Source organism: Phoenix dactylifera, chromosome 1 (genome assembly GCF_051530095.1).
Source record: "Phoenix dactylifera cultivar Ajwa chromosome 1, Ajwa_hap1_PhDact_Kaust_v1.1, whole genome shotgun sequence".
NCBI classification, from domain to species: Eukaryota; Viridiplantae; Streptophyta; class Magnoliopsida; order Arecales; family Arecaceae; genus Phoenix; species Phoenix dactylifera.
Window position 1 is genome coordinate 8,782,124 of NC_143190.1, and position 71,510 is coordinate 8,853,633.

At 46.1% G+C, this 71,510-nt stretch overlaps 2 protein-coding genes and 1 long non-coding RNA gene across 4 annotated transcripts; 2 read left to right on the forward strand and 1 right to left on the reverse strand.

Annotated features, from left to right (window-relative positions):
- The first annotated feature begins 1,548 nt into the window (after positions 1 to 1,548).
- LOC148715025 (uncharacterized) lies at positions 1,549 to 6,711 on the forward strand. The gene is made up of 2 exons (XR_016400234.1): positions 1,549 to 1,989; positions 4,886 to 6,711. It is a non-coding gene; the product is annotated as an uncharacterized LOC148715025 (long non-coding RNA).
- An 8,004-nt stretch (positions 6,712 to 14,715) lies between these two features.
- On the reverse strand, positions 14,716 to 19,085 carry LOC148715026 (amino acid permease 6-like). The gene is made up of 7 exons (XM_088720056.1): positions 18,739 to 19,085; positions 18,350 to 18,583; positions 18,089 to 18,182; positions 17,774 to 17,988; positions 17,547 to 17,689; positions 16,187 to 16,414; positions 14,716 to 15,382 (listed from the first exon to the last, which is right to left on the reverse strand). The coding sequence occupies exons 1-7, from the start codon at positions 18,959 to 18,961 to the stop codon at positions 14,960 to 14,962; spliced, it is 1,560 nt and encodes a 519-aa protein (XP_088576182.1). The 5' UTR covers positions 18,962 to 19,085; the 3' UTR covers positions 14,716 to 14,959.
- Positions 19,086 to 23,526: 4,441 nt separating this feature from the next.
- Positions 23,527 to 39,794, forward strand: XK-2 (xylulose kinase-2). 2 transcript variants are annotated; one of them, XM_088720060.1, is made up of 11 exons: positions 23,527 to 23,875; positions 24,944 to 25,595; positions 25,676 to 25,764; positions 34,636 to 34,700; positions 35,694 to 35,749; positions 35,855 to 35,975; positions 36,063 to 36,137; positions 36,873 to 36,926; positions 37,029 to 37,120; positions 37,204 to 37,378; positions 39,397 to 39,794. In XM_088720060.1, exons 1-11 carry the CDS (start codon positions 23,817 to 23,819, stop codon positions 39,627 to 39,629), a joined length of 1,671 nt encoding a protein of 556 aa, XP_088576186.1. In that variant the 5' UTR covers positions 23,527 to 23,816; the 3' UTR covers positions 39,630 to 39,794. The 2 variants fall into 2 exon arrangements, with proteins under 2 accessions (XP_088576186.1, XP_089786243.1); XM_089930117.1 differs by lacking the exon at positions 39,397 to 39,794 and adding an exon at positions 37,463 to 37,698.
- Positions 39,795 to 71,510: the final 31,716 nt, after the last annotated feature.

Below are 71,510 nucleotides of genomic sequence, written 5' to 3' on the forward strand. Positions count from 1 at the left end.
AAGGTCATCAGCAAACTTGCATTTGATGCCTCTCATATTAATGAACTGGTAGAGAGAGGCAGTTGAGGAGATTGTAGTACTTATGATTAGATTTAAATAGATTTGAACTCTTAGTCCGACGAGAACGTCAAGACCTAAACAGAGAGAGTATGTGAGGACCCGTATAGAAGTGTGCTTAGTTCTACATTGGGAATGAATGAAGGAGGAGCTGATCTTGATCTATAGAAGCAAGGAGTGTTGCTGGTTGAAGTTTAGAAGGAGGCGAGTCGGTGTGACCATTTCCGCAATTCGCTGTGTCAACAGCCTTGTTCTTCCTATTAGAAAATGCGCTCTAACCCTCGTTATTCTCCTATTATTGTTTTCAATTGCCGAGAGAGAAGGATCGGCTCGGGCTCGGCTCGGTAGTCAAACGAGCCCGAGCCCGAGCCCAATATGAGGCTCGTTTACACTCGAGCCCGAGCCCGAGCAGCTCACGAGCCCAAACGAGCTCTAGTCTTCCACTGAAAAATCTTATTTCAGTACCATAATTCATAAAAATCTAATCACATAGAGAAAAATAGCTTGTTATCGAGCCCGAGACTGAGCTCGAGCCCGAGCTCGGGCTCGTTCTAGAGCTCGTAATTGAAACGAGCTTTACAAGCTCAAGCCCGAGCCTTTGCTTTGCCAAGCAAGCCCGAGCTCGAGCCCAAAATAGAGCTCGTTACCGAGCCTGAGCCTGAGCTTCTATGAAACAAGTCGAGCCGAGCTCTCCTAGGCTTGGGCTCGGCTCGGCTCGTTGACAGCCCTACTTTCAGTCGAGAACGAGGCGAAGAAGGTTCACAATAAGAGGTCACATCAATTGGTATGCCTGGCGCTGATTGTGGGCCCGAATCCATAGCTTGGTTCCTAGGGTTGTTTTGAGTGACCTCCTGGGCTGGACTAGCACACCTGTCAAGCGACCCAGAATGACGTTCGAGGTCCTTTGCATAGTGGTATGGGCTTTCCATCAACAGGCTGAAGGGATCAAAATCTTTGGCACAAGGTTGGTAGATGACCGAGGTCTGGGGACTAAAATCATCCGCCTCCTTGAGGTGGGTGGTTCTATATACACCCCCCCTATTGCTAAGGACACCCCCCAAAAACCAAAAAAAAAATACCCAAACTAACCTTTAGTGTAATTACCATATTGCCCTTGAAATTTTCTCATACACCCCCCCTTCCTCCTCCTCTGTTTCGTTTTGAAAAGAAAAAAAAAAACACCCCTCAAACTCCCCTTAAACCCCTCGATCCATTTACATCGTTTAGGCGATCTTTGAAGGAGATTTAAGCCCCATTCGAAGCATGGACAAGCAACTAGTGATTTGGGACGAAGAATCGGTCGCAAAGGTACGTGTTCCACCTTGTTTCGAAATTTTTTTTTTTTCACGGTTCGTGCTCCGTTCGGCACTGGATCGCCGAACAAAAGGCTTCGGTTCGGCTGAACTGTGCCGAACAGAAGCCTTCTGTTCGGCAACCCTCAACCGAGCAGAAGCCTACTGTTCGGCTGCACAGTGCCGAACAGAAGGCTTCTGTCCGGCACTGTGCAGCCGAACAGAAGGGTTCTGTCCGGCTCTGTGCAGCCGAACAGAAGCCTTCTGTTCGGCACTGTGCAGCCGAACAGAAGGCTTCTGGTGCCAAATCGCGTGCCGTGCTGAATTTTGTGCCGAACAGATCCTCTGATTCATTAATTCTTGGTGATAAATTATTTTATATGTAGGGCTATGCTACAACCGAATCGAGTATAATTGGATCAGAATTTGTACTGGATTACACAAGCGAATTTACAACTTACGAGGTATTATAATGTATTGTGCAATTTTGTATTAGTTTAGCGAGCTATTTTTACAACTGTGTACTTACATAAATTGTTTAATGTATAGATCTTCAAGAGTAGAGAGGACTTGTGTAATTGGTGTCGTGAAGCTGGGAGGCGAAATGGTTTTGTTGTTGTAATCAAATCATCCGATGCAGGTACCATTTCTAAGAAACCCAGAATTACGTTAGGTTGTGAGAGGGGTGGGACGTACCGAACCAAAAAAGAAAAGCGAATAAAGACTGCCTGTGGGACAAAGAAGTGTGGATGCCCTTTTGCATTAAGAGGAAAGAAATTGGATACTGCGGATGATTGGATATTACTGGTCGTATGTGGAGTGCACAATCATCCCGCTGCAGAGAATCTGGAGGGGCACTCATATGCAGGGAGATTATCTGAGCAGGAGACGGAATTGTTAGTGGATATGTCGAAGAGTTTGGTTCGTCCAAAGGACATATTATCCACATTGAAGGAAAGAGATGCCCTCAATGTTACGACTATCAAGACTATCTACAATGTACGTCAACGGTTTAAGGTTGTAGAGAAAGCCGGGAGGTCTGAAATGCAACATCTATTAGGTAAATTATCAGAGGCTAAATATATTGAGTGGCATAGGAATTGTACTAATACGGATGTTGTGCATGACTTATTTTGGGCACACCCTGGCAGCATTGATTTGTTCCGTGCATTTCCCCTTGTGTTGATAATGGATTGCACGTACAAGACGAATAGGTATCGTCTTCCGCTCTTAGAGATTGTGGGGGTGACATCTACTGACATGACATTTTCAATTACTTTTGTATACTTAAATTCTGAGCGGGAAGAAAGCTATACTTGGGCATTAGAGAGATTGCGCAGTGTCATAGCTGATGATGTTTTGCCTGAGTTGATTGTTACAGATAGAGACTTGGCTTTGATGAATGCAATTCATAGAGTATTTCCTACTGCTAGACATTTATTATGTAGATGGCATATTAGTAGGAATGTTTTGGCCAAGTGCAAAAAATTTTTCGAATTGAAGGAGAAATGGGATAAATTTATTATGAGTTGGAATGTACTAGTGCTGTCCTCCACGGAAGACGAGTATAATGATCGCTGGAGTGCACTGCAGAGAGAGTTCGGTACCTATCCAGATGCACTACAGTATGTGTCAGATACTTGGCTGAGCAAATACAAGGAAAGATTTGTTGCGGCGTGGACGGATACATGCAGGCACTACGGAAATGTGACGACAAATAGGTATCACAAATAAAGACTCATTTAATTTTAATTTGCCTCAATTGTTATATCTAACTTTCATTTGTTTACTAGGGTCGAGAGTGCACATGCAAAGCTCAAAAAGCAGCTTGGATCAAGCCAAGGAAGTTTCGAGTCATCTTGGACTAGAATACATGAATTGATTGAGTTGCAGCACAGCTCCGTTAAAGCCTCATTGGAGAAGAGTTTATTGGTAGTGCAGCACAACTTCAAGCCAGCTGAATTCAAAGAGTTGCGAGGTTTCATATCTATAAGTGCGTTAAATCATGTCCTCGCCCAATCGAAACGAGCCAATTCAGTTGGGTTTGATGATTCAAATTGTGGGTGCGCTATTCGACGCACACATGGTATACCATGTGCTTACCAGATTGCGCGGTACAGGGTGGAAGGTCGGCCCATTCCTCTCGACTGCATAGATCCTCATTGGAGAAAACTTGATATTGTGCCTACCCCCCCCCCCCCCCCCCCCCCCCCCCGTGCAGCCAATTCAGTTGAGTTGTGATGCAGAGTTAGATTTGATTGCGCTACGATTTAAGAAGTTAGATGGGGCTTCTCAATTGCAGATGATCAAGAAGTTACGAGAGATTGCAAGTCCAGATAGTACACCTCTTTTAGAGCCTGCAAAACGGAAGACCAGTTCACGTGGGCGCGCTTCAATGAAGGTTGATACGTCTACTCAACGTGACCCGTCTGCGTTTGAGTTGGTTCTATCTGGACAGGATAGTTATTCACCTGGTGTTGAGAAAGTTACCATCCGCAATCCATCTACTCAGATTCAAAAGAGGCGGCCCAAGCAAAAGGTAAGTGCCAAATATTTATTTCCTTACAATAGGTATCACAACGTCTACGGGACGGTCCGTGCCGTGCCGGTATGTGATGTGCCGATACGGGACATGTCGGGACGTGCCGTGCCGAGATGTGCCGATACGGGACATGTCGGGACGTGCCGTGCCGAGATGTGCCGATACGAGACATGTCAGGACGTGCCGTGCCGAGATGTGCCGATACGGGATGTGCCGTGCCGAGATGTGCCGATACGGGATGTGCCGTGCCGAGATGTGCCGATACGGGACATGTTGGTACGTGCCGTGCCGAGATGTGCCGATACGGGACATGTCGGGACGTGCCGTGCCGTGCCGGTACGGGATGTGCTGAGACGGATAACTATTTGGATATTTCTGCCATTGTTACATATTTTCTATCATTTGATATTATTTGCAGGTTTTTCGTACTAGAGCCCAGTCACATACGCCCATTATCTATATTGATGCTATTCCTTCTGCCTTGAGACCATACATCCAGCATATCAAGGATGTAAAAGCTGATGGGAATTGCGGATTTAGGGCAATAGCTGACTTACTGGGATTTGGAGAAGATGACTGGGTGCGTGTTAGGAAGGATTTATTGCAAGAGTTGCAATGTCATTCGGACCACTATCGCACATTATATGGTGTGGAAGGGACGATTGCTGAGATCACTCATGCATTATCATATTATGATGATTGTCCACCATATGACAGATGGATGACTATGCCGGACATGGGTCATCTTATAGCATCCTGCTATAATGTTGTCCTATACCATCTCTCGTTGCAACAATGTCTGACCTTCCTACCTCTCCATTCTGTGCCAGTACCTCTTCTATCCCGCAAAGATATCGCTATCGGATTCGTAAATGGAAATCATTTTGTTGAGGTACTACGTTCACAACACTTGCGAATATTTAATTTTGCTTATTTAATTTTGCTTATTTATAATTTTGTAGCTATTAATATTTTCTTATTTCTAATTTTGAAGGTGTTCTTGTTGCCGGGACATCCCGTTCCGCCAGTAGCGACCAACTGGCGAAAATATCATCTTCCTTGTGCTACCGGATGGGAAAATTCATATGAAGCCCGGATTCAACAGTTCAAAGAGAGCATCTCACCTAATGTTATAATTAGCGAGACAGTAGAGTTAGATTGATTGTTTATATATGTACAATTTTTGAAAGTTGTAAATTTTTTTGGGCTCTTAGAGTCATGTACTGTGAAACTCCATCATCAATATAAATCAAAAAATATCTGTCTTCGCATTGTTAGATTGATTGTTATGTGCACTGTTATATTTGTGTAAAATAGAACGGGCCAGGCTTTACAAAGATTACACGTAAATGTACCAAAAATATATATTTTTCATTAATATCAAAGGCTTTACAAAGATTACAAAGGCTCCATCATCAATCCCTATGACGCCGTCGTCGACGCGTGTACTGCTGTACGTCCGAATGAGAGGGTGCTGGATCCGAATGAGAGGGTGTTGTACTCGGGCCAGGCTCATCACCCAGAAGTAACTGATGCATCTGACAAATAGCATGAAATAGGTGCCCGGCACCTAGTGACGTAGCCTCTGAGGGACCCATCCGTACAATGTCGGTACTGATACCGAGTGCATCTGCAATACGCCGCCGGTGCATGTCAGCATCATCATGACCTCCCCTAGCTCCAGAATGAGTACTCGAGCGCAGATGAGGAGGCTGAACTGCAACGTGCGTGATACGGAGATACCACTCCATGTATCCCGGTACGCTGTCTGATGGCCGGGTAACTGGGTGGCTCCTGCTCGCCTGGCTCAGCACGTGGTCCTCCCACCGCTCCCAAAGCTGATCCATATAGGAGTAATGTATCCGGTACGAGCCTGCTGTGGAACCTCTGTTGGCTCGCGTAGGGGCTAGTGGCGCTCGAGGGATGGTCTGAATACGACCAAACTGTCTAAGAACCCTTTCTGGATGATAGGGTTCTACGATATCAAGGCACTTGATGGAGCCACTAAAAAATGCGATATCAACATATGGGCGATCTCCCCGAAGCCGATGATGGGGATCCCAAATAACCTGCAAAACAAAAGGTCCATTTCAGTTTTATACTATATCGCATATTAAAAGTACTGACAAACACAAGCAAATGGTAATATGATACGTACCTCATCGATGCTCAAAAGGTCCAATGACTCACGTAGAACCACTAAATGGTCCATCGTGGTACGGAATGGAGTACCGGGCATCCAGCGGTGCACGCGGGGACTGGCATCAGTATACTCAAGCGACGGGTGAGGACTGAGTGCTGGAAAATGCTCATAAATCCATGCCTGCAGAAGCGTCATATAACCACTGATCTGTCTCACTGATGACCTCGACGCAATCCCCAACTGCCGATACAAATATGCTAAGGCAGCTGTACCCCAGGCATATGTGCTCACCCTATCCAGATCCCGCAGTAAACACAGATACGCTATAGGCACCCTGGTCCCACTCTTATCAGCAAAGAGTGTGCAGCCTAACAAAAATAACAAATAGGCTCGTGCTGCACACTCTATCCTCTGCTAGCTGTCTCTATCAGATACAGAGTGAAACTGAGTCCTCAGCCACTCCATCCTCACAGACTGACCGCGCGATGACAGTACCTCCTGATGCGCGTCTCCAGCTGACACCCCCAACAACTCCACAAGTAGCTCCTCAGCATCCCGATCACTCATCCTCTCAGGAGAAACTGCTACTGAGGCACCTGCGACAGGAATCCCTAAAATGGCGGATACATCATCCAACGTGATAGTGATCTCGCCAAATGGTATATGGAAGGTGTTCGTCTCGGGCTGCCATCTCTCTACGAAGCCCGAAATCAGAATCTTATCGATGAATCGATAAGAGCACTGTACTAACTCTATGAGGCTCGACTGCCTCAATAGTGCTTTGAACCTGGTATTTGGTTGGTTTGAAGACCACCACTTCCATTCACCAACCTTGGCAGTATGGTTCATGCACTTTAGTGGAGCCTGTTCCTGTAATATAAATGTATAATTACTACTACTTTATCAAACATCAATAAACAAAATATAATGCTATAACAAATAAACAATACCTGTTGCCTCCAGATGGAAGCTGCTATATGCGTCCTGAAACTGATCAGGACGGACTCATCCTCTGGACCTCCTGGACATGGTCCAACGGACTCATCGTCTTCGCCCCTAACGGGCATATCATCATGCTCTGACTCAGGAGAGGGCGATGGCATATGAGCAGGCTCGGGAGAAGCAATCCTAGCACGACGTCTCCTAGCTGACGCCGTAGGTCTAACTCTGGCGGGACCGGGATCCATGTCTGAAAATATAGAAATTCAATGTTACGCTATATCAAAGAAAATAATTCAATTGCATACATAAATGATAAATGGTAAAACAAGCCAAAAAAGAAACAAGTTACTTCTTGGAATCTACATGATTGGGTTTTGTGATAAATAATTCAATGTTACTTCAATTGCATACATAAATGATAATTCAAAAGTATACGACTCGTAAACTCAAGACATAACTCAATAAAAGTATACGATTCGGTTGTAGCATAGCCCTACATATAAAATAATTTATCACCAAGAATTAATGAATCAGAGGATCTGTTCGGCACAAAATTCAGCACGGCACGCGATTTGGCACCAGAAGCCTTCTGTTCGGCTGCACAGTGCCGAACAGAAGGCTTCTGTTCAGCTGCACAGAGCCGGACAGAACCCTTCTGTTCGGTTGCACAGTGCCGGACAGAAGCCTTCTGTTCGGCACTGTGCAGCCGAACAGAAGGCTTCTGTTCGGTTGAGGGTTGCCGAACAGAAGGCTTCTGTTCGGCACTGTTCAGCCGAACAGAAGCCTTTTGTTCGGCGATCCAGTGCCGAACGATTTGGGGAGGCGGGGGGGGGGGGAGCTACCTCGAGGTGGTCGTGGAGGCGCCGGCGAGGTGCTCGTTGCTCGGGAGATGGCCGGGGAGGTGGTTCCGGGAGAAGCCGGCGAGGTGGTCGGAGATCGGGAGAATGCCGGCGACGAGAGGGAGAAGGGGGAACGGGGGGGTTTTGGGCGTTGGCGAGGTGCACTGCACCGACCGGCGACGAGAGGGAGAAGGGGGAGACGGAGGGGGTTTGGCCGCCGGCGAGGTGCTTGAGGCGAGGTTTTTTGGGCGGAAGGGAGAAGCCGGCGGGTGTTTTGGAGGGGAAGAGCGGGGTGGGGGGGGTTTGGGGGGTGTAGAGAGCAATTTAGGTGAGGGGGTAGGGAGGGTGGGGGGTAATTTAGGAATTTTTAATTTTTTAGGGGTGTCCTTAGCAAATGGGGGGGTGTAGAGAGTATTTAATTTTTTTAAAATTTTTGGGGGTGTCCTGAGCAATAGGGGGGGGGGGTATATAGAACCACCCCCTTGAGGTGCGTGGTTTTGATATCTTGCACGTCAAGGTGTTTGAAATTCCAAACACCCCTTTTTAGAAGAATCAACATTGTCACGCACCTGAAGGACATGTGACTGGTTAAGTTGGTTTTCTGTACAACTGTAATAGGAGGCACACTTTTACTTACCTCATGTTATTTTTTTTATAAAGCACGGAGTCGGTTCTTTTCAAATATATATATAAATACACTGATGTAACAGGAGAAAGGGTGCATAAAACCATTCTTTCATTTCTTCTAGCTGCCTGCCATTTTCCTCGGTTCCTTCCTTGTTCTTGTTCACAACAATGGAGATGGGACTACTTTTTGTTATGGTATCAGAGTAGAGCTTCTTCTTTAGGCTGCGTTGAAACCTCCTGCGAACCCTAGTGTGGTAGAGCTTGACGAGGTCGTTGATGGAGATGTCGTAGAGGGCATCAAGATCGATGCCATAGTAGCTGATCTTCGGCTATCCGGCCACAAAATTTGCCATGGCTGCGGGCAAATAGGACGTTCGTCTCGAGGGACGCCACGAGCAAGAGGTGAGCTAGAGTTTTTTTTTTTGAGGTTCTTGATCAGAGCAGAGCATATATGAGATCTTCTCCTTGGTTTTGGAACTTCTTGATCAGAGCAGATTTGAGTTCTTCTTGGTTTTGGTGCTTGCTGATCAGAGCAGATATGAGTTCTTCTTAGTTTTGGTGGTTCTTGATAAAAGCAGAGTAGATCTGAGTTCTTCTTCTTGGTTTTGGAGGTTCTTGATCAGAGCAGTTCTGAGCTCTTTTTATTGGTTTTGGGGCTTCTTGGTCGGAGCAGATCTAATCTCTACTTCATGCTTTCGCTTACTTCATCTTTCATCCATCCTCTGTTTGTATTTTTTCTCAATGGCTCTCTCTCATTCTTCTAATTCACTCGATCCCACTGAGAATCCTTCAAGCTCCTTCTACCTCCCTCATGGTGATCATCCTGGTCAAGTCTTGGAGGCTCAACTTCTTACCACCAAGAGCAACAGCTTCTAGCATCGTGCAGTGATTCACAGTTTGCGAGCCAAGCGTAAGTTAGGCTTCATAGATGATACAATCTCTGAACCTAATCCCACTGATGCATCTTATTCCTCTTGGTTGGCATGTAACAATATGCTGCATTCCTGGTTGATGAATTTAATTTCACCAGATATTGTTTCTAGTGTTCAATATATTGAATCTGTTAGAGAGCTATGGTTGGATCTAGAAGAACAATATTCTTAAGAAAATAGAGCTAGGATTTCTGAGCTACAGTACAGATTGGTGCTCTTTCACAAGGCTCCAATTCTATCTCGGTCTATTTCACTCAGCTGAAAGCTCTTTGAGATGAATTAATGTAGTTTAGAGCTCTTCCTTCTTGCAAATGTACTCCCACGTGCAGTTGTGGTGCTCTCACTACCATTGCCTCTTTTCAACGTGAGGATTATGTTGTGAAGTTTCTTAATGGTTTGAATGATAGTTTTGTTTCTGTCAAGGACCACATATTGTTGATGGAACCTTTGCCTTTTATTAACAGTCTTCTCCACTATGCTTTAAGCTGAGAAGCAAAAATCCAATTGAGCTAGTTTTGGTCATAATGTTTCTATAGAGCCTGCTGCTTTAGCAAGTGAAACTAAGCCCCAGCAACGATAGCAGAGGAACAAATCCAGTAGCAGCAACAAGAAACATCCCATTTGCAATTGGTGTGGGAAGCAGGGACATATAGAGGACAAATGCTTGGAAAAGCATGGATATCCACCTGGTTGGAGGATCAATCGAAATAAACCTACAAATTCTGGTAGAAGAAATACCACTTTTGCCAATCATGCACAAGGAGTTGTGATCGATAAAGAGGATGCAAATGGTGACATTCCACAACTCCCATTCACTCATGAGTAGTGTCAGAAGCTTCTCTCATTGATTTCAAATTCAGATATCTCACAGCCATCATCAGGTAATCAAACTTCACACCAAGTAGTGTCTTAGATCCCCCACCAATGTCAAGTACTCCTCTGCCCTATCTTTCAATTCATTTAGTTTTTAGTGTCTTCCATGAACCAATATATCTTTCTCTCTTGTCACATACACCTCATCATCCTTCACAATCATATTGGATAATTGATTCAGGTGTCACAGATTACATGGTGTGTAGTGTCACCCTGTTAACTTTCATTTCTCGTCAAGTGAATTCTATTGTACAACTCCCAAATGGTGAATCTATTCCTGTCACACATAGAGGCACCATCCACATCACTAAACACTTAATCCTCACTGATGTTCTTGTTGTTCCCTTTTTCACCTTCAATTTAATTTCTGCCAGTAAGCTCGCTAAGACAATGAAGTATTGTCTAATCATTCTTGCTGGACTTTCTTTTATTCAGGCCGTGCCTACATAGATGACGATTGGACTGGCTAGGGAATATGATGGTCTTGTCTACTTGCATTCATCTTATAAACTACATTTCAAATCTCAAAAACAGTCTTCCACAAAAAATCACAATCTTTTAATTGCTATTCCATGTCACTGTAAAGCACATGGTGCTGAGTCACATATGTCTTCTTTTCTTTGTAATGATTTCGGCATTAGGTTAGGCCATTTGTCTAAGGATCACCTTGATAGTATAAAGAGATCTTCTTTAGGAGTAAACTCCTCTCATTATTAGCATTGTATTATCTGCCTTTTGGCAAAACAAAAATGGCTTTCTTTTCAATCAAGTACCAGGGTTACTCATTCCATTTTTGATCTTATACACTGTGACATTTGGGGATCTTATTCAGTTGCTGCAATTGGAGGTTATCATTACTTCTTGACTATAGTAGATGATTATTCTCGAGCTACTTGGGTATATCTTTTGAAAACAAAAGAAGACACCCAACAACTGTTATAATCCTTTTTTACTCTTGTTGCCACACAATTTGGTGTACAAATTAAGAAAATTTGTAGTCATAATGGACCTGAATTTCACATGCCTGATTTTTACAAAGCCAAAGGTGTTTTACATGAAAAATCATGTGTTGAACCCCTCAACAAAATAGTGTGGTTGAAAGAAAACACCAGCACTTGTTACAAGTTGCAAGAGCCCTTCGATTTCAAACTCATCTTCCATTGAAATTTTGGGGCGATTGTGTTTTGACTGCTGCTTATTTAATCAATCAAATTCCAACCTTTGTTTTGTCCAACAAATCACCATATGAGCTACTTTTCTGTAAACCACTTTGCTACACTCACTTGCAGGTTTTTGGTTTACTATGTTATGCTTTAACTCTCTCTTAGAAACAGATCGAAGTTTAATGCTCGAGCCACTACATGCATCTTTATTGGTTACCCTCTTAGCATGAAGGGATACAAACTTTATGACTTGAGTTCCCACTCAGTTTTTGTGTCTCGTGGTGTTGTTTTTCATGAAAAGATCTTTCCCTTTCAAAAGCAGCATGTAATCTCCACTCCCTCTGTATTAGGCACATCCCCTGTAGTTTTACTTGTGCCAATCACCGATGATTTTCCTCACCATGTCACCTCCACTCCTGGCTCTCAAACTCAGAGCTCTTGCCAAGACATTTCTCCCAATGCCACTTCTTTTTCTAACTCCCGAGTTCAAACTTCTTCTTCTGTTCCTACAGACCCTGCATCTAGTAGTCCTCGACCTACCGGAGTGAGACATCCTCCCTCTTATCTTAAACATTATCACTGTAACTGGTCATCTCATTCATCTAACAAGTCCTTCATCTTCCATGACAGCAGGACCTGCTCCAATTTCAAGTACTTTAGGCATCATCTTGTTCTCTTTCATCTATTTTATCTTACACAAAATTGGCACCTACACGTCAAGCTTTTACTCTTTTCATTTCTTCCTATTTTGTACCTCAAACCTACTCTCAAGCTATTGAGTGTCCTGCATGGTGTCAAGCTATGGAAGCTGAACTCACAACTCTTGAGGAAAATGGAAATTGGACTATCACTGACTTGCCTTCTGGTAAGCAACCAGTAGGATGTAAGTATGTGTACAAGATTTAATACAAGTCAGATGGGACTATAGAAAGACGCAAAGCTTGGTTAGTAGCAAAAGGCTACACTCAACAAACTGGGATTGATTACTTGGAGACTTTCTCTCCTATGGCTAAAATGACCACGGTTAGATTACTCTTAGCAGTTACTTCTATTTGTGGGTATTTTTTGCAGTAGCTTAATGTCAACAATGCATTCATTCATGGTGATTTGCATAAAGAGGTGTACTTGGAGTCACCTCCTGAATATGCTGGCAGTAAGGAGAAATTTTTTGGTAAGGTGTGTAGACTAAACAAGTCATTATATGGCTTGAAGCAAGCTTCAAGGCAATGGTACTCAAAACTATCACAAGCTTTGCTTAACATGGTTTTGAGCAGTCCAAATCAGATCACTCTTTGTTTATATACAAGTCTGATTCTATCTTCTTGGTACTTTTAGTTTATATTGATGACATCATATTGGCTAGTGATGATATGAATGAGATTACTTGACTGAAAGGGTTCTTAAATGAGGAGTTTAAAATCAAAAATTTGGAGCAATTGAAGTACGTCCTGGGAATCGAAGTAGCATGGTGTAAAAGAGGTATTTCCTTGTCACAAAGGCAGTATGCTCTTGAAATCTTAGAAGAAGTTGGTTACTTGGGGTGTAAACGAGCTGACTTTTCCATGGAGACAAATCTGAAATTGCATAATACTGATGAAGATCTGCTCACTGACCCTACAAGCCATAGAAGATTGATTGGAAAACTTCTATATTTAACTACAACACGGCCTGACATTTTTTATTTTGTTGGTAAGCTTAGTCAGTTCATGAATAAGCCAGCAAAAGCACACATAAATGCTACTTACAGAGTGCTAAGGTATATCAAGCAAAATCAAGGACAAGGGTTGTATTTTCCTGTTGATTCAGAATTGCACATCAAAGATTTTTGTGATTCAGATTGGGGAGGTTGTAAGGACACCAGAAATTCAATAACAAGGTACTATATGCTCTTCGGTCATAGTTTGGTATCCTGGAAGTCAAAGAAACACTCCATGGTTTCCAGATCTTCAACTGAAGCAGAGTACAGAGCTCTTGCTTCAGCAACCTATGAGGTTTTGTGGTTAAAATACTTGCTTGCTGACATGAAAATTGATCATTCAGTACCAGCTTTGCTCTTCTGTGACAATCAATCAGCCTTACACATTGCAGAGAATCTTGTATTTCATGAACGTACTAAACACACAGAAATTGACTGCTATGTTGTGCGAGAAAAGCTACAAGTAGGAGTCACCAAGACAATTCATATTTCCTCAGATCAGCAAGCAGCAGACATTCTCACAAAGTCTTTTGGAAAATTACAGTTTCATAATCTGTTGCGCAAGATGAATATGATCGATATATATTCATCTTGAGGGGGAGTTTTAGAAGGATCAACATTGTCGACACATGACTGTTCAAGTTTGTTTTCTGTACAGCTGTAATAGGAGGCACACTTTTATTTACCGCATGTTATGTTTTTTTATAAAGCACTGAGTCAGTTCTTTTCAAATAAATACATAAATACACTGATATAACAGGAGAAAGGGTGAATAAAACGATTCATTCATTTCTTCCAGCCGCCTGCCATTTTCCTCGGTTCCTTCCCTGTTCTTGTTCACAGCAATGGAGATGGGACTATTTTTTGTTACGCCTCTCCATCAGTGGGGAAGAAAGATAGATAAAATGCGGGAGAAGGAGGTAGCGTGAGTTTAGGAAGTCTGGACTTCTTATTCTATGGAACTTCTGACAAATTCCCTGCAGCACTAGAAGCTGAGTTAACCACAAGTTCTTTGACTCGGTTGGGCAGAGGAGAATGCTCCGTTTCGGGCACCCTTGAGGATGCCGGGGAGACGTGCTCCGAGAAGGCACTGATTGGGCTGGGAGGCTCGTCCGAACGATCCACATCCTTGGATTTTTTTGAGAGGCTAACCAGAGAGGCTGCCCACTCGGATTTCTTTCCTTCTTTTGTTGGGCTGGATTTGCAACTTTCTACTCGCAATGTGCAGCTACTAACCTCGGTGTTGATGCCATTTTTGTGAACGCAAAGCATGGTCACATTGGCATGGCATCACTTCCGTCACGCAACCACCAAACTCCAATATTCGCGTTCGCTTACAATGCCAATGCTAGGAATGGTATAAACTTGCACTGGGGCGTCATCCCACTCGAATTGCTGCTATCGGAGCTCATGATTAGGGTGTCCCCACCAATTCTCAAGTCCGGGCCATAGATTAGGGTGTTTTTTTTTCCGCTTTAGTATTGCATCCATTTGTCTTTGACAACTTGGAAGTAGAACTATAAATGCAGTGAGAATGACTGGATCCTATTCTAGCTGATGAAATTAAAACTTCATTTGCACTATGCGTGCATGCATGCATGCTGACTTGCCTACGCCTGAAAAGCTAAACGTTTTTATTCATGAAAAAAGTAGGATTTGATCCCAAAGTTTTGAAACAATTACTATGGCATTTCATGCCAGCTAGCAACTTGCATCAGGGAAACTCTCTGTAGCCAATAAACATTAACACTATACAAACTGGATGATAGTTATACTACGATTACAACTCGAAAAGAAAAAAAAAACTTTCAAGTGGAATTAACCTCCACAATGGTGCTAGTGCTTTACCATTTTCAGGGATTCTTAAAGGGCTTATACCCTTTAATGCTGTGAATAAGACCTTGGATTGACCCACAGCCTCCAAGTAGGGCCACTAACAAGCAACCAATACTCAAGACCTTCAGCCATGTCCACGCTGCAGAGAACCTGCCTATCTTAGCCTGAGCAATGAACATTTCGATAGGGAAATACACTGTCAGGGGCCAATATGAAATAGCCCCAATCAAACCGATGAATTCATTGAAGAAAGGAAAGATCATGGCGATCACTGTGGTTAAGATGACATAAAGTGTTCTCCAAATCAAGCGGAGGAAACTGAAGGGATAGTCACCCAGTAAGGGAATGCTGACAACATGCTCGATAGTTAGGAAATGTTTACCGGTCCAACGGCTGTGCCACCAATTCTCAACAACTTGGAAAACAGGCTGAGCAAACACCTGCAACAATGCCACATTCTCTATTATTTGGCTTTCTTGTTTCATTCCACATTACTAGGAGATAGACCTTTTATTTCCTTCATAGTTTTAGGTTTGGCTTGGATTCCAACCAATTATTTAATATTAAGGAGAATTGCAAGGTGAGTCGAGCATTGCTCTAGAGAGAGAGGAGTTGCAAGATTTCACACTGCATATTTGATTGATAACATGGGCCTAATTGTAATAAATGCATATAGACATCTAGAAAGAAGTTTGACTCTTACATACTCTTCCTATCTTGTTGCATTAACTTTTCTCATTCTAAGTTTTACACCTTTATGCTTTTTAATATATTTTTTCCTTTGGAATTTTTAAAAGATATCTGAAATTTTGTGCCAATATGATATGTGCAGTTTTTTTTTTTTTTTTTTTTTTTATGATGGATCAATAAGCAGAGTAAACAGCCAAAGTCTGTAAAGAAATTGAAAATGTAAAGCAAAATGGTAATTCTACAATTTCTTTTTGTTTGGAGGACATCATCTAACCATAGCATTATATGTGCAAGTTTTGTATTTGTTTGAGAGGCATATTTAAACATGCATATATATGCATGTGCATGTGTGTCTGGATTTTCAGATATTTGGAAGGATAAAAGGAAGATATATATAAATATATATATGAAAATGTGGTGAAAAGCTCCATCACTAAATTATCATGAGATTGTCTGTCGCCAAATCATTAGTCATTTGGAGTCTTTTCTGGTGGAAAGGGACGAAATAATATTACGTGGTTAGGCAACGAACAACTCATCTATTCCAATCATACCTGGTATGCTCCGATGAGATGGATGGTTACACAAATATTTCCAACATCAACGAGCCAAAATGGTTCATAGAAACCGAATCCAGTGAGGAAGTTGCCAGGCGCATCGTTCCCAAAAGCAGCGTACCCGAGGACACCACACAGCGCATAGAAGACTGTTGTGATGGACACGCCTATGTTCGAGGCCTTCTTCATGACCTGGTTCTCTGGTGGATTTGATTTTAGCGTGTCCTGCGAAAAATTCCATGCCATATATCGAACCATGTTATCAGGATAACTCCAAAGCTGTGAGCATATGAAACACATCTCGGTGTCAAAACTGAATGAAAATATATCCATGCCGCTATCTTCGGGCTAAGGCTAATCCATGGCGTTACCATCTTCATAAAAAAAAAAATTAGTTCTTTTTTTTTTTGTTTTTTTGGATGAAGAGGGAGGCAAAGCTACTCAGCCTTTATTAGACAAGAGAAGTTTACAAAAACTATTTATAAAGGATTTGCAAGAGGAAATTTCACATGCCAATAGAGTCCAGGAGCGACCCAATATATTTAGAGGACTAAGGCCGTTTTGTCTTTGAGGCCTTCCCCACAGTGGGTCAGCCTAAGACGAACTCACAAGAAGGCCTTTTTTTCTTTCCATTTTATCTTCGAGGCCTTTTCTGAGGTAAGCCTTCTTTGGGCCAGGACATTAGGCGACCGCCTCAGTCGCCTAAGGGTTGGGTCGGCCCTGCACTAGACTATAAAACTAAATAACCTTCAACATGCACAAGTGATCTCTATGTGACAAGATCATAGGAGAGCGAGCACTTTCAAATCAATTTGCATAGGCTCTCATTAGAAAACATCGTGTTTGAGTTAACGATAAAGCAGTTAGGTATTGAATTCATCTTTTGTTTCAGTGTTGAATGCTATGTTATTTTGATTCCTTATTTTGGTGTGCTTCAGTGATTATTTGAAAGAAATATAATTTTGTTCTTTTATTTGGCATGTTTTCTATTTTCGTCATGCTGCTTTGATTTCGTGCTAGTACACACTTTGAGCTAATTACAATAATTATATCTCGAACTCTAGTTGCAAAGTATTCCATAATAAATAAACTTCATTACGTCCTAGTTAATAATTATATAATTAGATCTATTTATTTATAAATGATGACTATAATTAGGCATAATGTATTATCTATGTTCTGAATTTAATAAAGCTGAGCTTGAGCTACAGTTCATGCTCATGAATACAAGTTGCTTGCAAATAGCTTGCTTGTTTTCCACACTGGTGTGTAGATAATTTTTTATAATTTCTGTATGCTAAATATAAGTTAGGTTGAAATAAGTGTCACAGTGCTTTAATGGTTTTAATGGTTTTACCTCTATCTCAATAAGAACGTTGGAGTAAGTGAAGGCAAAGGCTATGTTCCCAAGAGCTTGAAAAGTTCTCCACACCTTCTCTGTCGCAGAAACGTCCACCCCAACAGTGACCCCTGTTAGGGTGGTCCTCACCTGCACCCCTACTGCATTAAGAAAGACGCAACCATTTGTGACATCGAGGCAGGGTTTAATGCATTCCAAAGAAAGAATCACAAAGAAGGAAAAACCTGCTATTTTGGCAATTGAGAGCCCAAGCCCAATGGAAGAGTAAGTGAAGGACATGATGGCAGCCAAGATTGAGAGCCACCAAATCTTGTGGAAGTTGGGTATTAGAGACAAGATTATCTGAATGCTTGCAAAGATGATCATGTTCGTATTGTTTGATGCTTCACATATCAGATCATGGCCGTTCTTATGAAAGCAATCAGATCTTTTTATGGCCCTGATGACATCAAAAAAACAATCAGCCAAAAGTGAGTATATGGTAGTGAGCACGCACAAAAATTAATTTGCTTGTGAGAATGGTTTAATCAGCAGCTAACCCCATACTGATGGCCGTGGTGATAGTGTAGCCAATTGCAGTTCCTACGAGATTTGCATATTGTGCCGCTCCACATAGTTTATAGTTCACTCCTCCTGAGAAGAGAAATGGCAGAGAATAAAAATCAAAATTAAATGAAGGAAAAAGAAAAAAACAAAAAGATCTGATTTTGAACATATTTGTGCTTCTTTTTATTCTTTTCTTCTTTTTTTTGAATCCAAACAAAAACATGTTCCTGGTTTAATCTGAAACATCCCCCTACCTAAGTAGGATCCCACGGCGTCCCGGTAAGTGTAGTTCCTTTTGCCACACGTTGGGTTAGGAGATCTATAGCAATCCACAAGCAATCTAGCGCAGAACCAAGTGATCAGAGAGAAAGCGAAGAGAACTGCAGGCCCAGCCACCCAGCCCAGCTGAGCCACGGACCAAGCCAGAGAGAGCACTCCAGACCCAATCACAGCAGTAATGATGTGGGAGCTTGCAGTCAGCAATGTTCCTACAAAACCCAATGATCCATAGAGAGGCTAAAATGAAATGAAAACTATATAGAATCTGCTAAAGATAACCATCGTCCGTGTGAGAAAGTGTGGACAGTATCAGTAGGAAGAGAGACAAGTAGAAAGTGAGGAAGGGGGGGTTAGAAGATTGGACCTGTTCTCTTAGCACGGCCATCATCATCAAAGTCCACGAGAGCTTCGCTGCCTTTGGCCACCTCGAAGCCTAAGCCTGCCTCGATGGAGTTGGCACCGTCCTGCATCTTTGCCTCAAAAGTTCTTTTCTCGATAGAGAGACCGGGGGGAGGTGTGTGCCTTTTAATAGGAGATGAATGTGTGTGGACGCAGGTATTTAGTGCATACATTAATCGTCGCGCCATTTACTGGTTTCTCCAGGTGAAAGAAGAGAGGAAAAACATTTGCATTGTGCCATTGACGTCTGATCCGATAAATATAACTCATGCATAAGGGAAAATAGAAAAACACATGTAATGGACAGGATTTCATGTGATATATTTGTCGTGCCTGAGTCCGGAGCGCGATAGACGCTGCACTCCTACACAGCGGACCGTACAGGTACGCAAGGTTGCGGATCATATCAAAACAATGACAAATTTCTGAATTTTTTTAATCAATAATTTATTCAAAGCAAACTTCCAAAGTTTCAAAATACCATATATCAACATAAATCAAATACTCTAACTAGCCTATCTACAATGCCAATAACTGAAGAAGTCATCAGGAAATCTAGCGCACTTTTCAAGTTCGGAGCAATCAGGCGTCTATTAATCTGGATCTGAAAAATAAAAAAAATATAATAATGAGCTACACTAGTCTAGTAAGCAACATAATACTCAAGAGTGGGTTTAAAGCATGTCAGATATTTAATCAAAACACAAAATAATGACTGAAAAATAAATTATAAATAACATATTTCTTTTCAAAACTTATTATCATTTTCACAAAAAACTCTGATACTAAAATTCCAACATTAATAAGCTATTGTCATATAATCCAGTGGCATGGGTTGCACAAGGTGCCAAATCCACTATTATTAACCACCAGTGGCAACGGTGTCCAAATCCATTATTCTAATCACTGGCAGCGCGATGTCAAAATTATTTTCTCATAGATACAAGTCGACAGGGCCAACGAATAATCTCTATTGGCAGGGCCAGAATAGATTATAGCCATGCTAAGAATACATACATATACACAAAATAGATTTTTTCATGATTTACCCAATCGCATTTTTCAGATTTTATAACATATAACATAAATACAAAATGATTATTAACATGTCTGACACGATTAACTAAGTACAAAATATATATCAAAATTTAATCAACTAATAATTATTTTACCAAATAATTTTGAAAACATACTTTGAAGTATTAGGTTACTACCTCTTTTTGCATTAAATCTCAGTTCACGCAAACATGTGAGATACACCTGTTTAATATCACTAAAATATTATTAATTTTAACATAATTTTAGAAATCAAAATTAAATATCACGATCTCATGCCCAAGATCAGATTGGTCAGGTAATTGTTCCCGACCTCCTAGGTCGCTCCGAGCAAGGAGGATTTAATGGTGAAGATCAAAGATGGTCAAATCTAGCTGGGGTTGAAGTAATGGGCCGATCTACCGTCCGAATACTAGAGCGGTTCGAGTTTTCCAAACTAGGTCAATTTGGATCCGAGCTACAAGAAGGACAAGGCTTAGACTAGGATCCTAGAGCTTGTTTAGAGAGAAAAAAGGAGGAGAGAGAATCTCAGCTCGGGTCTGGATTTGGTCTGATCTTAGTCTTAGGCTTGGTCTGAATCTTTCGGATTAACTATCAGAGGAAAGGTCTAGATCTAGTCAGTACGTAGGCTTGTTTAGAGAGAGAAAGAGATACACACTCTAAGGCTATTTGAGCTTTTGGGCTTGATCCACTTAGTTAGGTCCAATCGAAAGCTTGACTGATTCAGTCCGGTTTGACCAAAATCGGAAAAGAGATATTTGACCTAGGTTGACCTAGATCAATCAATGTTTCTAGTCCATAATGAATGGACTCAGCCCATAATGGATGAACAGGGCCCGAAAGGAATACGACCAATAATAGATGAGCAGGCCAAAAATGAATGATCATGACCCAAAATGAATATAGCTTACAATAGACGAATAGAGCCCAAAATGAATACGACGCACAATAGATGAACGGAACCATAATGGGTGAACGGGCCCACAATGGGTGAACTGGCCCACAATGGATGAACGGGCCCACAATTGATGAATGGGCCCATAATGGGTGAATAAGCCCACAATGGCTGAACAGGTCCATAACGGATGAACAGACCCACAATGGGTGAACAGGCCAACGACGGATGAGCGAGCCCACAATGGATGAATGGCCCACAATTGATGAACGAGCCCACAATGGGTGAACATGCCCACAATGCGTGAAAGGGCCCACAACGGGTGAAAGGGCCCACAACGGGTGAACATACCCACAATGGATGAACATGTCCACAATGAATGAGCAGCCAACAATAGGCGAATAGGGCCCAACAGGGTGGACAGGATGCGCCCGCAATGGGCACGACCCAACAAGGCCTAAAATGACTGAAGTGAGCCTAATTTGGCCCACAGTGGGCATGGCCCAATAGTGCCCAAATAAATGAATTGGGCCCAAATTTGAAAACGGCCCAAATGGTGTTCTTCATCTCGTTGAATCAAGGAGGAAGAGGGAAAAGAAGAGAGGAAGGAGAGGAAAGAGAGTAGAGGAGAGGATCTGGCGGCAACCGGCCTGGGTGGCCGATGGCCAGTCGTCAGTGGCAGTAGTGGCTGCCGGTAGCTGTGACGGTCGGTGAGAAGAAGAAAACCGAGGGTGTTTCTGGGTTTGGGGCCAAAACAGAGGTAGAAGGCTCAATTTCGAGTCGAAATAGGAAAATAGAGAGAAGAAGACTTACCGACAAGTGGCGAAGAGGATGGATCTTAGCCGGAGGTAGCTAGTTTGGTGGCTAAGCAGCGAATCTCGCGGCGGCGGTGACAACAACTCAAAACCAGTCTTGGAATAGGGGAAACCAAAGCAAATCCAAAAAGAAGGAGACTTGAGGTAGTGGAGCTTGGTCGGGGTAGCGCGATCGGCCACTAGATGAGGAGAAGGAGGAAGGAGAGGCTCGGTGGTGGAACAATCACAGAGGAGGAGGGGTTTTATAGAGAGGGTTTTCGAATGGCTTGGCTCAGTCACCGCCGTGATTCTCGCGGCGGTTGAGCGAGATCGACGACCGTTCAAGCGGCTGCGGGGTGCTGTGGAACGGCTGCGGGGTGCCGCTTCTGGTCACGCAGAGGAAGAGGATTGCGATCGCGATTCTCTATTTCTCCTTTGGCCATGGGCTAAAGTCGGTTAGGCCTGTTGACTTCAGTCCAATAAGGTCCAGTAAGGCCCATTCAAGGCTTGTTCTTACAATATTAGAAGAGATGCTCATGCTTAATTATTAAGAACAAATGAGTGAGAGGAGTTGAGCAGGGATGCAATTCCTTCTTAATTCTCCAGGTTAGAGGGAACGGTTTAGAGCGTGAGTAGAGCTGATCATGGGTTGCGCTTCTCGTCTAACCTATTTAAAATTTGATATTTTTTGCGCCCAAATCCGGACCTTGATCAACTCTAACTATAAGTGTCACAAACATGCCATAAGTTCCCCATTTATACCAAGACAGCTGGGGTGCTATTAGGTCATCCTATGTGGATGCTGAATTACTTTATCTGGCAATAAGTATTTTTAGAATTTTTTAGTGAAAGATAATCACTGGAAGGAGAGATTATAGGATTTATGGGCTGCTGAGGAGACTCCTGATCCATTATCCTCGGTTAATGCATTCTATTAGAAAGATATGTTATCTATCCCGGGATTTCGGGGATAATAGATCTGATGGCTTCTTACCACCTTAAAATTCTCCTTAATTGCACATTTTTCTTCATCCTTTTTTTTTCTACAGTGCATAAGTTATCATGGATAATACAATCGGGCTTCCAAACCGGACCTAAAATTCTTAACATTAGTAAATTAGAGAACTGGGCAAAACAAAAACTTGGTCAAACTTTCCATTAGTCCATTTTTACTCCTTTTTTCATTAGGGAATTCGTTTAGGCTGCAATCAGTTGTGATTCTTATGGAATGCCATTGTGTTGTGGAAGGAAAAAGAAGAACTTCTTGAGTTTTATGCAAAGTGCACCCAGCATTTTGCTATTAGCCTTCCCTCACCTCACGATCAAAATCAAAGTATCTGATTAAGGACATTTCCTAGAAAAGGCAAAAAAGACTATCATGTTTGTCTTTGTGGTGTGATTAGTCCTGAGAACCATTTTAGATAGCAGAAGGATTCCATTTTGTGAATTATTATATATTTCTTTTTTTTTTTGTTGTTTAATTTTGTTGCATGTATAAATTTTTCTAGTTATTAGTGATATTTTTAAGTACTGCTATAAGTAAAAAAGAATGCCGCAAATATATTTATCAGCTATTTTCTAATATTTTTTTATGTGCCGCGTGTTGATAATTAGTTGTTAGTATTTTTTTTAAAAAATAAAAAAATTTCTTTTTAGCAGTATATATGTAAATAATAAAAAGGCTATATAATTTAGAATTCAAATCAGCGAATTTTTGTTTGAATGGCAAGTTTTTAACCACCGGGTGCAACTTATGTTATTATTAACAAAAATAATTTATTTAAAATATTAATATATTCATATTATTAAATAATTATTTCATGTATATTTTAATATTTTTTATTTTAATCATTATTTTTATTGACCAGCTTTCGTAGCTCAGCTGGTTAGAGCACCCGAATAACCTCCTAATTTTTATCCAAGATTCCATTTTTTATATTTTTTACATTTTGTGCCGTCCAGAATTTCACATAATTCGTTATTATTTACGAAAATTAAGCTCCAGATCATTATGTTTCTAAGTATAAAATCAAATTCCCGATCTCCTTTTTATCTTTCGGTACGAGATCTCTCTTGTTGATTCGTATTCTTGTTAACACGCTGCTAAAATATCTCTAGTTTGTTATTATCCAATCTAATCCAATCTTTTCCCCATCTTTGTCCATAATGTTTCTTCTTTTATCCCTTTCCCTGTTTGCTTCCGGGAAGTAAAAGGAGAGCACGACCAAACCCATCCATCTCCAGAAAAATTTGAACTTTTTTGATCAATCTCTCATTCCGAAGTTCTGAGACGGATTCATGATGGATTTTTCTCTTCCGAAAGATTCTCTATTCCTGGGATTCGATAGCTCAACTCAGTAAGTTTCTCTTCAAAATCTTCTCCTTTTCCAGAGTTTTGATGCTGTTATGCTGACAAGTGTTGTCTTCTGGAATTATTTAATCGGAACAACAATAAATCGGCTCTTGCGGTTTAGGGTTTGGATCGGGTTTTATTTTTTTTTTGGGATTTATTCTTGGAAAGTTTGGTTTTTGTTTCTTTTGTGTATTGAGATTTATTAATATGGCTTATCTTACTCAGAACTTTGAGTAAGGATAGATGGATTATGTTCGAAATTTTGATTTATTGGGTCATCTAGATGGCTAAAAGAGAAGCTACAATTTTATTGCCTAAATCTTATAATTTAGAACATGTATGATAATTACCCTCGGTTTTCATCAAATATTCTCGTTTACTTGAGTTCGGCATTATAGTTCCTACTGCCCTTGGATTTCGTTCCAATTGTTCTAATTTGTTGTCTAAATTTTTTCTTGAAAGATCTAATCATGAAATTGGGGCAAGGGTATCCATTCTAAGTCATCTCTATAATATGAGGAAGATAACTTACAATTTGGCTTTTCCGAGTCTTTTCCCTTGATTTTCTTCTCTTAGATCCTACATGCTGCTGCATTTTGTTGTTTTGACTTCTTTTCCTTAATGAAGCAGGTGGAGTTTCATACTCCTCTTTTTATCAAAAAAAAGGAAAAAATATAAGAAAAAAGGATACTTTTTGTAGGAATTTAATACCTTTGCCTTATGCATCATTGCTTACCTCCTGGTATATGTTGTCTGTTCTGCTATCTTTAGAATGGGTAAGAAGGAAAAATAAATGAATTTTTACCACTTTTTTGTATCCGTAATGGTAAAAGAAAAATTGATTTAGTTGAGTTTCAAGGCCTTGTAAGTTTGAACCCTTGTTATAATTCTTGCATTTCTCTAGACAGTATAAATGAGGCATCTATTGTTAGTCATGCTTAACTCTTGCCTTTCAACTTCCCTCAAAAGGGAAAAAAGAAAAAGAAAAAACATTTGCCTTTTTAGCCCTAAAATATTTCTAAGTGAAAATCAGAGTATGCTAATTAAATAATTTGATTGCTTTTGTTTGCAGATCACTTAAGGCAACTGTGCTGGATGACAACCTCAACATTGTTGCTTCTGATGTTGTCCATTTTGATTCTGAATTGTCACACTACCAGACCAAAGATGGGGTGTACAGGGACCCCATGGTGGATGGTAGGATCGTTTCCCCAACTTTGATGTGGGTGGAGGCTCTGGACCTCATACTTGAGAAATTGAAATCAAAAGTGGACTATGGAAAGGTTGTGGCCATATCAGGTAGTGGACAGCAACATGGTAGTGTGTACTGGAAGAGAGGCAGTAAGTCCATGTTGGCATCTTTGGACCCTAGTAAGCCTTTAGTAACTCAGCTTGGCGATGCTTTCTCTACAACAGATTCACCAATATGGATGGATAGTAGCACCACTTCGCAGTGCAGAGAAATAGAGAAAGCTGTGGGTGGTGCATTGGAGTTATCAAAGCTTACAGGGTCTCGTGCTTATGAGAGATTCACTGGACCTCAGATTCGGAAAATATTTGAAACACAAAAAGAAGTTTACAATGAGACCGAGAGGATATCACTTGTTAGTTCCTTCATGGCCTCTCTTCTGATTGGAGGCTATGCTAGTATTGATGAGGCTGATGGAGCAGGGATGAACTTGATGGATATCAATCAACGTATCTGGTCTAAGAATGTATTAGAGGTCTGTCTGTTAATACTTTAGTTTAATGGTTATTAGACAGCTGTAACTTCTAGTTTTGTTAATTGTACTTTATTCCATAGGTGACTGCACCTGATTTAGAAGAAAAGCTTGGGAAATTGGCACCGTCTTACGCAGTTGCTGGTTTGATAGCTCCTTATTTTGTTGAGAGGTGAGTTCCATGATTCTTGTGATCATTTTGCTAATTATGTAACTCTGCAATTGTATCTAGTATAATGCTCATGTCCTTATACTGGATTAACTGATTTTTCTTTAGATTTTTAAATCTATGTATTTCTATTTCACATGGTTTATGAGAGTAAATTTTTTTATAACTAGAACTAAGAAGAATCTTTTATTATATTCTGATGGAAATTTTTACAGACAATATTGTATCTGCATTCCTAGATACGAGATTATGTTCATTTTGCTGAAGATAATTGCCATCCCTTTGGAAGGAACTGATCTTGATCTTGGATCTTATACTGACAATGGCCATCATCTATTATATACACTAAACTGGAGGCTCTGCTTGTGCAGAGCTCTCCATTTGCCATGTGGCACTTGCCATATAGACACTAATATTAATGAAGGAACTTAAATTCTCGCATTTACATTATCATTGATAAAGTGAAAGCCACATATTGATTAAATCAATGTGTTAATTAAAATGATTTATTAGTTAATTGCAGGCTATCCATGTGGACACTAGTATTAATGATGAGATTTAAATCCTGCTCACATTCTACATTACCATTAATAAGGTGAAAGTCATGAATTAATTAAATTAATGGGACAGGAGAGCTGATACCGAGAATATAAATAAACAATTGCGAGCTATAGAATAATTATTTTTAATTTGTTATATAAACATTATAACAATTTCAAAAGAATTTATATACTAATTGAAATAAATATAACTAACATTCATAATTTATGTAATATAATATAACAAAAGAAAATATATCTAATAAATATATTTTTAATTTGTTATAAAATATATTTAATATCTTTTATCATATTTACATGTTTATAATTTATTCTTAACTTAAACTTAAGCCAATTGGTGTATCGATGGCCTTGAAATTTAGTATAATCCATATTCTACTATGCACCTATGTAATTTATTCCATGGCTTCGAATAACAGCCATTACAATATCACAACAACACCATAATGGTTTTGCTAAACCTACATAATATATTAAAAATAATTTATTACAAAGAACAATTTGAAGTAGAGCAGGTTATATGTTAGTATATCTACTAAAATGGAAGTTCTGCTTGTGCAGAGATCTCTATTCTCCACATGGATGCCTATATTGATAATGTTATTAAATAGAGCTCTTTATATTGGAGAAAGCTAGGGTTGTTATTTATTATGATTTTTTATCAAAATATAAATATAATATTATTAATAAAAAGTTTACTTGCATATTAAACCATACTAAATAAAGAACTTTTCATTAGTACTACTAAATTAATAAAATAAATTAAGGATACTGTTAATAAACGCATTTGTCCAATATATGTCGATATTAATGAAAAACATTTTTATTACCCTATGCAGGCGATTAGATTATGTTAATATTTTATTAAGTTCAATTGCATTTTTATGATAATGATCTTACTTAAAAGTCAAAGTACAATCACTAATGAAACCACTATATTGCATTTAAATATTCTGTAGATGGAATACTTTTTTATTTCTTATTATATGCAGGTTGGATCATGATCTTATTATTTTATAGTATTATATTATTTTCTATATCGATATATATATACTATTAGAACTGAGGTTTGCCGTATCGGTACCAGTAGGCGTACCGGTCGCCTACCTGACCGGCACGGTTTCGGTTCGGACCGGTTTAAACCGATATCGAATCGGAACACTCTTCCCCGTTGGAGCCAGAGAAAAAGAGAATGAGAGAGTGAGCGGGGGAGGAAAGGAGAGAGGAGAGGAGAGGCTGCCCGCGGAGGGCCGCAGGGGGGCGGCGAAGGTCGGGGAGGGGGCGGCGGAGCCCCCGGGGGGGGGGGGACACGGCCGCAATTTTTTAATTTGAGAATTTTTAAGTGAAGTTAGCAACCGATTTGCTGACTTCACTTACAAATCTCTAATTTCGAAACAGGGGACGCGGTCGCGGGCTCCCCTGCCCCCTGCGGCTCCGCCGCCTCCTCGGCCTCCGCCGTCCCCCTGTATCCCTACGCGGGCGGCAGAGGCCTCTCTTCCCTCCCTCTCTTCCCCGCTCTCTCTCCTTCTCTTCGTCTTCCCAGGCTCCAAATGGGTTTGGTGGATGGGTTATATACAAATATCTATTCTATATTACATTTTAAGAATGGTATTAAAAAGTGAGAAAAAATTGCATCCCACGCACCGTGTGGGTTATATACAAGTTTCCTTCGTCATGGGACCTTTCGGTGGGTGGGAAGAACTTTTTCCAAACTGATTATCAAAATACCATCAAGGCATGCTAGTTATCTTAGTATCAAATAGCGTGACATTTTTTATTCCATTTTGAGGGAATTTAAGCAGTAGACATTCTATGAATGGCACTGAATTTGACACGGGTGCTTAAGGAGAGAGCTTTTCAAATGGGGGAGTCAAAATGAAATTTTGTCTATGACGATTTTTACACGGATGCTTAAGGAGAGTCTTTTTCAATCGGAGGAGCCAAAAAGAAATTTTTTCTATTGTAATTTATTTTTGGTTTATGCCTAAGCAAAGGCAAATTTTGGAACGCCTATTTATGGTGTTTTTTCTTTTTTTCTAAGTTTAGGATGCTTTTTCTCACGTTTTTGGTTATGATCTTATTTCTTATGGTTTTTTTTTCTCCCCACGTTTAGGATTATTGATTGTAATTGCTTGAAAAAGCATTCCAAACGTACCTATATAAAGGCATGCCCTATGTTATATTTTCAGAGAATTTAATTTCAAGTTTGAGTGAATTAAGGATTAAGCCTTTGGCTTGACGAGTTTCTTCTTTTGGGTGATTGTGTCTCTAGGCGTTTCTTTGGGTGGTGAGCATGTTCTTGCTTTGTATCTCAGAAAGATTTTCTTTGAGTGGTGATCACTAGAACTCTGTATCCCTAGGAGAGATTTCTTTGGGTGGTGAGTTTTTTTATCAAACTCTATATTCCTTGGGTGGATTTCTTTAGGTGGTGAGTTTTTATCTATCCATTGTTTTTGTCCTTGGAAATTTGGGTTTACTATTATTCTCAGATTCCTGGGTGGTTCTGGTTTGCCTGTTGTGTTAGTCTTCCCCGTTTTATTTTTTTTCTCGACGTCAGATTTAGTATTGGAGCCTCATGGCGGCCGTGGTGGAAGAGGCAGGAAGTTGAAGGACCAAACCACGAGCGGAATTTTTGTGATGCTACGAATGACGAATTGTGGAGAGAAGTGCAGCGGCTTCAACAAAATTCGGCGTGTCTTCAAACTTTGAGACATAATATCCCAAATCATGAATCAGAGGAAGAAGATTCACATGATGAGGAAGAAGAGACCAATTTTTTTCATCGTGATCATAGCCCGACATCTAATCGTTCCCTGAAGGAGTTGCGAGTTTCAATGAGAGTTCGACATCAAAGTTGATATTCCTGATTTTGAAGGAAGGGCGCATCTTGATGAGTTCATTGATTGGCTGCATACGATGGAGCGTGCCTTTGAATACAAAGATATACTAGAAGATCGCAAGGTGAAAATTGTAGCCATCAAGTTGAAGAAACACGCCTCTATCCAGTTGGAGGATCTCAAGAAGTACAGGATATGTGAAGGAAAAAGACGAATTGTGGCATGGAAAAAGATAAGAAAGACGCTAAGACAGAAATTTCTTCCAGATAATTACAGACAAGATGCTTTTCTCAAGTTTCATAATTTTAAGCAAAAAGATTTTTCTATGGAAGATTGCATTGCTGAATTGGAGTATCTAATGTTGCTGTGTGATGTTGAGGAGCTCGAGGAACAAACCATAGCTCGTTATCTTGGCGGGTTACGTGGTGAAATTTGTGACGTGGTACAATTGCAACCTTATTGGACTTTTAACGATGTGTGCAAGCTTGCAGCAAAGGTGGAGAAGCAATTGAAGGAGCCGCGTAGGAAAGTTTTTCGCCCTACAAGTCGTGGCACTCCTTTTTAACTGGGGGAATGCCGGACCGTCTAAGATTAATTTCACCAAGGTGTCTTTGTGAAAAATTTCTTCAAAGACAAAAAGTTCAGCAGTTGGTTCTAGTCATTCCCTTGCTCCTACCGGTTGTTGGTGCTTCAAATGCTAAGGTATAGGCCATATTGCATCTGATTGTCCTAACCGTAAAATTATTTCTCTTGTGGAGGAAGACGAAGGTGAAGTCGAAGATTTGGGTGAGCGAACATATGATGAGGAGGTAGAAGAAGAGAAAGTGGTTTATGCCGATCAAGAAGAAATTTGTAGGAGCTTGAGGCGCAGCACAAGTAGAAGATAACGAGTGGCTTCGCAACATCTTCCATCACGATGTACTTCCCATGGCAAAGTCTGCTATGTGATTATTGACGGAGGAGCTGTGAGAATGTCGTGGCAGCATCAATGGTGGAGAAATTGAAGCTCAAAATAGAAGATCATCCTCAACTATATAAGCTTTCTTGGCTTTGCAAGGGTAATGAGGTAAAGGTTCACAAGCGTTGCCTTGTTCAATTTTTTATTGGCAAGAGATATCCCGGTGAGTTACTTTGTGATGTTATACCTATGGATGCTTGTCACTTATTACTTGGTCGTTCGTGGCAATATGATAGAAAAGTGATACATGATGGGTTCAAAAATATGTATTCCTTTGTGAAGGATGGGGTGAAGATTGTGTTAGGGCCTACTAAGATCGAGAGTAGTCCCAAGTCTTCTAAAGAGGAGAAAAATAATCTTTTGTCCAAGACTAAAATTAAAAAGGCCATAGCGGAATCTCATAGAACCTATGCCCTTGTTATTCTAGAGGAGAATGAGGACATTGTTTTCAATGAAATTCCCCCTGGACTACCATCTATGAGAGAGACAACATTGCATTGACTTCATACCCGGTGCTAGTATCCCAAACAAGGTAGCATATAGGATGATTCCTAAGGAGCAAGAAGAGTTACAAAAGCAAGTAGACGAGTTGATTGCTAAAGGGTTAATGAGGGAAAGCATGAGTTAATTTGCGGTTCCAGCTCTTCTCGTGCCTAAAAAGGATGGTTCTTGGCGTATGTGTGTTGATAGTATAGCAATGAACAAAATCACAATCAAGTATCGGTTTTCAATTCCACGTCTTGATGAGCTACTTGATCAATTACATGGTGCTTCTATATTTTCGAAGATTGATCTTAGGAGTGGTTATCATCAGATCCGAATGAGGCTGGGAGACCAGTGGAAGATTGCATTCAAGACAAGAGATTGATTGTATGAGTGGATGGTTATGCCATTCGAATTGTCAAATGCTCCAAGCACTTTTATGCGCCTTATAAATCATGTGTTTAAACCTTTTATTAGTTTGTTTGTTGTGATTTACTTTGACGATATTTTAATGTACAACAAGCACATTGATCAACACTTGATGCATCTTCTCAAGTTTTTGAGAAGCTTCGGGAGCAAAAGTTGTATGCGAACTTGAAGAAGTGTCACTTTTGCACTACTAGCCTTATCTTTTTAGGCTTTGTGGAAGTGATGGAATCAAGATGGATCCAAGCAAGGTGGAGGCGATCACAAGAGGGCTTGTTCCGAAGTCTATTCATGATATCCGAAGTTTTCATGGGTTAGCTTCATTTTATCGTCGATTTATGAAAAATTTCAGTACTATTATTTCTCCTATCATTGATTGTTTGAAAGGGAGAGTCTTTATGTGGACTAAAAAAGTTCAGAAGAGTTTTGAGGTTTTGAAGAGGAAGGTAACTGAAGCTCCTCTGTTAGCATTGCCGAATTTTGAAGACCATTTGAAGTAGATTGTGATGCTTCTAATGTGGGGATTGGTGCTGTCCTTAGTCAAGAAGGTAAGCCTATTGCCTATTTCAGCGAGGAGTTGAGTGAGTCTCGGAGACGATGCTCTGTTTATGACAAGAAATTCTATGCTATCATGCGAGCCTTGGCTCACTGGAGCCATAATCTTTTGCCCAAGAAATTTGTTCTCTTTTCTGATCATGAAGCACTGAAATACATCAATTGGTAGCACAAGCTGAACCAACAACATGCTGAGCGGGTGAAATTTTTATAGACCTTGTCATTCACCGTTAAGCATAAGTCCGGACTTCAGAATAAGGTGGCCAACGCACTAAGTCGAAAATATTCCTTACTATCTACTATGCAAGTGAAGGTCTTAGGCTTTAAAGTTCTTAAGAAGCTGTATCAAGATAATCCGTATTTCGATACTATTCTAACTGAATGCATGAAAGGGCCATTTAATCATTTTGTCTCGCAGGAGGATTTCTTTTTAAAGACAATCGGTTATGCATTCCTCAATGCTTATTGCGGGAGGCAATTATTTTAGAAGCTCATGGAGGTGACCTAGCTGGACATTTTGAGCGAGATAAAACTCTATTGTTGGTGGCGTCTCATTTCTATTGGCCTAGAATGGAGCGAGAAATTATGAGGCACTTGGAGCGATGCAAGACTTGTCACATAGCCAAGAGTCATGGGCAAAACACAGGCTTGTATACCCCATTACCAGTTCCAAATTTACCATGGGAGAAAGTTAGCATTGACTTTGTGATGGGGCTGTCACGGACACAAAGAAACAAGGATTCTATCATGGTCGTTATTGATCGTTTTTCGAAGATGGCGCATTTTATTCCATGTAGCAAACTGTGGATGCTTCACATGTAGTTGACTTATACTTTCAGAAAATTGTGCGACTTTATGGCATGCCAAAAACGATTGTCTCGGATTGAGATACCAAGTTTATGAGTCTTGGCACCCTTTATGGAAAAAACTTGGAATGAAGTTACTTTTCAGCACGTCTCATCATCCTCAAATTGATAGTCAAACTGAAGTTGTTAATCGAAGCTTGGAAAATTTATTGGGGAGTCTTGTAGGTAAAAACATTTGTCAGTGGGATCTTGTGTTAGCTCAGGCGGAGTTTGCCTACAACTGTTCTGCAAGTCAAACTACTGGTTGTAGTCCTTTTGAAGCAGTGTATGGCCTTAATCCAATTAGCCCCTTGGATTTTGCCCCTATTCCTTCAACACAACCATTCAGTGGAGATGCCGATGAGCGAGTCAAGGCTATTAAGAAGATGCATGAGCAGATTAGAGAGAAGATTGTCAAGCAAAACGATAAGTATGTGCTAGTACCAATAATCATCATAAGCCGGTGCCTTCCAAGGAAGGAGATTTGGTATGGATTCATCTTCGGAAGGAGCATTTTTCAACTGAAAAGTATGGGAAGCTGATGCCTCGAGCTGATGGTCCATTCAAGGTGTTGCGACGTGTCGGGGAGAATGCTTACAAGATTGAACTTTTAGGAGATTGTTGTTTCAGCCACATTTAATGTATCTGACTTGTCCCCTTATCATGGAGATGAAGATGAAGCTGGTACAGACTCGAGAACGAGTCTTTTTCAATCGGGGGAGCATGACACGGGTGCTTAAGGAGAGTCCTTTTCAAATGGGAGAGCCAAAAAGAAATTTTGTCTATGGTGATTTTGACACAAAGCTTAAGGAGAGTCCTTTTCAACCGAGGGAGCCAAAAATAAATTTTTCTATAGTAGGAAAGGCAAATTTTGGAACACCAATTTATGGTGTTTTTTTCTTTTTTTCCCAAGTTTAGGATGCTTTTCCTCACATTTTTGGTTATAGTTTTTTTTTCTTATGGTAGTTTTCTTTCTCCTCACGTTTAGGATTATTGATTGTAATTGCTTGAAAAAGCATTCCAAATGTGCCTATATAAAGGCATGCCCTATGTTATGTTTTCAGAAAATTTAATTTCAAATTTGAGTGAATTAAGGATTAAACCTTTGGCTTGACGAGTTCCTTCTTTTGGGTATTCTATATCTCTAGGCATTTCTTTGGGTGGTGAGCTTGTTCTTGCTCTGTATCTCAGGGAGATTGTATTTGAGTGGTGATTACTAGAACTATGTATCCCTAGGGTGGATTCCTTTGGGTGGTGAGTTTTTTTTTTCCATCAAACTATGTATCCCTTGGGTGGATTACTTTGGGTGGTGAGTTTTTATCTATCCATTATTCTTGTCCTTGGGGATTTGGGTGTACCTTTATTCTCAGATTTCTGAGTCGTTTTGGTTTGCTTGTTGTGTTGGCCTTCCCCCATTTATTTTTTTCCCCGGTGTCAAAATTGTAAAACCACATAAGAAAAGATAAGAACTTCACAAAAGTAAAGCACTGAACCTCCTCTCCTCCTTCATTGAGAACCCAATGAAAACTTCTGGATATCTTTAAGCATTAGATAATAAGCAATTACCAACTACTTGAACATATACATGACTAATCCTAAAAGCATTTGTAATAAATGCTCAAAAGCAACAAATTAAATAAAATCTACCTATCAAAATACATCTAAATCCTTAGCTTTGCTGTTTCTTCAGAAAAAAAATTGAGTTTTTAGTAGTTGGTGGAAGTCATAAATCAGCATTTTTCTTCAAGTTTTTTTTTCCCATTGCCTCTTAGTGAATCGTAAACTTGTAGATTATTTTCCTTTTATTAAGTGCTTAATTTTTTACATGAATATTGAACAGCAGAACATTCTTTCCCACCCACTACATCAAATAACTAATAACTCCAACAACCAACAGCTTACAAGTCTTCAACCAATGATATAGACTAAGAATAAGAATAATATGGCTGGAAGAGTGATTCAATAAGAAAAATGATATCCGTTAGGTCCAACAATTGGTTTGATACACATTACTACAAAGTAGAGCCATTGCATATCGTATGAAGATCATCAAAGTTATGATTTATATGTGCATGCTAGAACCCATCTTTGTAGTCTATGGCTGATGTAAGGTTTAATCTAAAGCTAAAAGGTCTTTGAAATAATCAATGGTATGTTTTTTTCTAGCATAGATAGGAGATTAATGATTTAATTGCATCAAATCCTTGCAGGTTCCACTTTAAAGATAACTGCCTAATTATACAGTGGTCTGGAGACAATCCCAATAGCTTGGCAGGTGCTTGGTCATTTTTCTTCCAAAAGTCATGAATTCTGTTGATTTATAGATCTCAATGTTTTCAGATTTCTGGTTTACTGAGATTTGTCTTTTACTAGTATATGTAGATGATTATAAAATTATTTCTTATGCTCTCTCTCAGTAAAGGATCAAATAGTGCATTGTTGTCGACATATGAGACTAAATGATATACACATATTTCTAATGACCTATTCCTTTTTGTAAAGCTTTGATGATAAGATATCAAGTACCGAAGTCTTCTGTTAACATGTCTAATGCTATATAGGTGGTATCGATCTAATTTCATCTACAAATCTATACTAATATATGATGGGAACTCTTATAAGGCATCCATCTTTTGCCTGTGGAACATTCAAAGGTTTCTCGACGTGATAATCAAGTGAAAAAGAAAAAGGATTCCTTTTCCAGAATCCAAATGCAGTTGCTCATAGATCAGATAAATATGTGAGAGTCTGCTTTGAATCATAATACATAACCATGTTTCAGAGTATTTTTGTATGAACTCTCTGAGAATTTCTACAAATCTGGTTGCTACATAGATCTCCCAAATCCCAATGCATTGGGCTAGAAAGAAGGGAGATGACATCTCAACCTCTTCTGGGCCACCCTCTTTGCCTCTCAAAACCTGTATACCACAGAAAAGAGGGAAAAAGAACTGCAGTTATTCAGTGCAATGAGCATGTAAAGACAGTTTAATTGATGACAAATGATTCCCAAGCACATTGCTCTCTGCCCTTAGTTATCTCCAAGGTCCAATCTTTCCATGCCTGTGCATATTATGGTAGATAGTTTTCTTGAGAAATTATTATCAACTTAAAGTAATTTCAAGCAGGTGGAGGAAGTTGAACAATTTAAGACAAATAACTATCAGATCTGCATTGAGGTAGATAGGGGTAAATGTGTTTTAACTTGTTCACTAATTGACATTGCTTTCTGATTATTTATCTTTTTTTTATATTTTTATCTACCTAGGTTTGACCCTAAATACTCCTGGCGATTTAGCAATTAGTCTTGGAACCAGTGATACAGTAAGTTACCATAAGCAATTTCTTTTAAAGTAATTTTAGTTCTTACTTATTCCTATGAGTACTTGGATTTTCTTTCTGGATATTCATCTGTTCATTGTTGTTTAGGTCTTTGGAATAACTAGCGAGGCTCGGCCGGGACTAGAAGGACATATTTTTCCTAACCCAGTTGATCCATGTTGCTATATGGTTATGCTTTGCTACAAAAATGGTTCTCTAACTCGTGAAGGTAAGCTATATGATTACCTCTACTAGTTTGATTGAATTATTTATGCCAATGACTCTTACTAACCTCTAGTATGCAACATTATCATAGATGTGCGAAATCGGTGTGCAGAGCACTCTTGGGATATTTTCAACCAGTATTTAGAGAAGACACCTCCTCTGAATGGTATATGCTTATATTTTAGCCGATCTCTTTGATGCCATCTTCTTTATGTATTTTCACATTAAATGGATTTCTCAAGACAAAGGACCTTATATACTGTTGTGATATGTCCAGCAAGTCTATGGAGAAAGCATCTCCTCTGAATGGCATGTGATTATACTTTTCTATTCTCTATTATCTCATCTTCTTTATGTAATGTCACATTTTCTTTTTCTCAAGGCAGTGAACATTAGATACTGTCTTTTGCTCATATCAATAACATTGTGTAATCAACTGGTGATAAGTCAAGGACTTGCTTAACCAAGAAGTAGGTTGTGATGTTTCCACTCATGAAGCTACCATTCTTTCTCATTTCCTTTTTTCTTTTTAATTTTGTCCTTGTTTGGATATATTAAATGTTGCAACTCAGTCTTGTTATGTTCCAGCAATTTGTCATACTGTCTTAAAGTTCTTATATATTCTTTTTTCTAATTCAAGTGCTATCTTCTGGAGGTTTATAATTTATTATCCGTGCTTCTTCTATAAGTCAGTTTGCATGCACAACCATGCTGTATGTAGTTTTCCTCTATTTTCCTTGCTATATTATTCATGTTACTATCATTCATGAATGTGAAATAATTTATGGTTATAGTTATTTGTTATGCTGAGAATGCTGACTCTTGGTCCGCATTCCAGTCCTTTTTTTTGGTTTCTTGCGAAATTGTGGTCTTTGCATTATTTTGTTGTTTTATGTGATAGGTGGCAAATTAGGATTCTATTACAAAGACCATGAAATATTGCCTCCTTTACCAGGTAATTGGATCATTTCCCTTTTTGTCACATTTTTAGTATTATTTCATTGATGTGATGGTCAAAATGGTTGGATTCTGAGATAATATTGATTGATGTATGAAGTTGGATTCCACCGTTATGTGCTTGAAAACTTGACTGGTGACTTGGATGAGATAAAAGAGTGTGAGGTGCAGGAGTTTGATCCTCCTTCAGAGGTGAGTTCAATGTAAACTCTTCGTAATTGACCCAGAAAAGTTTGATATTGAGGTGTCGAGGCTTAACCGCTACATTGCTATAGGTGCGTGCTGTAATAGAAGGCCAGTTTCTCTCCATGCGAGGTCATGCAGAGAGATTTGGTATGCCAACTCCTCCCAAACGGATAATAGCAACTGGTGGGGCATCAGCAAATGAGAACATTCTGAAATCAATTGCTAACATTTTTGGTTGTCCCATCTATACAGTCCAAAGACCTGGTATGTTGAAGACCTGATAAAGCTTTGATCTGGTCTGTGGTCTTTTAAACATTTTAATCTGATAAAACAATTGCGATATCTCAGGTTCAAATGATCCATTGATTATCACAGTTTTGACTAGGTTATTTGAGCATTACACCAACCCCTTCGTAAATACATCAGCAACTTCTTTAAGGCCATAGTTGAAACTGTATTATCGTTTCGGAAAGGTTGATCACATGGATAAATACAATGCCATATATTTATTACACATATTTTGTATTCCTTTAGGTGATATTGTCAGTTAGCAATTGTTATGATTGCTGTTCGTACACTCTAATGATTATCAGACTAGATTATAGCAAAACTAATGAAGTATGAAATGTTTATATGGTTGACTACATTATATACGTTTGACCAAGCTGGACATCAATATTCAGCAACTTGTTTTGGGACATTCTTGGCATCATATTGTCATTTCAGGAATGTTGATCACATTAACAAATGCAGCACATCAACATACTTTAATGTCATAAAAATTTGTGGTTCCTGCGGTACAAGGATCCAACTTTTGTGTCCATCCAAGTCTGAATTCCACCCTCTAAAATAATGATATGTACCCCTGTATCAATAGAAGATGTTTTCTTCATATATCTAAAGCATATGATGTGGAGGTCCTTCAGATGATTTAGGAACAGAACAGATGATGCCATAAATAATCAGTATTAGATTTTGGTAAAGATTTTGATATAAACTTATTGGTAGTTCATTTTTTATATATTCGTTTATTTAGTGAAGAAAGTATAAAATCTTGTGCCTCATCTCATCCACTACCTGTAGATTCTATCCATAGTCATAGTCAATCCTGAACTAAATAGAATGTCCAATTATGAATGTCAGACCAGTTCTAAAATCCACTCATGCTCTTACTTTATAATCGACAGTACACCTAGATTGGAATATTTTGCTGCTACCAATCTATGACCACCAATTTCAGCTTAGTAATAGTTTTCGTTGTCTTTACAATCAATAATTTTTTTACTGTATAATGGAGTCTCAAATGAATAGATTTTTCTGCAAGTATTATCATTAATATTACTGCACTTCCTAAGCAAACCAATTTCTAGTTTTTCTTTTGGTTCTGCTTTCTTGCTACATCCCTTCTTGCATTTTGATTTGGATTTCTTATAGCTTGATAAGCTGTCATGCGAAGCAGGATCTCTGATAAGGTCACTTGATGAAAGTCACTGCAAGTTGTCCAATATAGTGCTCAGTAGCTAGGCAGTCATAACTATATATGATGCTAGTAAATAGTTTTTGTTAGTGTCTTGTTCATTCTTCTCTTATCTCCTGATCATGAGAAGTGCCATATATAGGCATGATGTCACTATTTTATATTTTTCTCCTGCTTATGTCTCACTTGTTGTAAATTCCTCCTGTTGAAACCTGGAACAGATTAATCTCTGTTGCTCAAATATACAAGAACATTTTATCTATGAGAAACTTTGTTGTTAAAAAAACCATAGGCAAAATAAGCTTGGTCGCAAGAGGCTCAGAAGTTTCTTACCCTCTAGATATTTGATGATGTTTATATCAAAATTTGGAAATGTTTATTCTTTAGGACATGTACATATGGAAGAATAGCATTTTAGCTCATATTTCCTTTTTTATATCAAAGAAACTAGTTTGCCCTTTTGTGCAGTTATGCATGGAATCATCAAGCATGGGTGGTGTTTGGAAACGTTTCCTTGCCTTTGCCTCTTGAGAGATAGATGAAAAGGATAATCCAGACTAATAATTAAAGAAATAACTTCCAACAAACTAGTTCTAAAAACAACCAGAAAGTGAGATGTGGTCTAGTCCAGAAATGGGGTAGAAAATTGGATTATTGGAGTTCTCAACATTCTTTTTTTTGGGAAGAAAAATAAAGAATTTCTTTGTCTCACTTGGAAACAGTTTGGTTTGTGTAATCATAGACTTAGATTCTATTGAGTTTTATTGCATTCTACGATGGATTATCCTGTTTGTTCTTCCAACAGATTCTGCATCCTTGGGTGCTGCCTTGAGGGCAGCTCATGGGTGGTTGTGCAACAAAGGTGGTGGTTTTGTGCCCATCTCGTCCATGTATGAGGACAAGTTAGATAAAACGTCTCTTAGCGCCAAACTTGCAGTCCCTGCTGGAGACAAGGAGATGCTGTCGAAGTACACCTTCATTGTGAACAAGAGAATGCAAATTGAGAAAAACCTTGTTGAAAGGCTTGGGCGCAGTTAGGCCTGCTACTAAAAATAATGAGCAATTCATCCACAACCTTAGGAATTGATTTTGCAATAACGCCAGTCATATTCTGATTGCTTGTAAAGCAAATGAACTGTTTTGGTGTTAATTTTGTAGTAACATTTGGAAGAAATAAAATGAGAGAAAAAAAATGTTATGATACTGGTGTTCTTGCTGAGGCATCATCTTTTTTAAGTAATTGTGTTAAAGATTGTTATCTTGTGGAAATTGTTTAAGCAAAACAACAGTGGTTTTATTTCATGACCTGGTACATGGATGGCCTGCTAAGAGGCAAAACTCATCCTTACATCCTTAATTTAGGCTATGGATTCTTCCACACGGCTGCTTTAGCGTGCCACGCTTCAAGCATTTATGTTATTGTTACAATGTGTTTTCTAGGTATCAGTTCCTGTATTGATCAGGCTCAGGCATTTTCAGGATAATATCTTCTTATTCCTGCAACGAGTAACCTTACAATTCAGCAGATCTTTAATTTCGAGTAGCAAATAGAGTTTTCCAGCATTTGTTTATTTACGAGACGATGATGATGTCACATATTGTCCATGAAGTGGCTTCAATAATTTGCTTGTATGCTTTAAAACTTTTCTGGTTGTTTTAGAACATGAGAATTTAACTTCAATAATTTGCTTGTATGCTATAAAACTTTTCTAGATATGTTTTAAAACATGAGAATTTAACGTTGGGTTCGAATTGGAATGGCCATGCTCCCTGACGCGTTTGATTCGTGATTAGAATCGAAATTGTAATGAGATTTGAATGCTAAGGGAGAGTCTGGATTGAATTTTGGAGGATTCGGTTTTCAGAGCCCAACTACCTTCTAACCAAATATGCCCTAAAATTATTGTAGAAGAGTGGGGATAATTATTTTGACTACAAGGTTGATCATCAACATATTTTTTTTCATGAACCAATTATAGATCGCTAAGATGGCACCACTAAGATTTTATTGCAACCAATTTCTAGCTTTACACATGTCCACTTTAATTTCCATGTCCTTAGACAATAAAAGCTAGATCTGCAGAAAGTTCTTTATGTGGGGATCCGTACGGACGTGTTTAGCTTATGTGAGCATGAATCTAATTTCAAAATTAGCTAGAAAAGATATTGTTATAGGACTACCAAATATAAGTTTTGAAAAAGATAAAGTTTGTGATGCATGTTAATTGGAAAAATAAACTAAAGTTTCATTTAAAGCAAAGAATATAGTTTCAACTTCTACACCATTAGACTTTTGCATATGAATTTGTTTGGACCAACTAACACCACAAGTTTAGATGGCAAATGATTTGGATTTGTTATCATTGATGATTTTTTAAGATTTACTTGGATATTGTTTTTAGCTCATAAAGATGAAGCATTTCCAGCATATTCAAAACTATACAAAAAGATTTTAAATGAGAAAGGTTTAAAAGTTTTAAAAATTAGAAGTGACCATGGAACAAAATTTTATAATTAGAATTTTAAAACTTTTTGTGATAAAAATGATATAGAACATAATTTCTCTGCACCTAGAACATTCCAACAAAATAGGATAGTAGAAAGAAAAAAAATATAACACTAGAAGAAATGGCACAAACCATGCTGTGTGAAAGTCAACTTTCAAGATATTTTTGGGCTGAGGTAATTAATACAGCATATTACATCTTAAATCATGATCTAATCAGACTAATTTTAAATAACATACCTTATGAACTTTAAAAAGGAATAAAACCTAATATAGGATGCCTCCACATTTTGGTTGTAAATATTTTGTCCTTAATAATGAGAAAGATAGAATTAAAAAATTTTATGCTAAATTAGATAAAACTATCTTTCTTGGATATTCTTCCACTAGTAGAGCATATAGAGTATTTAACAAAAGAACCCTAGTGGTGTAAGAATCTGTTACGGGGGAACTTAGCCACCATGCCCCACGTGACCGGCACGTGCGCCCAGGAAGACTACGGCAGCCCCTTGATCCAGCAATCCGACCCCGAGTCGGACATCTTCGGCTCCGCAGCCCGACCCCGAGTCGGCTGCCCCTTGATCCAGCAATCCGACCCCGAGTCGGACATCTTCGCCTCCGCAGCCCGACCCCGAGTCGGCAGCCCCTTGATCCAGCAATCCGACCCCGAGTCGGACATCTTCGGCTCCGCAGCCCGACCCCGAGTCGGCTGCCCCTTGATCCAGCAATCCGACCCCGAGTCGGACATCTTCGCCTCCGCAGCCCGACCCCGAGTCGGCAGCCCCTTGATCCAGCAATCCGACCCCGAGTCGGACATCTTCGTCTCCGCAGCCCGACCCCGAGTCGGACATCTCTCGACAACGACAGGCTATTCCCCAGAGGCACGCCGTAGCCTCCTGCTCCACTACTCCCTGCAACGGTTGTATCTGGCGCTGCTCCACGATCCCCTGTAACAGCCGTACAAGGCGGAGCTCCACTACGCCCTGTCACGGCCGTACCCAGCGCTGCCCCACGACGCCCTGTAACGGCCGTGTCAGTGGCAGCTCCATCGTGCCCCACGATGACGAACCCCCCTGAAAGGCCCCCCAGCCTGGTATATATGCGGCTGGGTGGAGAAGGGGGGGTAAGCAAGAACTTCCAGAGCATTCTCCTACTTGCTACTATTATCTTTCCTTCTCCTCCGATCTCCTCTGACTTGATCGTCGGAGGGCCCCCACTACCCCAGTGGTGGTGCGAGGCTTGCTTGCAGGTTTTCCGGTGGAAAGTGGAGCGCAATCAACACCAACCAAGGCAACCCAAACGGAATCCCGTTCACACCGCTGTGCCAATCGTTCTCGGTTTGGACCACCAGCAACAGTTGGCGCTAGAAGGAGGGCCCGAATCTCAGAGCGATCGTAATTGCACGGCGAGGTGGTCGTGGAGCTTCCAATGCCTCCGGTCGCGGGGCCTCTCGCGCCTCCGGCCGGGAGGCCGCTGCGTCTCCAACACATTCTCAGCAACACTCCACCGTTCCACCCCCCATTCAGATGGTCGAAGCCGCTCAGTTTGACCAGTTAGCCCAGCAGGTTCGCACCCTCGCGGAGGCAGTGCAGAACCTGCAGGGTGTGATGTCTCGGGCGCCGCAGCGGGCCCAGGAGCCGCTGCTCCCTGAGAGCTCACCTGTCCTCCTCAACCCGCGCTCCTTCCACTCCCATGGGGAGGAGCGCCGGCGCGAGGAAGATTCTCGAGCACGGTCCATTCTGCCGGGACCTTCCCATCGGAGCTGCGCGGGGTACGAGAGGCGGGCCCGGGCGCGTTCCCAGACCCCCCAGTCCTCAAGGAACCCACGCTCCAGTCGGTCCCCCTCTCGGTGCACCTTGTCTTCCACCCATCGGTCGCGCTCCCTGGACCGGCGGGTGGACGATCTCCACCGACAACTCCAGGTCCTGAAGGGCCACTCCAAAGATCCCTTCGCCGACTTGGAGATCTCCTCCCAGCCGGCACTTGCCTCGAGGATCCTGCGGACCCCGAATCCGCCGGGGTTTAAAATGCCGGCGATCGAGCCCTATGACGGGGTGGCGGACCCGCGGGATCACGTCGAGAGTTTCAGGACCCTTATGCTCCTCCACGGAGCATCAGATCCTCTCCTCTGCAAGGCCTTCCCGGCGACCCTCCGTGGCCCGGCAAGGGCGTGGTTCGCCGGCTTGGAGACTAACTCAATCCAGTCCTTCGACCAGTTTACTCGCCTCTTCATCACCCATTTCGCCGTCAGTAGCCGGCGGCGACTGGTCTCCGACTCCCTCTTTGATGTCCGGCAAAACGAGGGAGAAAGCTTGCGGGATTATTTTACCCGCTTCAACAAGGCTACGCTGGAAGTCCGGAACCTGAGCCAGGAAGTGGCTCTTTCAGCCCTGAAGCGTGGCTTCCGAAAGGGCAGACTCACCTTCTCCCTGGACAAACGCCTGCCACGGAGCTTCCCGGAGCTGTTGTCCCGGGCGAACCAGTATGCGGACGCCGAGGAGGCGGCCGCCCACCGGAGCAAGGAGGCCGCCGAGATCCCTCCAAAGCTCGGAAAGAAAAGGCGAAAAGAGGCACGCCAGAGGAGGAGCCCGACGCCTCAACATCGGCGCAGAAGCCTGTCGCCGGCGAGGAACCACGACGCCCTACGCCCTCGTTCTCCGCCCCGACGTTTCAACCGGTACACTCCTCTCCTGACTCCCCGGGCCCAGATCCTCATGGAAATCAAGGGGCGGGAGGACCTCCCGGTCCCGAGACAGATGAAGAAGATTCCTGGGAGGAGGCCCTCTCGGGCGTACTGTGAGTACCACCGGGACCACGGCCACGACACCGAAGACTGCTTCCAGCTTCGGGACGAGATCGAGGCTCTCATCCGCCGAGGGCGTCTCGGTCGATATGTGAACGACCGACGTCCCCCCGCAGACCCGCGTCCGGCCGATCCGGCCCCTCAGGAGCCTCGGGAGCAGAATCGACCCGTCGCGGGCGTGATCCACACTATCACTGGGGGCTGCCCCCGGCCCGAGAGGAACGCAGGGGGCTCGACTGAAGCGTCAGGGGCAGCCGTCGCAAAGAGGCAGAGGGTCGGTAATGTAATCACTTTTTGTGATGAAGATGTAAAGGGGGTTCAGACCCCCCACGATGACGCCATGGTGATCTCCCTCACTATGGCAAACTATGATGTAAGGCGTGTTCTTGTGGATAGTGGAAGCTCAGCTGATATTTTGTTTTACGAGGCCTTCCAAAAGATGAGCTTGTCCAGACAATTGTTGCACAAAACATCCACCCCCCTCATAGGATTCACTGGTGACGCTATCTCGGCCGAAGGTGTCGTTGAGCTGCCTGTGACTGCGGGCGTTGCACCCGCAGAAGCCACGGTGCGGCTAGGGTTCTTGGTCGTCCGTGTTCCCTCGGCCTACAACGCTATCCTCGGACGACCCGGACTGAACGCCCTTCGCGCGGTGGTCTCTACGTACCACTTGCTCATGCGGTTCCCCACGGCGGCCGGGATTGGAGAGGTCCGAGGTGACCAACCGACCGCAAGGCAATGTTTCCTAGCAACTCTCAAAGGGAAGAAGCCCGTAGAAGCCTTAAGCGTCGAGTCCCTCGACGCCAGAGACGAGGTGGCCTTGCGGCACGGGGAGCCGGCCGAGGGTGTGATCGAAGTTCCCCTTGAGGAAGGTCGCCCGGACAGGACGATCCGGGTCGGCGCCAATCTCGACCTGGGAGCTCGGGCCCGGTTGGTGGAATTCCTCCGAGCCAATGTCGATGTGTTTGCCTGGTCGGCGGCCGATGTACCTGGGATCGACCCGGAGGTCATTTCTCACGCCCTCAACGTCGACCCGACCCACCGACCGGTAAAACAGAAGAAGAGACACTGTGCCCCGGATCGGATCCGAGTGGTCGACCAGGAGGTAGACAAACTCTTGGAGGCAGGATTCATAAGGGAGGTCAGCTACCCCGAATGGCTGGCAAATGTCGAACTTGTCCGGAAGGCGAGCGGAAAGTGGAGGATGTGCGTCGACTACACCGACCTGAACAAGGCATGCCGCAAGGATAGCTTTCCGCTTCCGCGGATAGACCAACTGGTCGACGCGACTTCCGGATATCAACTGCTGTCTTTCATGGACGCCTTCTCCGGCTACAACCAGATAATGATGGCTCCACAGGACGAGGAGAAAACTGCCTTTATAACAGACCGGGGGCTGTACTGTTACAAGGTAATGCCCTTCGGTCTGAAGAATGCTGGCGCCACTTACCAGCGCCTCGTCAACAAAATCTTCAAAGAACAAATCGGCCGGAACATGGAGGTGTACGTGGACGATATGCTGGTGAAGAGCCGCCATGCAGACCAGCACATCGCGGATCTGGAGGAGACTTTCGCCACCTTGCGGAAGTTTCACATGAAGCTGAACCCAGCGAAGTGCGCCTTTGGCGCTTCGGCCGGGAGGTTCCTCGGTTTCATTGTCAACCAGCGGGGGATCGAAGCCAACCCGGACGAAATCAAGGCCATCCAAGATATGTCCCCTCCGACCAAAGTGAAGGAGGTTCAGGAGCTCGCTGGGAGGGTCGCCGCGCTCGGACGATTTGTGGCAAAATCGGCCGAACGCTGCCAACCTTTCTTCAAGGTGTTGAAACGTCCGAAAGACTTCCTCTGGACGGCCGAATGTCAAGCAGCATTCGACCAGCTCAAGGAATACTTGGCGTCTCCTCCCCTGCTGTCCAAGCCGCAAGAAGGGGAGATGCTCTACCTCTATCTGGCGGTCTCCCCAACCGCAGTCAGTGCGGTACTGGTTCGGGAAGAGGCAAAGCTCCAGAAGCCTGTGTACTACATCAGCCGGGTCCTACGGGATGCCGAGACGCGGTATACGAAGGCTGAAAAGATCGCCTTCGCGCTGCTGACCGCGACCAGGAGGCTTCGCCCCTATTTCCAGGCCCATTCTGTCACCCTCTTGACCGATCAACCGCTGCGGCAGATCCTCAGCAATCCTGAGAATGCGGGACGGCTGGTGAAGTGGGCAGTAGAACTTGGTGAGTTCGACATCCGCTACCAGCCCCGACCCGCCATCAAGGCCCAGGCGCTCGCGGATTTCCTCGCTGAGTGCACGGTGCAGGAGGCGGAACCTAGGTCGCCGGAAACACCCAGCCTCGACCTCCCGATTTGGACGCTTCACATCGATGGGTCGTCGAACCCCGAAGGTGGAGGGGCCGGGCTGGTCCTTACCAGTCCTGATGGAGTGATAGCCGAGTATGCCTTGAGGTTCGGATTTCCAGTGACCAACAACGAGGCGGAGTACGAGGCCCTAGTCACGGGACTCAAACTCACCAAGGAGCTCGGCATCCGGCGCCTGAAGGTCTTCACCGACTCCCAGCTGGTGGTCGGGCAGGTCCGTGGGGAGTTCGAAGCCCGGAACCCGACCATGCAGAATTACATCCGGAAGGTGCAAGCACTCATTCCCGACCTCGGCAGTGTCAACATCCAGCAGGTCCCAAGAAGTGAAAATGCCAGGGCCGACAGGTTGTCTCGCTTAGTGGGCGCAGACGCGCACAACTTGTCGAGGGCGATCTACCTGGAGACCCTGGATGCCCCGAGCATCGGCGAGGCTGGAGCGGTGATGGCGATTGATCCGGAGCCGTCTTGGATGGACCCGCTTGTCGCCTACCTCGCCGAAGGGATCCTCCCTGAAGACGGAGATCAAGCTCGGCGACTTGTTATGAAGTGCGCCCACTACGTACTCTATGAAGGGAGGCTGTATCGGACCTCGTTCACCGCCCCCCTCTTAAAGTGCCTCCGCCCCTCGGAAGCGGCCTACGTCCTCGGCGAAGTCCACGAAGGCGTTTGCGGATCACACTTGGGGGCTAGGTCCTTGGCGCACAAGATCATGAGGCAAGGCTATTATTGGCCTACCTTGTTGGAGGACTCAAAGGATCATGTACGGAAATGCGACGCCTGCCAGCGCCACGCCAACGTCCAGAGAGTCCCTTCTGTCCCCTTGGCACCAATCACTGCACCCTGGCCCAGTGGGGAATGGATATCCTCGGACCATTCCCCGTCGCTTCAGCTCAGCGGAAATTTTTGATTGTTGCAATCGACTACTTCACCAAGTGGGTGGAGGCAGAGCCGCTGGCCACTATCACGGAGGCGCAAGTCCGGAAGTTCGTGAAGAAGAACATCATTGTCCGATTTGGGGTACCTCGGGTCCTCATCTCGGATAATGGCCGACAGTTCGACAACAAGCATTTCCGTGACTTCTGCGAGGAGTTCGAGATCGAGCATCGGTTCACATCTGTGTCGCATCCCCAAACCAACGGCGAGGCCGAGGTCACAAATCGGACAATCCTCCAAGGAATCAAAGCGCGAATCGGTCGGACGGGGCAAGCTTGGGTCGAAGAACTCGAGAATGTCTTTTGGGCGTATCGGACCACGCATCGGACCCCTACCGGGGAGACGCCTTTCAGCCTAACCTATGGCACGGAAGCCGTTGTCCCCGTGGAGCTCGGACTCCCCTCACCTCGGGTGGCCGCGCACCGACCCGAGGCCAATTCGGAGCAACTCCGAGGGAACCTGGATCTCTTGGAAGAAGCGAGGGAAATGGCGCAGGTTCGGATGGCGATGTATCAGCGGAGGGTGGCCCGATATTACAACTCCAAGGTCCGACCGAAGCTTTTCAGAATCGGAGATCTGGTGCTAAGGCGAGCTAAAGCATCTCAACCTGCGGAAGGTGGGAAGCTAGCGCCAAATTGGGAAGGCCCGTATAGGGTTCGCTGGGTAAACCGACCTGGCTCCTACCAGTTGGAGGCCCTAGATGGTCGAGAAATTCCAAGGAGCTGGAATTCCGCTAACCTGCGGATGTATTACCAGTAGAACGACAATGCCAGAAAGACAGTTCGAAAATGTATAACACTTTTCATTTCAATAATTTCTGGTTACAACGGCGTGCTCGTGTGATTACAAGGAATTCCCAGAGGGGAATTAGGGTGTAAAGAAAGTAAAGAAGAGGTGGAGACTCCGAGGAGCTGGAGATCTGGGATCCCGAAACCTCCATCCGAAGCGGCTGCAATCCCACCGGAAGTGGGTGCCTCCAACCGGAGGCGCCATCGACGTCTCACGAAAAAGACGAAGAGCCAGCGCGGATGAAGAAGAAGCGGACGAAGGAGAAGTCCACACTGCTCCTACCCAGAGGCGCCATCCACGCCTCACGAAAAAGACGAGGAGCCGCCGCAGACGAAGCTCCCGCTGCCTCCAGGGGAACGCCACCTCCAAGGGATATTCCGGTCCTCCCCAATGTTAGGGGAGAGAAGGAATACAAGGGAGAAGAGCATATGGAGGCGCGGTCCCGGATCAAGCGCCTGGTGCGGAGCTCAATCGGGAGGCCGAACTTCAAGGAGGGGAGACGTGATCCCGGATGAAACGCCTAGAGCGGAGTTCCGCCGGGGAGAACCTCCTTGTTGATCCCAGATGAAACGGCTAGTTGGCGGAAGTCGCGAAGGGCGCGCCTCCCGTTCCTTCGGTAGGGGTCTCTCAACCATGCGCCGGAGAGGAGGCCCACGATCCATGGCAACCTGAACAGCTCCGGCTTGGCAGACTCCATCGCACCTGCACCTATATTTATAGCCAAACTGCGGCCCCCCGGTCGTTCCGATGCGGGTGGCTCCAATAAATGCGGGCGCATTGAATCCGGAGCCGATCCGGCTCTCGAGGCGTATCTTCCCGCGATTTCCTAAGCGTTATTCTCCTTAATCGCATTCTTTGTGCAGGACACTCCGGGTGGCCTGTACCCCTAGGTCCACATATCTCCGCTCGCGCCCAGGCCGCATCCGCCTCGAAGAACGCGCGTACCGCGGCCGCTTAACTGACACTCCTCGGAAGCAGCAACTGGCGATCCGATTTCCCAGGTAACCCCTCAATTAGCATTTAATGCCCATCTGGTGTTCCCCAGGCGACGCTTGGAGAGGAGGAGAAACACGATCGCAGCTGGCCACGGAGAAATCCCGTCGGGCGGCAAGCGACAGGCGCACGACCAGCGAGCGGAATTTCCCGAGGCTTGGCCCTCGGATGCCAGGCTACCCGATGATCATCCCGGGAGCAGACTAGCCTGAAGCCCCGACCGGTCGCCTCGGCTTGCGCCAGCCTTGGCCGACCAACGAGCGGAATTTTCCGAGGCTCGGCCCTCGGATGCCAGGCTAACCCGATGATCATCCCGGGGGCAGACTAGCCTGAAGCCCCGACCGGTCGCCTCGGCTTGCGCCAGCCTTGGCCGACCAATGAGCGGAATTTCCCGAGGCTCGGCCCTCGGATGCCAGGCTAACCCGATGATCATCCCGGGAGCAGACTAGCCTGAAGCCCCGACCGGTCGCCTCGGCTTGCGCCAACCTTGGCCGACCAACGAGCGGAATTTCCCGAGGCTCGGCCCTCGGATGCCAGGCTAACCCGATGATCATCCCGGGAGCAGACTAGCCTGAAGCCCCGACCGGTCGCCTCGGCTTGCGCCAGCCTTGGCTGACCAACGAGCGGAATTTCCTGAGGCCTGACAACCCTCCGATGCCAGGCTAACCCGATGATCATCCCGGGAGCAGACTAGCCTGAAGCCCCGACCGGTCGCCTCGGCTTGCGCCAGCCTTGGCCGACCAACGAGCGGAATCTCCCGAGGCTCGGCCCTCGGACGCCAGGCTAACCCGATGGTCATCCCGGGAGTAGACTAGCCTGAAGCCCCAACCGGTCGCCTCGGCTTGCGCCAGCCTTGGCCGACCAACGAGCGGAATCTCCCGAGGCTCGGCCCTCGGATGCCAGGCTAACCCGATGATCATCCCGAGAGCAGACTAGCCTGAAGCCCCGACCGGTCGCCTCGGCTTGCGCCAGCCTTGGCCGACCAACGAGCGAAATTTCCTGAGGCCTAACCCTCGGATGCCTGGCTTAGCGCCGGAAGAAGTTCCTGAGGCCTAACCCTCGGATGCCTGGCTTAGCGTCGGAAGAAGTTCCTGAGGCCTAACCCTCGGATGCCTGGCTTAGCGCCGGAAGAATTTCCTGAGGCCTAACCCTCGGATGCCTGGCCTAGCGCCAGAAGAGTTTCCTGAGGCCTAACCCTCGGATGCCTGGCTTAGCGCCGGAAGAAGTTCCTGAGGCCTAACCCTCGGATGCCTGGCTTAGCGCCGAAAGAAGTTCCTGAGGCCTAACCCTCGGATGCCTGGCTTAGCGCCGGAAGAAGTTCCTGAGGCCTAACCCTCGGATGCCTGGCTTAGCGCCGGAAGAAGTTCCTGAGGCCTAACCCTCGGATGCCTGGCTTAGCGCCGGTAGAAGTTCCTGAGGCCTAACCCTCGGATGCCTGGCTTAGCGCCGGAAGAAGTTCCTGAGGCCTAACCCTCGGATGCCTGGCCTAGCGCCGGAAGAAGTTCCTGAGGCCTAACCCTCGGATGCCTGGCCTAGCGCCGGAAGAAGTTTCTGAGGCCTAACCCTCGGATGCCTGGCCTAGCGCCGGAAGAAGTTCCTGAGGCCTAACCCTCGGATGCCTGGCTTAGCGCCGGAAAAATTCCCTGAGGCCTAACCCTCAGATACCTGGCCTAGCGCCAGAAGAATTTCAAGAGTTGGGAGTCAGCGAGACGCTACCAAGAGTTAAAAAGAAGAAGGACGAAAGTGAAATGAAGAAACTCTATTTGCATTAACTTTCATTGTTTCAGGGCCGAGACCCATACAACTTGGCAAAACGCCAACACACAAAGAAAAGAACAAAAATACAGAAGGTCAGCTTGGAGGAACCCCCGGGTCGGGAACGCCGGGCACGTCCGCAGGGGGTAGGGAGACGGTTGGAGAAGCAGCAGGCAATGGCGCCGGAGGGGAGTCGAGAAGGGAGATCCCACTCAGGTCAATTTCGGGGTACTTAGCCGACACCCTTGCCAGGCCTTCCTCGAAGTCTAAGACAAAGGAGTCGGACCCCGCGTCCGACATGTCACGGACGAACTCGTCAGACTGACGATAGGCCTGTACTGCCTCCGACATATCACGGGTGAACTCGGCGGACTGACGATAAGCCTGTACCGCCTGACGCCCGATCTCCACACTCTTCTCGGCCAGCGCCGCCTCTGCCCGCTCCATAATCTGAGCCTTCGCCTCCAAGACCTTCGCCACAATCCGGTCATCCGCCTCGGAGGAGACCCTCAGCAGATCAGCCTGAGCCTCCTTGTGCTTCGCCTCGGCAGCAATGCGAGCAGCCTCAGCCTCCTCCAGGCGCGAATGAAGCTCCTGGTCGCTCGCGCAGAACTTCTCCAAGGCCGACTCCAATTCGCCCAGCTTGGCTTCAAGAGACCGGGTTCGGTTGCGGGCGTTGTCGGCTGACCGCTGGGCCTTCTCCCACCTCTCCCGGTAGTCGGCAGCCTTTCGGGACTGCTTCTCGGCCCGCTCCTCCGCCTTCTTGATCTCGCCCTCGAGACCCGAGGCAACCTTGAGTTGCTCCTGAGCCTCCAACAGTTGCTTCTCGAGGGTGACGAAGCCGAGTGCCCGCTCTTCGGCCACCTGGAGCCTCGTCTCGAGGTCCCTGGTCGTCCTCCCCGCCGCAGCCTGACCTCCCTCCTCTACTGCCTTCAGTTGGCTCTCGGCCCTCGCCAGAAGCCTCGCCTTTTTCTCGTAGCACTCCTCCAGGCGGATCATGTACTGGGCGAGCTAAGAGATAAGAAAAACGAGGGCGTCAGGCGGGGATCAACAGAGCCTATAAATGATGAAAGCGACCAAAAGAACACTCACCGACATGAGACAGACGCAGCTGGCAGCCCCAACGTCAGGGACCCTCATCTCCCGGACCTGCCTGCAGTCCTTCTCCAGCAGTACCGTCTCGATGAGGTTTCGGGCGCCGGCGAAAGTGAAGGCCGACCCCGACTTCTCTCCGAAGTCGGACGGTGGTTCTGCAGCCTTACCCTTACCCATCGCTTGGGGAAGAGTTATGCTGACCATGCTCGGGGCGGGGACCGCCCCTGGAATTGACAGGGTCCCGCTCGGCCGGGGCCTCGGCGCGTCCCTCCTCGTATCATCCGGAGCCGATCGAGTCGAAGGCTGGGCTGGGGACCGATCACGTCCGACCCGTCCATCTCGGGCGCGCCCGGGTGATGCCTCCGGAGAAACGGTAGTCTCGGCATCGGAGGGCTGATACAGCGTCAACTCCCGGTCCGCGCCCGCGGCGTCCCCCTGATCGGTGGGTCCGGACCCGTCTGTCGGCGTCGGAGTCGCCTGCCGGCGGGACTTCTTCGCCGGTGGGGCCCCGCTCGGAGGAGCTCGTTTCTTCCTCCGGACTGCTTCCAGTAGGGACGTCCTACCAACAGCCGTTGCCTTGTCCGACCGCATGACGTCGTCGATCTCTGCAAAAAGGACGAGGTGGTCGGAGGTTGAGAAACTGAAGGAAAGAACGAGACGAAAGAGGAGAAAAGAGCTAAAAAAGAAATGGTGGCGGGCTCACGATCAGTGGGGACTGAGCTCAGACCAACGTTCACCAAGGTATCCTCGGAAATAAGGCAAGCCACCGGGGGGAGCCGGCCCTCGGCAACCAACCCCTTCAAGACGGCGACGCCATCGGATTCCTCCCTCGACAACCTCGATAGGCCAATCGGGGACTTCATCGGCGTCTCCCAGGTTGCCCTGATTCCCCAAGAGGGATCTACGTCAATGAAAAAGAAACGCTCCTTCCAGCCATGAATGGAGGAAGGAGCCTCCTTGACGAGGCCGCACCCTCGCCGCGCTGCAAAGCACCACCACCCTTTGTCCTGGGGGTGGCCGCTCAGGCCGTAGCATTCCCAAAAGACATTCAGGGTGGCGGGAACCTCGTGCATGCGGCAGAGAACCTGGAAGGCCGTCAGGGCGCGCCATGAGTTCGGCACCAGTTGCGTCGGCGCCACTCTTAAACCCCGAAGCACCTGCACAACTAAGTCCGAGGGGGGAAAGCGAAACCCGGCCTGAAGAATACCCTCATTGATGGCGACCTTCCCTGGAGGAGGATGGGACATCCTCTCCTCAGGCCCCGGGAGCGTAACATTGCAGGCCTCGGGAAGGTGGTATCGAGCCACGAACCTATCTAGGTCTTCAGCGACCAGCTCCGACTTAATGCGGTCTGCTCTCACTTCGCCCATCCCTAATGGCCAGTGAATCTACGGTCAGGACGGGGTCAAGAAGGGGAAAAGGACCGGAACGACTGGAGTACCCTAATACAAAAGGAGAAAGTATGGAGAGCCTTAAATTGAAGAATGGGGCAACTCACCGGAAGAAAAGGAAGAACGGCTCCGAGAGCGTCAAAGGAGGAGCAAGCGAATAGTCCGACGGCAATGACGGCAGCGCAAAGGAGAAACTCGGAGATGTCTGTAAAGAGAGAGGCGGACGGAGGAGGGCCCCCGGTTAAATAGGCGGAAAGGTGGGTGACGCCACGGTGAGGACGCCTGGCTGCCGAAGGGTCGCTCGCGCCCCAAAGGCGAATCGACGCCATTAAGGAGGGATGTCCGCCGAAATCCTCAGACTGCTAGGTCAGCAACAACCGCCATACGCCATAAAGAAGGCGGGGAGCTCGAAGCGCGCGCGCCTCTCCGAGGGATGGCGGCAATCACGAAGCATCACTCCCTTCACCCGTTCCCCTTCTGGTTCCAGGCTCGGAAGTGGGGGGCTACTGTTACGGGGGAACTTAGCCACCATGCCCCACGTGACCGGCACGCGCACCCAGGAAGACTACGGCAGCCCCTTGATCCAGCAATCCGACCCCGAGTCGGACATCTTCGGCTCCGCAGCCCGACCCCGAGTCGGCTGCCCCTTGATCCAGCAATCCGACCCTGAGTCGGACATCTTCGCCTCCGCAGCCCGACCCCGAGTCGGCAGCCCCTTGATCCAGCAATCCGACCCCGAGTCGGACATCTTCGGCTCCGCAGCCCGACCCCGAGTCGGCTGCCCCTTGATCCAGCAATCCGACCCCGAGTCGGACATCTTCGCCTCCGCAGCCCGACCCCGAGTCGGCAGCCCCTTGATCCAGCAATCCGACCCCGAGTCGGACATCTTCGTCTCCGCAGCCCGACCCCGAGTCGGACATCTCTCGACAACGACAGGCTATTCCCCAGAGGCACGCCGCAGCCTCCTGCTCCACTACTCCCTGCAACGGTTGTATCTGGCGCTGCTCCACGATCCCCTGTAACAGCCGTACAAGGCGGAGCTCCACTACGCCCTGTCACGGCCGTACCCAGCGCTGCCCCACGACGCCCTGTAACGGCCGTGTCAGTGGCAGCTCCATCGTGCCCCACGATGACGAACCCCCTGAAAGGCCCCCCAGCCTGGTATATATGCGGCTGGGGGGAGAAGGGGGGGTAAGCAAGAACTTCCAGAGCATTCTCCTACTTGCTACTATTATCTTTCCTTCTCCTCCGATCTCCTCTGACTTGATCGTCGGAGGGCCCCCACTACCCCAGTGGTGGTGCGAGGCTTGCTTGCAGGTTTTCCGGTGGAAAGTGGAGCGCAATCAACACCAACCAAGGCAACCCAAACGGAATCCCGTTCACACCGCTGTGCCAATCGTTCTCGGTTTGGACCACCAGCAACAGTTGGCGCTAGAAGGAGGGCCCGAATCTCAGAGCGATCGTAATGGCACGGCGAGGTGGTCGTGGAGCTTCCAATGCCTCCGGTCGCGGGGCCTCTCGCGCCTCCGGCCGGGAGGCCGCTGCGTCTCCAACACATTCTCAGCAACACTCCACCGTTCCACCCCCCATTCAGATGGTCGAAGCCGCTCAGTTTGACCAGTTAGCCCAGCAGGTTCGCACCCTCGCGGAGGCAGTGCAGAACCTGCAGGGTGTGATGTCTCGGGCGCCGCAGCGGGCCCAGGAGCCGCTGCTCTCTGAGAGCTCACCTGTCCTCCTCAACCCGCGCTCCTTCCTCTCCCATGGGGAGGAGCGCCGGCGCGAGGAAGATTCTCGAGCACGGTCCATTCTGCCGGGACCTTCCCATCGGAGCTGCGCGGGGTACGAGAGGCGGGCCCGGGCGCGTTCCCAGACCCCCCAGTCCTCAAGGAACCCACGCTCCAGTCGGTCCCCCTCTCGGTGCACCTTGTCTCCCACCCATCGGTCGCGCTCCCTGGACCGGCGGGTGGACGATCTCCACCGACAACTCCAGGTCCTGAAGGGCCACTCCAAAGATCCCTTCGCCGACTTGGAGATCTCCTCCCAGCCGGCGCTTGCCTCGAGGATCCTGCGGACCCCGAATCCGCCGGGGTTTAAAATGCCGGCGATCGAGCCCTATGACGGGGCGGCGGACCCGCGGGATCACGTCGAGAGTTTCAGGACCCTTATGCTCCTCCACGGAGCATCAGATCCTCTCCTCTGCAAGGCCTTCCCGACGACCCTCCGTGGCCCGGCAAGGGCGTGGTTCGCCGGCTTGGAGGCTAACTCAATCCAGTCCTTCGACCAGTTTACTCGCCTCTTCATCACCCATTTCGCCGTCAGTAGCCGGCGGCGACTGGTCTCCGACTCCCTCTTTGATGTCCGGCAAAACGAGGGAGAAAGCTTGCGGGATTATTTTACCCGCTTCAACAAGGCTACGCTGGAAGTCCGGAACCTGAGCCAGGAAGTGGCTCTTTCAGCCCTGAAGCGTGGCTTCCGAAAGGGCAGACTCACCTTCTCCCTGGACAAACGCCTGCCACGGAGCTTCCCGGAGCTGTTGTCCCGGGCGAACCAGTATGCGGACGCCGAGGAGGCGGCCGCCCACCGGAGCAAGGAGGCCGCCGAGATCCCTCCAAAGCTCGGGAAGAAAAGGCGAAAAGAGGCACGCCAGAGGAGGAGCCCGACGCCTCAACGTCGGCGCAGAAGCCTGTCGCCGGCGAGGAACCACGACGCCCTACGCCCTCGTTCTCCGCCCCGACGTTTCAACCGGTACACTCCTCTCCTGACTCCCCGGGCCCAGATCCTCATGGAAATCAAGGGGCGGGAGGACCTCCCGGTCCCGAGACAGATGAAGAAGATTCCTGGGAGGAGGCCCTCTCGGGCGTACTGTGAGTACCACCGGGACCACGGCCACGACACCGAAGACTGCTTCCAGCTTCGGGACGAGATCGAGGCTCTCATCCGCCGAGGGCGTCTCGGTCGATATGTGAACGACCGACGTCCCCCCGCAGACCCGCATCCGGCCGATCCGGCCCCTCAGGAGCCTCGGGAGCAGAATCGACCCGTCGCGGGCGTGATCCACACTATCACTGGGGGCTGCCCCCGGCCCGAGAGGAACGCAGGGGGCTCGACTGAAGCGTCAGGGGCAGCCGTCGCAAAGAGGCAGAGGGTCGGTAATGTAATCACTTTTTGTGATGAAGATGTAAAGGGGGTTCAGACCCCCCACGATGACGCCATGGTGATCTCCCTCACTATGGCAAACTATGATGTAAGGCGTGTTCTTGTGGATAGTGGAAGCTCAGCTGATATTTTGTTTTACGAGGCCTTCCAAAAGATGAGCTTGTCCAGACAATTGTTGCACAAAACATCCACCCCCCTCATAGGATTCACTGGTGACGCTATCTCGGCCGAAGGTGTCGTTGAGCTGCCTGTGACTGCGGGCGTTGCACCCGCAGAAGCCACGGTGCGGCTCGGGTTCTTGGTCGTCCGTGTTCCCTCGGCCTACAACGCTATCCTCGGACGACCCGGACTGAACGCCTTTCGCGCGGTGGTCTCTACGTACCACTTGCTCATGCGGTTCCCCACGGCGGCCGGGATTGGAGAGGTCCGAGGTGACCAACCGACCGCAAGGCAATGTTTCCTAGCAACTCTCAAAGGGAAGAAGCCCGTAGAAGCCTTAAGCGTCGAGTCCCTCGACGCCAGAGACGAGGTGGCCTTGCGGCACGGGGAGCCGGCCGAGGGTGTGATCGAAGTTCCCCTCGAGGAAGGTCGCCCGGACAGGACGATCCGGGTCGGCGCCAATCTCGACCTGGGAGCTCGGGCCCGGTTGGTGGAATTCCTCCGAGCCAATGTCGATGTGTTTGCCTGGTCGGCGGCCGATGTACCTGGGATCGACCCGGAGGTCATTTCTCACGCCCTCAACGTCGACCCGACCCACCGACCGGTAAAACAGAAGAAGAGACACTGTGCCCCAGATCGGATCCGAGTGGTCGACCAGGAGGTAGACAAACTCTTGGAGGCAGGATTCATAAGGGAGGTCAGCTACCCCGAATGGCTGGCAAATGTCGAACTTGTCCGGAAGGCGAGCGGAAAGTGGAGGATGTGCGTCGACTACACCGACCTGAACAAGGCATGCCGCAAGGATAGCTTTCCGCTTCCGCGGATAGACCAACTGGTCGACGCGACTTCCGGATATCAACTGCTGTCTTTCATGGACGCCTTCTCCGGCTACAACCAGATAATGATGGCTCCACAGGACGAGGAGAAAACTGCCTTTATAACAGACCGGGGGCTGTACTGTTACAAGGTAATGCCCTTCGGTCTGAAGAATGCTGGCGCCACTTACCAGCGCCTCGTCAACAAAATCTTCAAAGAACAAATCGGCCGGAACATGGAGGTGTACGTGGACGATATACTGGTGAAGAGCCGCCATGCAGACCAGCACATCGCGGATCTGGAGGAGACTTTCGCCACCTTGCGGAAGTTTCACATGAAGCTGAACCCAGCGAAGTGCGCCTTTGGCGCTTCGGCCGGGAGGTTCCTCGGTTTCATTGTCAACCAGCGGGGGATCGAAGCCAACCCGGACGAAATCAAGGCCATCCAAGATATGTCCCCTCCGACCAAAGTGAAGGAGGTTCAGGAGCTCGCTGGGAGGGTCGCCGCGCTCGGACGATTTGTGGCAAAATCGGCCGAACGCTGCCAACCTTTCTTCAAGGTGTTGAAACGCCTGAAAGACTTCCTCTGGACGGCCGAATGTCAAGCAGCATTCGACCAGCTCAAGGAATACTTGGCGTCTCCTCCCCTGCTGTCCAAGCCGCAAGAAGGGGAGATGCTCTACCTCTATCTGGCGGTCTCCCCAACCGCAGTCAGTGCGGTACTGGTTCGGGAAGAGGCAAAGCTCCAGAAGCCTGTGTACTACATCAGCCGGGTCCTACGGGATGCCGAGACGCGGTATACGAAGGCTGAAAAGATCGCCTTCGCGCTGCTGACCGCGACCAGGAGGCTTCGCCCCTATTTCCAGGCCCATTCTGTCACCCTCTTGACCGATCAACCGCTGCGGCAGATCCTCAGCAATCCTGAGAATGCGGGACGGCTGGTGAAGTGGGCAGTAGAACTTGGTGAGTTCGACATCCGCTACCAGCCCCGACCCGCCATCAAGGCCCAGGCGCTCGCGGATTTCCTCGCTGAGTGCACGGTGCAGGAGGCGGAACCTAGGTCGCCGGAAACACCCAGCCTCGACCTCCCGATTTGGACGCTTCACATCGATGGGTCGTCGAACCCCGAAGGTGGAGGGGCCGGGCTGGTCCTTACCAGTCCTGATGGAGTGATAGCCGAGTATGCCTTGAGGTTCGGATTTCCAGTGACCAACAACGAGGCGGAGTACGAGGCCCTAGTCACGGGACTCAAACTCACCAAGGAGCTCGGCATCCGGCGCCTGAAGGTCTTCACCGACTCCCAGCTGGTGGTCGGGCAGGTCCGTGGGGAGTTCGAAGCCCGGAACCCGACCATGCAGAATTACATCCGGAAGGTGCAAGCACTCATTCCCGACCTCGGCAGTGTCAACATCCAGCAGGTCCCAAGAAGTGAAAATGCCAGGGCCGACAGGTTGTCTCGCTTAGTGGGCGCAGACGCGCACAACTTGTCGAGGGCGATCTACCTGGAGACCCTGGATGCCCCGAGCATCGGCGAGGCTGGAGCGGTGATGGCGATTGATCCGGAGCCGTCTTGGATGGACCCGCTTGTCGCCTACCTCGCCGAAGGGATCCTCCCCGAAGACGGAGATCAAGCTCGGCGACTTGTTATGAAGTGCGCCCACTACGTACTCTATGAAGGGAGGCTGTATCGGACCTCGTTCACCGCCCCCCTCTTAAAGTGCCTCGGCCCCTCGGAAGCGGCCTACGTCCTCGGCGAAGTCCACGAAGGCGTTTGCGGATCACACTTGGGGGCTAGGTCCTTGGCGCACAAGATCATGAGGCAAGGCTATTATTGGCCTACCTTGTTGGAGGACTCAAAGGATCATGTACGGAAATGCGACGCCTGCCAGCGCCACGCCAACGTCCAGAGAGTCCCTTCTGTCCCCTTGGCACCAATCACTGCACCCTGGCCCAGTGGGGAATGGATATCCTCGGACCATTCCCCGTCGCTTCAGCTCAGCGGAAATTTTTGATTGTTGCAATCGACTACTTCACCAAGTGGGTGGAGGCAGAGCCGCTGGCCACTATCACGGAGGCGCAAGTCCGGAAGTTCGTGAAGAAGAACATCATTGTCCGATTTGGGGTACCTCGGGTCCTCATCTCGGATAATGGCCGACAGTTCGACAACAAGCATTTCCGTGACTTCTGCGAGGAGTTCGGGATCGAACATCGGTTCACATCTGTGTCGCATCCCCAAACCAACGGCGAGGCCGAGGTCACAAATCGGACAATCCTCGAAGGAATCAAAGCGCGAATCGGTCGGACGGGGCAAGCTTGGGTCGAAGAACTCGAGAATGTCCTTTGGGCGTATCGGACCACGCATCGGACCCCTACCGGGGAGACGCCTTTCAGCCTAACCTATGGCACGGAAGCCGTTGTCCCCGTGGAGCTCGGACTCCCCTCACCTCGGGTGGCCGCGCACCGACCCGAGGCCAATTCGGAGCAACTCCGAGGGAACCTGGATCTCTTGGAAGAAGCGAGGGAAATGGCGCAGGTTCGGATGGCGATGTATCAGCGGAGGGTGGCCCGATATTACAACTCCAAGGTCCGACCGAAGCTTTTCAGAATCGGAGATCTGGTGCTAAGGCGAGCTAAAGCATCTCAACCTGCGGAAGGTGGGAAGCTAGCGCCAAATTGGGAAGGCCCGTATAGGGTTCGCTGGGTAAACCGACCTGGCTCCTACCAGTTGGAGGCCCTAGATGGTCGAGAAATTCCAAGGAGCTGGAATTCCGCTAACCTGCGGATGAATTACCAGTAGAACGACAATGCCAGAAAGACAGTTCGAAAATGTATAACACTTTTCATTTCAATAATTTCTGGTTACAACGGCGTGCTCGTGTGATTACAAGGAATTCCCAGAGGGGAATTAGGGTGTAAAGAAAGTAAAGAAGAGGTGGAGACTCCGAGGAGCTGGAGATCTGGGATCCCGAAACCTCCATCCGAAGCGGCTGCAATCCCACCGGAAGTGGGTGCCTCCAACCGGAGGCGCCATCGACGTCTCACGAAAAAGACGAAGAGCCAGCGCGGATGAAGAAGAAGCGGACGAAGGAGAAGTCCACACTGCTCCTACCCAGAGGCGCCATCCACGCCTCACGAAAAAGACGAGGAGCCGCCACAGACGAAGCTCCCGCTGCCTTCAGGAGAACGCCACCTCCAAGGGATATTCCGGTCCTCCCCAGTGTTAGGGGAGAGAAGGAATACAAGGGAGAAGAGCATATGGAGGCGCGGTCCCGGATCAAGCGCCTGGTGCGGAGCTCAATCGGGAGGCCGAACTTCAAGGAGGGGAGACGTGATCCCGGATGAAACGCCTAGAGCGGAGTTCCGCCGGGGAGAACCTCCTTGTTGATCCCAGATGAAACGGCTAGTTGGCGGAAGTCGCGAAGGGCGCGCCTCCCGTTCCTTCGGTAGGGGTCTCTCAACCATGCGCCGGAGAGGAGGCCCACGATCCATGGCAACCTGAACAGCTCCGGCTTGGCAGGCTCCATCGCACCTGCACCTATATTTATAGCCAAACTGCGGCCCCCCGGTCGTTCCGATGCGGGTGGCTCCAATAAATGCGGGCGCATTGAATCCGGAGCCGATCCGGCTTTCGAGGCGTATCTTCCCGCGATTTCCTAAGCGTTATTCTCCTTAATCGCATTCTTTGTGCAGGACACTCCGGGTGGCCTGTACCCCTAGGTCCACATATCTCCGCTCGCGCCCAGGCCGCATCCGCCTCGAAGAACGCGCGTATCGCGGCCGCTTAACTGACACTCCTCGCAAGCAGCAACTGGCGATCCGATTTCCCAGGTAACCCCTCAATTAGCATTTAATGCCCATCTGGTGTTCCCCAGGCGACGCTTGGAGAGGAGGAGAAACACGATCGCAGCTGGCCACGGAGAAATCCCGTCGGGCGGCAAGCGACAGGCGCACGACCAGCGAGCGGAATTTCCCGAGGCTCGGCCCTCGGATGCCAGGCTACCCGATGATCATCCCGGGAGCAGACTAGCCTGAAGCCCCGACCGGTCGCCTCGGCTTGCGCCAGCCTTGGCCGACCAACGAGCGGAATTTTCCGAGGCTCGGCCCTCAGATGCCAGGCTAACCCGATGATCATCCCGGGAGCAGACTAGCCTGAAGCCCCGACCGGTCGCCTCGGCTTGCGCCAGCCTTGGCCGACCAACGAGCGGAATTTTCCGAGGCTCGGCCCTCGGATGCCAGGCTAACCCGATGATCATCCCGGGAGCAGACTAGCCTGAAGCCCCGACCGGTCACCTCGGCTTGCGCCAGCCTTGGCCGACCAACGAGCGGAATTTCCCGAGGCTCGGCCCTCGGATGCCAGGCTAACCCGATGATCATCCCGGGAGCAGACTAGCCTGAAGCCCCGACCGGTCGCCTCGGCTTGCGCCAGCCTTGGCCGACCAACGAGCGGAATTTTCCGAGGCTCGGCCCTCGGATGCCAGGCTAACCCGATGATCATCCCGGGAGCAGACTAGCCTGAAGCCCCGACCGGTCGCCTCGGCTTGCGCCAGCCTTGGCCGACCAACGAGCGGAATTTCCTGAGGCCTGACAACCCTCAGATGCTAGGCTAACCCGATGATCATCCCGGGAGCAGACTAGCCTGAAGCCCCGACCGGTCGCCTCGGCTTGCGCCAGCCTTGGCCGACCAACGAGCGGAATTTCCCGAGGCTCGGCCCTTGGATGCCAGGCTAACCCGATGATCATCCCGGGAGCAGACTAGCCTGAAGCCCCGATCGGTCGCCTCGGCTTGCGCCAGCCTTGGCCGACCAACGAGCGGAATCTCCCGAGGCTCGGCCCTCGGATGCCAGGCTAACCCGATGGTCATCCCGGGAGCAGACTAGCCTGAAGCCCCGACCGGTCGCCTCGGCTTGCGCCAGCCTTGGCCGACCAACGAGCGGAATCTCCCGAGGCTCGGCCCTCGGATGCCAGGCTAACCCGATGATCATCCCGGGAGCAGACTAGCCTGAAGCCCCGACCGGTCGCCTCGGCTTGCGCCAGCCTTGGCCGACCAACGAGCGGAATCTCCCGAGGCTCGGCCCTCGGATGCCAGGCTAACCCGATGATCATCCCGGGAGCAGACTAGCCTGAAGCCCCGACCGGTCGCCTCGGCTTGCGCCAGCCTTGGCCGACCAACGAGCGGAATTTCCTGAGGCCTAACCCTCGGATGCCTGGCTTAGCACCGGAAGAAGTTCCTGAGGCCTAACCCTCGGATGCCTGGCTTAGCGCCGGAAGAAGTTCCTGAGGCCTAACCCTCGGATGCCTGGCTTAGCGCCGGAAGAATTTCCTGAGGCCTAACCCTCGGATGCCTGGCCTAGCGCTAGAAGAGTTTTCTGAGGCCTAACCCTCGGATGCCTGGCTTAGCACCGGAAGAAGTTCCTGAGGCCTAACCCTCGGATGCCTGGCTTAGCGCCGGAAGAAGTTCCTGAGGCCTAACCCTCGGATGCCTGGCTTAGCGCCGGAAGAAGTTCCTGAGGCCTAACCCTCGGATGCCTGGCTTAGCGCCGGAAGAAGTTCCTGAGGCCTAACCCTCGGATGACTGGCTTAGCGCCGGAAGAAGTTCCTGAGGCCTAACCCTCGGATGCCTGGCCTAGCGCCAGAAAAATTTCCTGAGGCCTAACCCTCGGATGCCTGGCTTAGCGCCGGAAGAAGTTCCTGAGGCCTAACCCTCGGATGCCTGGCCTAGCGCCGGAAGAAGTTCCTGAGGCCTAACCCTCGGATGCCTGGCTTAGCGCCGGAAGAAGTTCCTGAGGCCTAACCCTCGGATGCCTGGCTTAGCGCCGGGAAAATTCCCTGAGGCCTAACCCTCAGATACCTGGCCTAGCGCCAGAAGAATTTCAAGAGTCGGGAGTCAGCGAGACGCTACCAAGAGTTAAAAAGAAGAAGGACGAAAGTGAAATGAAGAAACTCTATTTGCATTAACTTTCATTGTTTCAGGGCCGAGACCCATACAACTTGGCAAAACGCCAACACACAAAGAAAAGAACAAAAATACAGAAGGTCAGCTTGGAGGAACCCCCGGGTCGGGAACGCCGGGCACGTCCGCAGGGGGTAGGGAGACGGTTGGAGAAGCAGCAGGCAATGGCGCCGGAGGGGAGTCGAGAAGGGAGATCCCACTCAGGTCAATTTCGGGGTACTTAGCCGACACCCTTGCCAGGCCTTCCTCGAAGCCTAAGACAAAGGAGTCGGACCCCGCGTCCGACATGTCACGGACGAACTCGTCAGACTGACGATAGGCCTGTACCGCCTCCGACATATCACGGGTGAACTCGGCGGACTGACGATAAGCCTGTACCGCCTGACGCCCGATCTCCGCACTCTTCTCGGCCAGCGCCGCCTCTGCCCGCTCCATAATCTGAGCCTTCGCCTCCAAGACCTTCGCCACAATCCGGTCATCCGCCTCGGAGGAGACCCTCAGCAGATCAGCCTGAGCCTCCTTGTGCTTCGCCTCGGCAGCAATGCGAGCAGCCTCAGCCTCCTCCAGGCGCGAATGAAGCTCCTGGTCGCTCGCGCGGAACTTCTCCAAGGCCGACTCCAATTCGCCCAGCTTGGCTTCAAGAGACCGGGTTCGGTTGCGGGCGTTGTCGGCTGACCGCTGGGCCTTCTCCCACCTCTCCCGGTAGTCGGCAGCCTTCCGGGACTGCTTCTCGGCCCGCTCCTCCGCCTTCTTGATCTCGCCCTCGAGACCTGAGGCAACCTTGAGTTGCTCCTGAGCCTCCAACAGTTGCTTCTCGAGGGTGACGAAGCCGAGTGCCCGCTCTTCGGCCATCTGGAGCCTCGTCTCGAGGTCCCTGGTCGTCCTCCCCGCCGCAGCCTGACCTCCCTCCTCTACTGCCTTCAGTTGGCTCTCGGCCCTCGCCAGAAGCCTCGCCTGTTCCTCGTAGCACTCCTCCAGGCGGATCATGTACTGGGCGAGCTAAGAGATAAGAAAAACGAGGGCGTCAGGCGGGGATCAACAGAGCCTATAAATGATGAAAGCGACCAAAAGAACACTCACCGACATGAGACAGACGCAGCTGGCAGCCCCAACGTCAGGGACCCTCATCTTCCGAACCTGCCTGCGGTCCTTCTCCAGCAGTACCGTCTCGATGAGGTTTCGGGCGCCGGCGAAAGTGAAGGCCGACCCCGACTTCTCCCCAGAGTCGGACGGTGGTTCTGTAGTCTTGAATTTAGTCCCACATCGGCTAGAGCGGAAAGGTTCCGTGCCTTATAATGAGGAGGGCGAAGCCTTTTCCTCACGAGGGCCCTTTTGTGGGACAAAACCGTGAGGGCAATCTCCCCGTCAGCGCTGGACGCACGGGCCGGAAACGTCTCCCTCCGTCAGCGCTGGACGCGCGGACCGGAGCGCCCAAAGCGGACAATACCTCGTGGGGGACGCGGTCTCTTTCTGCTCGGCTCGGTTGGGGCTAAGGCTGTTGCCGGGGTGAAAATCCCGCAACAGATGGCGCTAGAAGGAGGGCCAGCCTCCTCTCTCCATTGACTACCCTCCAGGACTGTGGGGGCCCGCTGGGGTAAAACCTGGCCGGAACCTTCCCGCTGGGGGGGCTATGTTGTGGGGGGGGGAGGGGGCCTTGAATTTAGTCCCACATCGGCTAGAGCGGAAAGGTTCCGTGCCTTATAATGAGGAGGGCGAAGCCTTTTCCTCACGAGGGCCCTTTTGTGGGACAAAACCGTGAGGGCAATCCCCCCGTCAGCGCTGGACGCGCGGGCCGGAAACGTCTCCCTCCGTCAGCGCTGGACGCGCGGACCGGAGCGCCCAAAGCGGACAATACCTCGTGGGGGACGCGGTCTCTTTCTGCTCGGCTCGGTTTGGGCTAAGGCTGTTGCCGGGGTGAAAATCCCGCAACAGAATCCATATAATTTTTTTTGATGAAACTAACAATCTTCCATCATAGATAGAAGTGTGTGATGATGCAGGTGTTTTGGAAAAGAAAATGGAAGAACTCACCCTTAGGGACACATAAGCTGAAGATGGAAGCAAGGATGATGAACTTGAGGATGAAGAAGATGAACATAGGCAAAACCCTCAAATTGAAGATCAAGTTAATGATGATCTGCCCAAAAATGTAGGTATGTTCATAGTCAACCCAAAGGTTTAATTATTGGTGATCCATCGCATGGTGTTGGGACTAGATCATCTCTTAGGGACGTGTAATTACTAAGCTTTTGTATCTCAAATTGAACCTAAAACCATACAAGAAGCTGAACAAGATCATAATTGGATAAATTCTATACAAGAGGGCTTAAATCAATTTGAAATGAATAATGTTTGAACACTTGTAAGTAGACCCAAAGATTATCCTGTAATTGAAACAAAATGGGTATGTAGAAATAAACTAGATAAAAATGGCAATGTAATAATAAACAAAACTAGATTAGTTGCTCAAGGATACAATTAAGAAGAAGGTATTGATTTTGATAAAACCTTTGCTCTTGTTGCTAGGTTAGAAACTATTGGATTATTGCTTGCTTTTGCTGGTTATATGGACTTCAAATTATTTCAAATGAATGTTAAGAGTGATTTTCTAAATGGTTATATAGCTGAAAAAGTATATGTAGAACAACCGCCTAATTTAGAAAATCATAAATTTCCAAATTATGTTTTCAAATTGAACAAAGATTTGTATGCTTGAAGCTTACGCCTAGAGCTTAATATAAAAGACTAAGCAAATTTTTGTTAGATAATAAGTTTACAAGAGAAAATATAGATACAACTCTTTTCATAAAAAGAAAAGATAACGACTTATTAATTATTCAAATATATGTTGACAATATCATTTTTGGTGCCACTAATGAAGTTTTATGTCAAGACTTTGCTAAGCTCATATAAGGAGAGTTCAAGATGAGCATGATAGGCGAACTCATATATATATATATATATATATATATATATATATATATATATATATATATATATATATATATATATATATATATATATATTTGGACTTGAATATATATATATATATATATATATATATATATATATATTTGGACTTGAAATTAAGCAAACCAAGAAAGAGATCTCCATCATCTAAAGAAAGTATACAACAGAGATGTTGAAGAAATTTGGCATGCAGAAGGCCAAGCACATTGGCACCCCTATAAGCCCCTCATGTAAGCTAAACAAAGATAAGCTTGATAACGGGATAGATTTAAAGCTTTATAGAGGCAATGATAGGTTCATTATTGTATGTTACTGTTAGAAGACCTGATATCATATTTAGTGTTTATATATTTGTTAGAGTTCAAGCTAATCCTAAAGAATCACATTTAACTGCTATTAAAAGAATATTAAGATATCTAAATGTCACACAAAATTTAGGTTTATGGTACTCAAGACAATCATCAATTAAATTCAATTGGATGTTTAGATACAGATTTTGCTGGTTATAAAAATGATAGAAAAAATACTAGTAAAACTTGCCAATATTTTGAAGTTAACTTAATTTTTTAGTTTAGCAAGAAACAAAATTTAGTAGCTTTGTCTACGGCCGAAGTCGAATATATTGTAGCAAAAAGTTATTGTGCTCAAATTTTATGGATTAAGCAACAACTTGATAACTATGGCATCAAAATTAACAAAATTTCTATAAGGTATGATAATACTAGTGCAATAAATTTAACTAAAAATCCTATATAACATTCAAGAACTGAACACACTGAGATAAGACATCATTTTATAAGAAATCATATTCAAAACAATGATGCAATGCTTGATTTTGTTAGCACTGATAAGTAATTAGCTGACATCTTAACTAAATCCCTTAGTGAAAACAAATTTAGCAAGATTAGGGGTGAGCTAGAGGTTTGTGATTCTTTCAATTAAAAATCACTCCTCTAAGCCTTTATTTCTTCATTAATTTTCTGATTGATCAATCCGATTTCCTTCCTATTTTTGACTCAAAAAGAATAACTTCTTGTATTATCTCCTTCTTTTTGAACAGCCAACTCTTAGTGTGAGGAGTCAACTACTAGTTTTGGAGAGTCGACCCCTTGGTGTAAGGGGAGTTTCGAGTCGACTTGAAGATGAATGGGAGTCAACTCAAAGTTGTACAGGCTGTGGAGGAGTTGACATGTAAAAATAGGCAAGTTGACCACTCACTTAGGAGTCGACTCAAAGATTAGTTCTAGTCGACCCCGTGTTGAGGGACAGATTTTATATCCAAGCAGTCTCGGTTCTATTTTATTTCAATTCTTCTTCTTTTTGGTCAAAACTTTCTCCTATCCTCTCTTCCAAAATCACCCATTCCAGGCCCTAGATTTTCTCTTCTTTGGGTTGATTTGGTCTCTCATGGATCCACGGAAGAAACTTGCCTAACAGATGAAGCGAACAGAAATCCTTGTTCCATCAGAATGGCGAACAAAAGCGAGGTTAGAATGCATTCCTCCCCCAACTGATGAGTCAGTTTTCTCTCATCCTCAACCAACTCCTAGTAAGGTTTCCCTCTCTACTAGAATTGTTACCACTAAGAGAAAGGTGAACTTTGATTTCTTGGACCGAGAGGATTTCTCTATCAGGAGGAAGTTGAAGAAGATGGGTTGGAAGTTTGTTTGTGCTTTGGATATCCCTACTTACCCCAATCTAGTTAGAGAATTTTATGGATATATAAAGTTTGGGGTAGGAAACTTGGAGTCCACAGTTAAGGAGACTAAATTCTTCTTGATGTGCCGAGTTTGGGGAGGCTTCTTTGAATGCCGACGTATGGATCTTCTGCAAACCATTTGGGTGAGCATAGGATTAGACTCCAACACATTTTGGGACATGAATATGTTGGTGAGCTGGAGAAAGAAAGTGCCAGTCAATTATATGTGGAGATGAGGCCTCTTCACCACATAATCAGCAGGATATTCTTCCCCAAGAGAAACATTGTGGTGATGTTTTATATACTCATGATCTATACCTTACGACATGATCTTGATCTTAGTATTTAGGAAACATGATGTTGAGCTGGAAGAAGAAATCTTGAGAGCACTATTGCACACCAACACCTACAATGACCGCTCACTACATTGAATGGGATACAATAAGGTTGACGGTCATTGGGTGTGTCATGGTGGAGGTGGCAAGCATGATGAGCCTATAGGAGATGAGCGCTACCAGCCAAAGGTTAGACTTAATGAACTTGCTAAGGATACCGAGTCACATGCCCCCATGGAGATGCCTTCAGTAGAGCCGAAGTTTTCTATGGAGCATGGAGCTAAGGACTTCATGACATCATTTGACTTTTAGCCTCCATATTTAAAGAGCAGCATGACTCACACCGTTAGATTAGATGAGGAGCAGATGAGGTCCATAGTTGAGTGAGTGATTGTTGGACTGATTGCATCTGGAGCTGTTGGTCAGGAGGAGCAGAGAGCTCTTGAGTCACCCCATATTTCATTGCCTATGATCAGAGGTTGGAGCCTCATGTATCTTTACTAACCTAAATAGTAGCTGAGTTGAGGCATGATATCTCGAACATCTGCTTCTTGGTGACCGGTCAAATCAAGAGAATTAGGGACATGGAGAGGGAGACGAGGACTCTATAGAGCTTTGTCTAGAAGGACATCGAGCACTTTATTTTTAAGCCACAAAAGATTAGTGCAGAGGTCCATGCAATGCTTAAGGACGTTCGGGACGAGTCGAGGCAACCGACCGAGTCTATTACTTCATTTGCTTCTACTCTCATTGAGGCGATTGACATCTTCACTTAGGAGATGAGCACCAGTCGACCCTATCATCACTCATCCACTCAGCCTGGTCCCTCTAGACTATCAGCTCATAGATCGAGGCACTCCACTATTTACGATCCTCATCTTCATCTTTATCTTCGGATTAGTCACCTAGGGGTTTTCATCTTCTTATTTTGTACAAATTCCTAGGGATCTCAGAATTACATCTTATTATATGTACTTTCTAAAAATATAATACAATGCGATTATCCTTTTTGTTTATGCCTCTTTGCATAATGATGTTACCTATGGAGTTATGTATTGCCGCTATGTATCGTCTTTATGTATTGTGTTGACATTACATCTTGTCTTTATGTATTATGTTCTTGTGTTGTTTTTATGCTCTTGTGCTCCTATGTTTATCCTCATGTACTTTTGGACATATATGTGACTTTATCTATTTTAATCAGTAGAAAATGCAATGCATTGAAATTATCAGTTTTGTGAATATGGCTCTTTGCATGTTGCTTACTTTCAATTTCCTATCTTCCATCATCATCTCTTTTTGATCATGACAAAAGGGGGAGAAAAGATCAAGTTTCGGTAGTAAACAAGGTAGTAAAGGAGAATTTATAAAGGGGGAGAATAATAATTGCTATATTGTGGTAGTAAACCTTTACAAAGGAGGAGAATTATGTAGTAAGAGAATTTTAAAAAGAGAATTCACTATTTCTAATGATTCAAGCACTATTTTTTTTGTATGATTCAATTAAGAGTAATAGTGAATTCCATAAATCTACTTAGTATCAAAAAGGATGTTATTTTCACCAATACTATTTTCTTTTGGTACTTAAAGGTTTTGTCATCATCAAAAAGGGGGACATTGTTGATTTAAAATGTTTTATTCTGATGATACAAAATGTTTGAGTAAAATATTTACTAACTATCTATTTGGAATGTACTAGAATGCTCACAAGAAGCCAAAAATATACCAATCCAAAGCTCCTAATGTGGAAGAATGAAACTCAAGTTATGAAGCTCTAAACTAAGAGGATTCGACCCTAATAACACTACGAGCCGACCCCTGAATGTCCACAAAAAAATATAAGACTGCAATGTTGGGCAGTTTCAAGAGTCAACCACAAAAAAATACGAGTCGATCTCGACACATTAACATGGACTAATATGCTTTCACGAGTCAACCCTTGGATTAGACAACAACCCTAGAACAATCTTGGAAGAATGGCAGAAAAAGTAAAAATCTATACTTTTATGAGTCGACCCATGAAGATCATTAGCCGACTCCTATTGAACAAGAGTCAACTCCAGAAGCTAATGAGTCGACCTCATAATGGCCACATATAGAAGACATAAAGTAGCCAAAATCAGCAATGTTAGCGAGTCGACCTTGGAAAATTACGAGTTGACCCTTAGTCATGGATGAGTTGACCTCAAAGAATAGAAGAGTCGATCCCACAATGGCCATAGGCAAAAGACAAAGTGCGGCAAAAATAAGAGCTATCATGAGTCGACCCTTAAAGGTTAGCAGTCAATTTCTAAAGATCACGAGTTAACCCCTGAAGAAGTCAAGTCGACCCATCTGCATTTGACAATATAATAGCTAGTTTTTTTTGTAAATTAGAATGATTGTTTTCGCCTCCTAATAGCTCTTTCAGCCTGTCTAACAACTCAAAACATCTTCCAAAAACTTTTTGAAGATATAAATACATGGGAACACCGAGGAAAGACAATAAGAGAAGGAGATCATTAAGTGGAAAGAGGAAAGGAATGAGAGACAGAAAAACCAGAGATATTCAAGTGCATTTAGTAAGAGCTTAAAGATTACATCTTCTACTATAGAAAGAGAGTTGGTGCAGAGCATTTAAGTCCATTCATGGCCAACCAACAGCTTTCAAGAGCTAATCAATTCCTTGTTATTTTTTTATTATATTTTCTTGTCCTCTATTGTAACAAATTTCAGAGATTGAAACTTGGAAGAAAAGTCTATCCATACCGTGAATTGGATTGTATTAAGCCTAGAAAAGACTTGGTAGTAGTTTTGGTTGATTTCTAAAAAAAATCAATTAGGTTGGTCATGAGCCTGGTCAAAACAGCTGTAATCTTAGAGAGATTGTAGTAAATATTCTCAAAAAGGGTGTTTTGGAAAGTGCACGTAGGTGCAGGATTGGCACCAAACCACTATAAACGTTTATGTGCTTGTGGTGTTTAATTTATGTGTTTTATACTCTTGGATATTTACCTACTTATAGCTTATGTTTCCAACTGCACATTACACACATTAAATTTTTATTCCACTATAGTTATTTCTTAAAATTTTCAAAAGCCCAATTCACTCCCTTCTCGGGCTGCATAGCTGGGCAACACCTAGCACATTTCTTCAATCATCGAAATTTGTCCTAGTGTACCACATGACCACATCATAAAGTTTGCCTTGAATGGCATGCATGATCC

Excerpts from the sequence above, each read along its gene's own strand:
- LOC148715026 (XM_088720056.1), bottom strand. The coding sequence starts at position 18,961 with ATGGCGCGACGATTAATGTATGCACTAAATACCTGCGTCCACACACAT. Across the intron at positions 18,183-18,349 it reads CGCCGTGGGATCCTACTTAG|GAGGAGTGAACTATAAACTA; the intron begins GTAGGGGGATGT and ends TTCTCTTCTCAG. Across the intron at positions 16,415-17,546 it reads ACGTTCTTATTGAGATAGAG|GACACGCTAAAATCAAATCC; the intron begins GTAAAACCATTA and ends AATTTTTCGCAG.
- XK-2 (XM_088720060.1), top strand. The coding sequence starts at position 23,817 with ATGATGGATTTTTCTCTTCCGAAAGATTCTCTATTCCTGGGATTCGAT. Across the intron at positions 25,596-25,675 it reads GGTCTAAGAATGTATTAGAG|GTGACTGCACCTGATTTAGA; the intron begins GTCTGTCTGTTA and ends TTTATTCCATAG. Across the intron at positions 37,121-37,203 it reads AGTTTGATCCTCCTTCAGAG|GTGCGTGCTGTAATAGAAGG; the intron begins GTGAGTTCAATG and ends ACATTGCTATAG.